The sequence below is a fragment of the Neophocaena asiaeorientalis genome, unplaced genomic scaffold (genome assembly GCF_003031525.2).
Source record: "Neophocaena asiaeorientalis asiaeorientalis breed wild unplaced genomic scaffold, Neophocaena_asiaeorientalis_V1.1 scaffold133, whole genome shotgun sequence".
Lineage (NCBI taxonomy): Eukaryota > Metazoa > Chordata > Mammalia > Artiodactyla > Phocoenidae > Neophocaena > Neophocaena asiaeorientalis.
In genome coordinates, this window is record NW_020174429.1 from 3,650,391 (window position 1) to 3,722,479 (window position 72,089).

The following is a 72,089-nucleotide window of genomic DNA, read 5'->3' on the forward strand; positions in this document are numbered from 1 at the left end:
CTGGGGGCTTCTAATTTGGGTTATCTCAGGCGGTTGTCCTCAGGCAGGAATGGAGCTGGATAAACATGAACTTACAATACCTGGGGGCTGGCCAGACATCTCTCCCTCTTCATGCGGTCTCTCTGCATGGGCTAGTTGGGTGTCCTCACAACATGGCAGCCTCAGGGTGGTAGTACTACTTTACATGGTGGCTCAGAATTCAAACGTGGTTCCAGCAAATGAAGTGGACGTGGCATCATCTTTTGTGACTTAGCCTTGGAGGTCACATAGCTTCATGAACATATTAGTAGACCAGCCATTAAAGTTGGCCACCGATTCAAGGGGGAAGGACATGGATCCATTTCTCCATGGCAAGAGTGTCAAAAAAATTTGCAGACATGTTTTGAAACCACCACATTCTTTTTATGAAGTACATATATTTTACTAATTTTTGTCTTTTTAAAGAAAGACATCTTCATTGACTAATTTTTGTCTTTTTTTTTTTAAAGGATGTGAGTAATTGATCAATGATAAAACAAATGGAACAGTGAAAAATAACTGAAAACAAAACCAATAAAAGGATGAAAGATATAGATGTGCCGGATACCTGGTACCTGGACTGATTCTAGCTCCTTCCATTAAGTACCACATTCATTTCTTGGCAGTCAAGATAAAACATGAAGGACTTTGGTGTTTATAGCTCTAGCTGTTCAGTAAGTGGAAGTTTACAAATTTATCTGAAGAATCACTTTTCCCCCTTGACACTGAATTTTAGAAAGACTTGATTGAATGCGTCTTTCATCAGAGCCATTGAGAAACAGAATAGTCAATGCCTGGCCTTTGTTGCTCAAAAGAGAGAGAGATGCTCTCTAAGCGGACACCTGTGATATCATTTCTTTATGAAAACAGAGAGAGAAACACTAATACTAGCTTTTAACTTGTTTCCACAGGGGACACATATAATGTGGGTATGTTGCCTTCTGAAGATCTAAAATGGTCTGCCTCAGGGAACCCACAGCAATGAATTTTTAACTCTGCCTGCTGCACATTAGAATCATGGGGGTGGGGACACCTTTTTAAAACCCCTGATGCCCTGGCCAGTTCCTCAGAACAACTGAATAAAATCTCTGGGGTTGGGCCCCAGCCACCAGTATGTTTTTTTTAAGGTTTCCCATGTGATTCCAATGTGCAGTCCACATGGAAAACTATTGCTTTTGTGCTGAGCTTGCAAAGCTTTTCCTGAAAATGGCTACATAATAAATAGTTCTGGTTCTTTGGGCTATACTGTTTCTGTTGCCACTATTCTACTTTGCCTTTGTAGCAGGCAAGCAGCCACAGACCATATGTAACAAAAGGATGTGGCTGTGTTCCAGTGAAACGTTATTTACAAAAACAGAAGGTGGCTGGATTGGGCATGGACCCTGGTTTGCAACTTCTGGTTTAGAGGATTGGTTGGTTTACAGTTCTCAACAGTACCGTCTTTGTACCTGGTGCCCTAGATGTGCAGACGTGAAAGGTGGGTATAGTTTTATGACTCTTGTGGCTGACACAGAGCAATTTAAGTGGTAGCTTGAGCTATTCTTTAGTATCTCATCTTCAAAAAGAAAGGGGTTTATTCACAAGCTTGTTTACTTGTTTGGGCATCCCCGCCTTTCAGCTCCCCTCCCATGCAACTCTTTCGACCTCAGGACACAGATCTCTGGAGGTAGGGTGATCCTAGTAATTGTTCCCTCCCTCCTCCTTCCAGGAGGTCTGAGGTTGCTGACATTGTTAGAACTGGGACCAGGAGGACAGGACCAGAGCTCGGGCCCTGCCTTCTGGTCTAGAGACACCCCATCAGTCCCCACTGCCTCCCCATTTACATCTAACTCCCACTTTCCAACTTCCTTGAACACCAATGTGCCCACTGAGCTTCTGCCCCTCTTCCTGTTTAGAACACTTAGTGCCATGAATCCTGGACCTTGGCATGGCCTTGATTTGTTTCCTAAACATTGTCAATTATTTGAGGACAGGGTAAGGCATTATTCTGTGTTCTCCACCCCTGCCTTCCAAATACCATAACACTCCCTTCACACCCAAGTCCAAAATCTTCCTCTTCTTCCTTAAGCCCCTTGACTTCTCTGACTGTTAACACTCAGCGTTCTTCCCTGCCCCACACCTTATCTCAAACCCCTTCCACAGGGGCTCAGAAGTCCCTATACTCTCTTGGTCTTATTTGTAGGCCTTTCTCTGGTCTTTTAGCATGTTTTAAAAGACAGTCTGATCTCAGGTGGCCTCGGCCTGCAGAGGCTCGAAGCAGGGTTTCGATTCCCGGCCAGTGATTGAGGTCGGGTGGTGGCAATGAGCGCACCGAATCCTAGCCACTAGACCAGTGGTCAGTGACAAGGCCCTGGCCCTATGGCTTTGCAGAAAAAGAATTCCCACAAAGACGAAAAGTAGTGAAACAAGTAAAGCATTTATTAGGAGAAAAGAGTACAGTATGTGTGGATAGAGACCCGGGCAGGCTCAGAGAGAAAGTTGTGCCCTCAGGGCAGTTTTAATTACTTTTATGGCACATTTCTTCTGTGTTTCCTTTGACCAATCATTTTGGTTGTGTCCATATTTGGTGTATCTCAGGAACTTCCCATGTGTGCGGGTGCATCTCTTAGCCAAGATGGATTCTACCAAAGAGGCCAATGGGTAGTGAGCATCAGTTGACATCACTCCCCTTCCGACCTCCAAGGAGCCTTTCTGCACATATGTAGTAGGGAGGTCTTCTGACTTAGAATTACTTTTATGGCACATTTCTTCTGTTTCCTTTGACCAATCATTTTGGTTGTGTCCATATTTGGTGTATCTCAGGATCTTCTCATGTGTGCGGGTGCATCTCTTAGCCAAGATGGATTCTACCAAAGAGGCCAATGGGTAGTGAGCATCAGTTGACATCACTCCCCTTCCGACCTCCAAGGAGCCTTTCTGCACATATGTAGTAGGGAGGTCTTCTGACTTTGAGAATGAGGAATATGTGGTCTCTTATCTTCCATGTGAGCAGGGGCCAGCCTCCTCCCTCAATTATCCTGTTACTCCCATCTCTGAGTATCTTTCCGCAAGGAAAGGACTCAAATCCTTTTGCGCCGGGGGCCCATCTGTCTCCTGCCTCAAGTCCACACTGTGCTATTGTCAGTGCTGGCTTAATCCTGGGCTGCTTTCCATCTGTGTAATCTTTTGTGTAAGTTCATCTGCTCTCATGATTTTGGATTCCAAAAATATAGTATTTACACAATTCCCTTATCTCTGCCTGCTATAACTGCAGTTGCCCACTATCTAAAATAGTCAATTTAAAATTCTTGTCATATGTCAAAGAACTTAGCGAAGAATGACTTGTTCACATTTTGACTGCATTTACTAAATAACTATATGCTGGAATTTATCATCCTTCTTTGCCCTTACACCGTTTTCCTTTTAATTATTTCATGTGGATAAATTTCCAGTTGCATGAGGTATAAGAATTATTTAATGGAAAGGTATGGAAATTTGGGGGATCTTGATTTCTTTTGGTCTTAATTACTGACTGTATTCAGTGTCTAGATAATTTGATTCTGAGATAATTCTTCTGAAGTAAATACTGTATACATTCCTATATTAAAAAAGGCTAATTATGAAAAATAGAATAGCATTTCTCATCGGCTAAACCAGCTTTAAGTGTTAAGTAAAACAATTATTTTCTGTCTTGGTAGGATTTGGGTAAAACTGATTGCAACATAAAAGGAAATACCTCTTTAGGAAGCAGTCTGGCAACATCAAAGGGATGTTCTTACAATAAAAATACAAGGCGTATCATATTACATTTGAGTGTATTTACAGTGCTCAGAAAAAGTAAAGCTGTTTTGGATGCAAAGATGGAAGGTGGGGTATGGCATGTTGTAGTCTTGGGCTGGTTCAAATGTGATATTTAGATTTTCTATGGGCTTGGGGGTGGAGCTTTGTGGACTCTTAAAAGGGTCAGGGCCTTTTTCACGGACCCAGCCGCTCTGTGGCATGTGGGATCTTCCCGGACCGGGGCACAAACCCGTGTCCCCTGCATCGGCAGGCGGACTCTCAACCACTGCGCCACCAGAAACCTTGGGGCCTTTTAATTTAACTCTGATTTTTTAATTAGACAAGATGTTCTTGGTTGGACCAATGGCTCTCTTAACCAATGTTCAATTATATCTTCCTGTTAGAACTTTCCAGTGGAAAATAATAAGGAAAGGGCAAAGCTATGTGACCTAGTAGGGGTGAGGGTGCTTCCATTCTCTGTGTTCAGTGTAGCTGGACTCTGTAAGGAACGGCACCAAGAAACAGAGGAGAACTTAAACAAGCTTTATTTGGGAATGCACCCGGGCGAGGTTCACTGGTCCGAGAGAAAGAGGCCAGAGAAGTCGCGCCTGGGCGAGGGTTTGGGCAGAATTTATAGGGGAAGAAGGGAAAAGGGTGTGGTCAATCTGGGAGGGCGCAGGGTATTCCTCATATGGTGGTCTTTTCAGGTATCGTGGGGGACCGTCAGTCCCGCCCCTCGAAAGGCGGGAAGGCTGGGCCGGGTGGAAAGTCCCCAGGTCAGTTCCTGGAACTGGGTGGTCCGGAAAGTCTCCAGGTCCACCCAGTGAGTCTGTGAGTCTGATTGCGTTCCCCTGCCTCGGGCCAGTTGGCCTTACATCCCGACATCTTTGGTGTAATGGGGCAGCGTTCTGATCTCTGGCTACTTCTTGCTGAATGGGGTTGTCGAAAGGGTAGTCGGGCGACCAGAGGTCTGAGGCTTAAGGGAGACCAGTGGAGGATTCTGTAGGAAGCAAGGTGTAAGGGCCGAGGAGCATTTGGTTTGTGGCCACCCGAGAGACTTCCTCCATGCGCCTGCGAACGAACCTAAGAAAACAGGGAGCAAGCATGCTACGAAGAGGGTGCGGTCCGGGTTTGAAAGAGGGGTGTCAAAGAGTCCCTCTCTCTGCGGGCTGAGACTCTACGACTTGGGGGCAGGAGTGGGAAGGGGAGGTCCCAGTATCGGAGATAGGCAAGAGGGAGGCCGAGTTTAGGCGGGGGAAGAGGTCGAGGGAGATAGCAGGGTTTTCAATGAACAGCAGGTAGAATTCCTGGATGCGGGAGGAGCCCAGGAGGGAGAGAGACTTGTAGCCTAGGAGGTCGACCAGCCAGTGGGAGGAAAACACGGTTAGTGGGTCGGCCAGAGTCAGTTTGAGTGTTTGGTCAGTTCGGCTGCCGCTGCTAGGGCCCGAAGGCATGGTTGCCATCCCCAAATCGTTGGGTCTAGCTGTTTGGAGAGGTAAGCCATGGGGCGGTAGGAAGGCCCTACAGGCTGGGCAAGGAGTCCAGTGGCTATTCCGGCCCGTTCATCCACAAAAAGGTGAAAAGATCAGTTTGGGCTGGGCAGAGAAAGGGGAGGAGAAGATATCAAGAGCGTTACGGAAGGTGAGAAAGGCCTGTCGAACGGCGGAAGGAGAGGTGAGGGGTCCTTGAGGGATTTCTTTAGCGGCTAGATATATGGGTTTAAGTGAGAAGAGCAAAGTTAGGGATCCAGACTACTGGGTGGAAATTATGGCCTCATTGATTAGTCGGAGGTCCTGGACCAGGCGATAATCCCCAGAGGCCTTGCGGACAGGCAGGATGGGAGTGTTGCAGGGAGAGTCCGTGGGGATGAAGAGTCCCTGGTTTAGGAGTCTGGTGATAATAGGTTGTAGGCCCCTAAGGTGAGTCTCAGAGATGGGAAATTGGGGCCTTGATGGAAATTTGGAGGGGTCCTTTAGGCGGATGAGGACGGGGGAATGGTGTGTTGCTATTATGGGCTTAGAAGTATCCCAGACTTGGGGATTGATTGGGTTCGGTGTGATTGGAAGAGGGGAATAGGAGGGGGAGGGTTCTAGAGACAGGCCGAGAAGAGGAAGCAGGAGTTGGGAGGAGGGGACCTTAGGGTCAAGTCTAACCAGCTGGAGGGAGGCCCCTAAGTGGAAAAGGACATCTCGGCCTAGCAAAGGAACTGGGCAGGATGGTATGACTAAGAAGGAATGAGTAAAAGGGAGTCCTTTGATATGACATGGGAGTGGACTGGTCTGGAGTGGGAAGGATGGTTTGCCATCAATACCCATGACCGAGATCTGGGAAGGAGAAACTGGCCGGGAATAGGTAGGCAGGACCGAATAGGTAGCCCCCGTGTCCACCAGAAATGAGATGGACTTACCCGCTACCTGTAGCGTTACCCTGGGCGCGGCGAGGGTGATGGTGGTCTTCGAGTCCGGGCGCCAGTCAGTCGTCAGCCAATCCCAGCAGTTCGAGTGGTAATGCCGTTGGGTCGGCCTGCCCCCCGCGTGGAGACGCTGAGAGAGGACCAGTCGTAGGGCAGTCACTCTTCCAGTGGCCCGTTAGGCCGCAGCTGGGACAGGGCTTATAAGGAGGCCGGGGATTGGGACATTGGCGAGCCCAGTGGCCTTCTTTTCCGCATTTGAAGCAGGCCCCTGGCGGGGTTGCGTTTTGCGGCCCCCATGGATGCTGTGATCCATGGGAGATGGCCGGCCTCAGGGCGGCTACAAGAGCTTGGGTTTGGAGGGCCACCTTTTGGTGCATCCGAGCCTGTCGGCTGGATTCTGCCAAATCCTCACGGCCATTATAGACTTTACAGGCCATCTTTACCAGATCTCGAATAGGGGTTTGAGGGCCGTCTTCTGCCCGTTTTAATTTCTTGCGGATGTCCGGGGCTGATTGGGTAATAAAATGGGTAGCTAGGACCGTTGCCCCTGCCGGGGTGTCGGGATCCAGCCGGGTGTAGAGAATTAAGGCCTCTGTAAGGCGATTGAGAAACACAGCTGGATTTTCGTTAGGTTCTTGGGTTATCTCTTTTAGTTTTTCAAAATTGACTACCTTATGAGCGACCGCCTGCATGCCAGCCAGGAGGCATTGGATCATGAGATCGCGTTTACGACGGCCATCTTGGCCATCCTGATAAGTCCAGCCTGGATCGGTGCCAGGTACGGCAGTCGCTCCGACAGGCATGGAGTTGTCGGTAAGGTGAACCTGATCTGCATGGTTTCGGGCAGCAGTTTGAATTCTTTCCCTCTCGTCAGGGGTCAGAGTAGAAGATAGGATCACAAAGATATCGTGCCAGGTTAGATCGTAAGCTTGAGAGAGGTAGCGAAATTCTTTGATGTAGTGGTAAGAGTCGGCAGAAAAGGAGCCTAATCGCTTTTCTATTTGAACATGAACTCTAACTAATCCTTCCGCTCCTGCTACCTCCCTCAGAGGGCAGAGGAGATTTGCATCTTGGGAGTCGTGAGAGCATGTATGCGCACTAATTGGCGAAGCAAGGGGCATGGGAGGAGAAACCGTTGAGGGAGGCGGGGGAGCGGTTGGAGGGACCGGAGCGTATTCGGGAGGAGGAGGGACCGCTTCAGGGTAGGGTGGAGGTTGGAGAGGAGCTCTGGAGGGGGGAGAGGCGAGAGATTCGGGTGGGTCAGCTAGTGGAGAGGGGTTATCATCAAAGGAAATTAGGGTCTTGGATGTAGGAGATGTCTGTTTGGCAAGAAGGATCTGGGAAGTGGAACAATCGATGCAGAGGGAAGGGCGGGAGCGTAAATACCAGAAGGCCTGGACATAGGGGACCTCGAACCATTTGCCCGTCCTGCGGCAGTAATTATCTAGATCACGGAGGATGTTAAAATCGAAAGTCCCTTCAGGAGGCCATTTGGATTGATTGTCTAGAGGATATTGTGGCCAGGCCACAGTGGAATAGAAAATAAGCCGTCGGCGACGGAGATCTTGGGAGAAACCGAGGGCTGTAAAATTGGCTAGGAGACACCCCAGGGGCGTCTTAGAATCTGGTTTCGATTGTGAGGTTCCCATGACCCCAGTCTGTCCCTGAGTGAATGGAGAGGGAGAGAGGCGTCCCTGGTCTCAGTCTCCAATTCACGGCAGGTCGGAGGGCGGTCAGGCAATTGGGACGTCTCCTCAGTTGCCCGAAAGGACGGAGGAGTCCCTGACGCGACCGCGATTAAGGACAGGGAGTCCGGCGGGCAGGAACTCTGAAAGTCGGAGGGAACAAGGGAGGGGGACTTACCCCGTTTTCTGCCGGATCGGGTGGATGAGTAGAGGTTCCCTGGTTGTCTCCTGGGGGAGGGGAGGAGCGGCCCACGCGGTAACCCGCGGGGCTTGGTACGCCCCCTCCCGGGTTTCGGCACCAAATGTAAGGAACGGCACCCAGAAACGGAGGAGAGCTTAAACAAGCTTTATTTAGTGACGCTCCCGGGCGAGGTTCACTGGTCCGAGAGAAAGGGGCCAGAGAAGTCGCGCCTGGGCGAGGATTTGGGCAGAATTTATAGGGGAAGAAGGAAAAGGGGTGTGGTGAATCCGGGAGGGCGCAGGGTATTCCTTATTTGGTGGTCTTTTCGGGTATCGTGGGGGACCATTAGTCCAGCCCCTCGAAAGGCGGGACGGCTGGGCCGGGTGGAAAGTCCCCAGGTCAGTTTCTGGAACTGGGTGGTCCGGAAAGTCTCCAGGTCAGTTTCTGGAACTGGGTGGTCCGGAAAGTCTCCAGGTCAGTTTCCGGAACTGGGTGGTCCGGAAAGTCTCCCGGTCAGTTTCAACCTGTGAGTCTGATTGCGTTCCCCTGCCTCAGGCCAGTTGGCCTTACAGACACTAGTCTTGCTAGTAATGTTTTCTTCTGAGAGAAGCAGGAAAACAAAAGGCAGACCACGGTGGAAACATGGCTGGCCTGGTGAGTCATCTTCAGGCCTGCCCACTGCTCAGCTGTACTACGGGTTTTATACTTTTACATAAAATGCCCTGAATCAAGACAAAAGTGTACCTGGAATCTTATCACAATTTTTCCCAGGTTTAATCCTTCCCAGCATTAGGCAAACCAAAGACAGTATGGAGATTGAGTGTTTCCACAATTAGCTGCCTGTATTTTATATGGAAACAAAGAAGAATTCACAGGCTTGGCTCAGCCATTCTGTGAGTTGATTGAGTTTTACGAGTTGACTGAATTTTGTATACATTAGAAAAAGCAGAGTTCACCTGTGGTAGAGTTGGGAAAATAGAGACTTAGTCCAGTACCATATGGTTTCCTGAGTTCTCTGATGACATTATGCTAACCTCCTCAGTGAAGTTAAGCAGATACATTGGAGGAGGAATTTGATAACTTGGTTGCAATTGAAATCCTTTCTGGTTAGGAGAAAAAAAGATAGTGATGGGACGCTGAATAGTTGGGAGCAGAGCCCTGCCTCTGTTTTTTTGTTCCTGAAAGACAAGATAAAATCATGAGTATATGAGGTTGACATGAAGATTTGAGTTGCCAGCAAAGCTTTGTTTCAGCTATCAATTGCTGCGAAATACAAAATACCCAAACATAAAATAATGTATGATTTACACATTCTGTGGGTCAAGGATTGGGGCAGGGCTCAGCTGGGTGGTTCTTCTGTTCTACATGGTGTTGGCTGAGTCACTCATGCAGCTGCATTCAGGTGGGAGCTTGGCTGGGGGTGAACATCCGTGATGTTTTCTCATCCTCTAGGGCTTTTCTCATGTGGCTTCTAACATGTCAGCAGTCTAGTCAGGACTCCCTTATGACACTACAGCTGGCTCTAAGAGTGTACAGGTGGCTGATTTAAGCCTATAGCCAGAAGTAGCACAGCACTGGTACTCATTCTATTGGCCAAAACAAGTCTCAAAACCAACCCAGATTCAAAGGGATGGGATGTAGCCTTTTCACCTATTGATGGGTGGAGAGGCAACTTGTCTCTTGGAGAATCCCAAGCATTGATATTATTGTAATTTTCTTCAAAGAAACCAACTTAAATAATCACTAAATAATTAAAATTTATGTTATTTTAACAAAGGAAATGATAGCTATAAAATAATTTTATGAATAGCAAAATACTATAAGAAATTGAGTTTTAGTTTGATGGGACAGCATGATTGAGGGTTCTAGGAAGTGTAAATCTTAGGGGTCCTTATTTAACTTATGAGGAAACCAAATCTATGTAAATACTTAACTTATTTAAGTTCATTGATTTAGAAATTTAAGTCATTAAGTCTTTGTTTACTACCTCGATAGAGCAAGGACTAGAAATACCTCATGACTCCCAGTTCAGTGCTTTCCTTTCTCTGCACCTCCTGGTCATATGGATAAATGCTCTGAAGCTCAACAGTTGTGCCTGAAGAAATGTTTAACCAGTTGGTTTTCTTTGCCATAATTCAGAGTTTCTTGCTTTTGGCACTATTGATATTTTGGGTTGGATAATTTTTTGTCCTGCTGGGCTGTCCCATGGATTGTAGGATGTTTAACAGCTGCCTGGCTTCTACCCACTAGATGCCTGTTGCACTCTCAATCCCCACCCAGTTGTGGCAACCAAAATATCTCCAGACATTGCCAGATGTTCTGCTTTAGACCTAATGCCATAATCCAAGCTACTGACATTTACCAGGTTGCAACTTCTTGAACTGTCTACATCGTGCTTAAGAAAGAACGATTTTCAAACCAAAAACTAGGGCATTGGTCTGATAAAGGACTCCCCCCACCCCCAAATCTGTATATTCATATTTATAAAACATTTTTAAGTTATAAATTAAATGCATAAAACTACAATTGCATTTGTTTACATACAATATACAGATCACTTTTAACAAAAAGAATGATTTTTTTGAGATTGTTAATGATTATATTTATTCAGGAGAGTAATTGCTTTGTACCTATTGTCTCCTATTTTAATTATTTGCTGCTATTGAGTTTTTGTTTTTATTTATTTATTGGAGTATAGTTGCTTTACAATGTTGTGTTAGTTTCTGCTGTACAACTAAGTGAATCAGCTATATGTATACATATATCCTCTTCCTCTTGGACCTCCCTCCCACTTCCCCACCCCCATCCCACCCATCTAGGTCATCACAGAGCACCAAGTTGAGCTCCCTGTGCTATACAGCAGGTTCCCACTAGCCATCTGTTTTACACATGGTAGTGTATATATGTCAATCCTAATCTCCCAATTCGTCCACCCTCCCCTTCTCCCCCTGTGTCCATATGTCTGTTCTCTATGTCTGTATCTCTATTCCTGCCCCGCAAATAGGTTCATCTGTACCATTTTTCTAGATTCCACATATATGTGTTAGTATATGATATTTGTTTTTCTCTTTCTGACTTACTTCACTCTGTATGACAGACTCTAGGTCCAACCACATCTCTACAAATGACCCAATTTTGTACCTCTTTATGGCTGAGTAATATTCCATTGTATATATGTACCACATCTTTATCCATTCATCTATCGATGGACATTTAGGTTGTTTCCATGTCCTGGTTATTGTAAATAGTGCTGCAATGAACAAAAATCCAGTTGTTTTGGATAATCTAGGGTGTATACTTTGTAGGACTTCTTGAACACCTATAGTATGCCAAACTCATAATTGTGGACAAGTGTTAGTTGTTACCTTTTCACCTGACTTCACCTTGGATGGACCCAACTGGAGAGGTGATATTAAGTAACTGTGTTCATAAAACACAAAGAGAAGCAAGGATGTGGCAAAATGTCTAGTTGATTTAAAACAAGTAGACCAGAAAACATTCATTTAAAAAACACTTCCTGATTCAAGTATTATTCAGACTCACTTTCTACACTAATCAAATTGTTCGAAGTATTCATTTCACTTGGTAGTGTGTCAAAACAGTGGAGTGTCTGACAACGTATTCTCTTCTAGTTGTTTATGACTCTAAGCATATGTATTACAAAACTGGATTTGATCTGACAGTTTCTGTCTCTCCTTATCATGTGAATGATAATGTTGATGGAACCAGAGAAGCAACACCAACAATGAAGTTAAATAATTTCAAGGTTTCTTGCTTAGGAAATCTAAGGCATTACCAGAAAGTGCCTGGGGAAGGCAAGGTAGAGCACACCTGCATGCTTCATACAAGTCTTGATTGCTCAAAAGTGGTTAAAAGCCAGTCAAATCACATTTATTTCTATTTATATATCATAAATGGACCTGCAGAAAATCTGCAAATTAATCCTTATGGCTTCCCCGTACTTTATAAATGTGTGCTTAAATTTTTTCCTTCGTTTGCATTTTTGAGATCTCCCATGTATACAAATACCAGCAACATCCCAATGTGCTGTTCTGCTCATTTGGAAAAGCTGCCTGGTGGTTTCCCCTCTGGCATTTTGTATAACTACTGCTAGAGATGCTAAATGACTCTCAAGTCTGTGCAAATCAATATTTCTGCCCAGTTCCTAATAAAATACAGCTAAAATCTCAACAAAAAGGTGTTATCTATCATCTGATGTGCATTTGACTGTGATAATGACATGCTGCCTGCCTCTTGCCTAAATGCTGAAGTTGAGATCTATGTGTATTAATTTTCAGGAGAGTAATTGGTTTGTACCTATTGTTTCACCCAATGTTTGTATCACACATGTGTATCACACATGAATTAAAATTTGTTTTGCCCAATGACGTGAAATAGACTTGATATGGTTAAAGTGAATTTGGTGACATAATACACTTAAGTGTTTATCATCTTAATAACTTGCTTTCCCTGCAGTTTCCTCTCTTCCCTTCCTTCCCACCCCCATCATGAAATTAAGTGCTGAGCCTCTGTCTTGATCTTCCTGTCTCACATCTGGATTTGAATTACCTTTAATTATATCCTCAAGGAGCTCAATTTTCTCCACAGAAGAATTCTCCTGCAGAGTTCCATAGTTACATAAGAATCTTGGCCCATTAATTTCTCTGTTGATTTTAATTTCTTCTGAGTATCAGATCTTCGGCAGAAGTATAAAAATGCACTGAGAGAGTAAGACAGAAAGACAAAGCAACAATATTTTGGATCAGAAATAATTTATATAAAGGGATAAATCATCGTAAGCAGTGAGGACATTTGGTCCTTCAAACCAGAATGTTATTCGCCCAGCTCCACAAAATAGTCTATGCCCAGGCTCCTAGAGAAATTTAATAAGATCTGCTGCACCTTCTGATCCACTTCCTGTTAGACTTTTCTAGAATGTAGATGAGCTTGGTGAAGGATCTCCCTACCATTGTTTCCCTGAGGACTTTCATCAGTTCAGGCTTGCAAAATAAGATGTTTTGGAGAAATGAATTGCTGGATCCATCTTGAATGGCTGCATATAAAGATGGAAAATCTTCCCTTGTGAAGATCGCCGAGGTCTCTGCCTACTTCCAGCTTCAGTCTGGTGCAACTTCCTAACGTTTTAGCTCCAAATAGCCAACAAAAGCCTGGCATTGTTAAGATTCAACAAATCCAGTTGAATGTCTTATCCCAGGGTGTTGGACAGAATAGGTGTAAAATAAATATTAACGAATCAATCTGGCATTTAAACTTAAATTGCTTTCTGAAAGCTCTTTATGTGTGCTGACTTTACTGCTGTTTTCTTCTTTTCATAGTTTGATTTCAGATCAGGGAGTATTTGAGGCAGAGACTTACAGACATGTGTATCCCAGTGACCATTTGTGTCCTGATGGTCCCTGGCACCAATAGGGCCATTTCCTCAGTTCCACATGCTCTGGGGTATATTGTGTCACCAGGACGCCAGGTACCATGGGACGTGGGAAAATTGACTGGGAGGATCCTGTGGGCTATTATTCAATCTGTTGAAGAGTTCTCCCTGCTCTTCTAGAGTATGCATTTTCAACAGAGGTGATACTATCCTTGAAGTGGTGAAAATTGGTTCTCAGGGGATAAAAAAATCCTTAGATATTACAATAGTTTGTGGCCCTCCAAAGTTCAATCCAAACTGACAAAATCCTAGCCCTTAGTACTCAATATCTCTCAATAGGGAGAAATTTAATTTAAAGTTAAAATGTATTCATTAATTTAAATTAATTTTAAATTTATTTTTTCTCCTTAGGGGGGAAAATAACAAAAAAACAAAAACAGCTATGGAATACTGCTCTCAGTACATACACCTTCTCTGTGGCTTTGGAAATGGCCCGTGATAAGCAAACGTGTATTCTTTTGTCATTTCCTTCAGTTAAAACCAACACTTTAAAAATATCCCCTTCCATGGCTCTTAAGATGAACACCTAGGAAAAGAATTGAAAAGGACCTTCCAGAGATGCTGGGGACAGATAACCAAATACTGCACCAGCTCTGAATCTCCCCATACCTTCTAGTCCTAGTTCCCCATCACCTTCCTTAAATCTTTCATCTCTCCCATGTGGCAGGTTTCTCCAATTGGCCAGTAAAGACAAGGCTTTTGTTAAAGTCAACAAATCCTAACTTGGGCCAACTGTAAATTTCTTAGTTTTTTTCTCCTTTGGAAATGTTCATACGATTCCTTCCAGGCAGCACACAGTTTTTGGAGGCAGCTGCCTTTCTCCCTGGCATGGCCAGCAGGGAGTTACCTGCCCTTGACATTGGAAAAAGATGTGCCAGTAACTCCAGTAGCCCCTAGGGGCCCATCCTGACCTCCATTCCTGTACTCATTCCCTGCCAGGGCATCCACATCCAATGATGTCTAAGTCTAGACTCACCTGGACAGTCTCCTTTGAGTCCCTCAGTAAGAAGATGAGGCTGCTGGATGTTATCTCTTCTTTATAAACAACAATTAAAATGCTGGCTGAGATACATCTAATAACTTACCCAAGATCACACAGCTAATGAATAGTAAGGTCAAGACAGCTCTGTACCCAACAACACACACACTGGACTGTCAGGTCTTTGAGGTCAAGAACTGAGCTTTTTGCTTACCATAGTGTCCTCAGGGCCCACCATGGGGCCTGGCACTTAGCAGGGGTTCAGTCACCATTTACATTTCTCTGAATCTGGGGCCATCAGACCATCAGCACAATACAGGAAGTCTGCTAAGACCGTGGGCCATCTGTCTGCCCCATGGTTGATATTACACTCCTCCCTTTTACAAGGTGTAGCACAATAGCAGTGGTAACTTCTTCAAGCACAAAGGTTCCTCAAACTTCTGAGAAGTTTGCCATGGGGCTCAAGGGGAGCTTATTGTCTTCAAAGGTTATATTGCTTTTCACATTCCTTCAGGATGTTCTCATTCTGGAGTCTTGTTGAGATTGTTTAAAGTTAGTGTTAGAAGGGCAAGATTTTCTTGTTACTGAAGTCTCTTGTATTAGGAGATGCAGATTGTATACAGATGTGAAGACACTCTCATTTCTGTTTTCAATAAAGTTTACACACAATGCAAATGCACTGAATAAGAATATGCATGTATTCTGGAAGACAGTAAATACCCAATCAAATTATGTTTACTTCTTCAAATCAATCAGTTATTATCAGAGAGGAGGAAATTATAGTGAATTGTCACAGATCTGATACCCAAACATAAACCAATTTTCTTCTGATGTAGCCTTTGACAGGGAAACGTGTTCCAGTTAGTCCAGTGGGTGTGGGGTAAAAAATACATTTCTAACTGAAGAAAACCAGGCATTCCCAGTCCTGTACGGGCCAACAGCCTTTATTATGTTCTAGTGCTGTGTTGGGCAATGGGAGAGATAAAGATGGATTGAGAAAACCATTCTTTTGTCATTGAGGAGATTATACTAGATTAAGGCAGGGAAAACATAACTATTTATATCACAAAGTAGGAAGTGAGAAGTGTAAAAGGCTTCTAGGTTTAGAGGAGGGAAAGATTATTTCCCGTTCCAGGAGGTAGGGATATGTGTGGGCAGGATCAGACAAAACAGTATAGAAGCAATATTTAGTTTTTTTTTTTTTTGGTTTTGGGGTTTGTTTTTTTGGCTGCCCTATGCGGTTTATGGGATTTTAAGTTTTTGGCCACGCTGCGGGGCAGGCAGGATCTTAGTTCCCAGACCAGGGATCGAACCGGGGCCGCCTGCCGTGGAAGTGTGGAGTCCTAACCCCTGGACCGCCAGGGAAGTCCCGCAGTATTTAGTCTGGGTCTTAAATGAAGGAGTAATCTGGACTACAGATATTAGAAATGTGATAGAAAGAGTAATCCAGGCAGAGAACATGACAGATGTCCTGGAGACAGAAAAGTGACAGCATGTCAAGGGGACAAAGCATAGTTCATTGTGACTGGAGCATGTGGTGTGTGAATGTCCAGAACTAAGCTTAGGAAGACCCTGGAAGCATGGAAGTCAGTAGAGCTGCTCTCATCCTGGTGTCTTGTTGAGATTGGTTTCCCCCGTTGTCGTGAAATTGTATATCTTAATTGAATTTCCGTAAAAGTGGACCCTGAGACAGAGCTTGGGTGCAGTGTAGAATATTTGGGAAGTGACCTCAGGAAACAAAAGTGAGGAAGTGGGCAAGTGAGACAGGAATGGGGGAAAAGCTATGGGTGATTGGGACCCCACGTGGATTGTGCCTCGTCATTGTGCTGTCAGAGGAAAGGGATACTGGGGCATTTATCACCAACTCCCATCCTCCAATGTTTGAAGGTTGCCCCTGTGGCATTAACATCCTTGTACTTCTGGATCACACTTGTGTGTGGAAAGCCCTGGAAATCCCTTGGGAATAGAAGAGAGAAACAGGCATTCGAGGTGGGAAGCTGTCAGCTTGCTGGGACTTGCACTGTGGCTCCAGGGAAACTCAGGTGATGGAAGAGATAGGGGGGCAGGCCTCTGTTACAGCCCATCTCTTATTTTGGTCAATAGCACGTGGGCAGAAGCGATGGATGTGACTTCTGGGTGGAAACTTTAAGAGACAGTTCACGATTTCTGTATCTCTTCCCCTGCCAGGGTAACAGTGATGGTTTGAATGATGGTTTGAGTGACAGAGCCTCCTTCAGCTTGTGTCCTGGAGTGAGAAGATGTAGGGCAGACTAGCAGCTCACTCACTGTGAATGGACATATAGCATGAATGAGAAATAAACATATCTTATAAGCACCTAAGATTTTAAGGGTTATTATTAGTGCAACATAACCTAGCCTAACCTCACTAATATATATCCATTATCAAACTGAATTGTTACCTGATGGTTAATTATGGTGCATTGTAGTTAATTCTGATACCATGAAAATCTAGGGGGCACAGGCAAGATAGAAGTGTGTTTCCTTCTGATGTCCAGTTGAAGATGAGCCATACTGGCTGGCTGGGCTGTCTCTACTCTACCAGCTCATCTGGGGATCCAGGTTCCTTTCATCTTATTGCTCTGCCACCTTCTAAGCAAGGGAGCAGCAAACTTATTTTGTAAAGAGCCAGATAAGAAGTGTTTTAAGTTTTGCAGGCCATATGGTCTTTGTTACAATGACTCACTCTGCTGTTGTGGAGTAAAAGCCACCATAGACAATATGTAAACGAATGATCATGGCCATGTTTCAACAAAACTTCGTTTTTAAACACAGGCAATGGACTGGATTTGGCCCATTTGCCCACTGGCCCTTGATTTAGACTTTAAATATAACCTATGTGTTCACTTTGGTAATACAAATACTAAAACTTAAATAATTTGGAGAAGGTTAGTACTTTGCAAGGACAACACAAATGATTCATGAAGCTCATTGGTCTTGGAAGCAATCAAGCATTGAGCTGTATAGAGGGACCACCTGGGCAAGATGGGGATTTCCAGGCAAGTCCAATGGATGACACTTGGGTGTCATCACTGTGTTCAAGGTTCTGAGCCGGCTTCTGGCTCTAAAATTCAACCTGAGCATAAGCAAAGTACTCAGGTTCCTGGGAACTGACTTTTTCTAAACACACAAAGAGAGTGGTATATAAACTAGAATGTCACTTCACTCTTGTGACACAGGCAGCCTAGATACTTGTGTTCTTTAGTTAGTGTAATTTTTCCCTGTAGGCAAGCAGCGTGGGAAGACAAGTCATAATCAGTAGTGAACATTGAGAACTTAGAATCAGAACTGGAAAGAAAGTTGGAGGTTAAGTGGCTGGTGATAGCCAGATGTGTCTCTTTCCACCAAAGTGATGTATCTGCCACACAGATGTGATCATGACATCCCTCCTTGGTCTGCATCTCTTTGGTATTCCCTCTTCTAGCCTCTTACCATCCCCCCAAATGTTAAAATAAAGCTTCAGCTTGGTAGCCAATTTATCTAAGGTAATGATGCATATCTGTGTTCTGACCCATTATGTGATCCATTATTTTAAGTTTATTGGGGAGTACCTCATTGTTTTTTTCAGGTGCTAGCAATATTTTGTATTTTTTTTATTGAAGAGTTAAATGTAAAAAGTCAAACCATAAAAATAAGAAGATATAGGCAAATGTGTGGTAGTTAGGTAGGAAAGGGCTTTTCATGTTTAAAAGCAACAGAAACATTTAAAAAGGAAAATAATAGATTTGATTATTAGTTAAATGTAATGAATAGAAAATAAATTATTATTTTAAAGTAAAAAAATTTCCACAGCTGCAAAATGCATAAAGTTAAAATGCAGGTCAAACACAGAAAAAATATTTGGAAGAAGTGACAAATAGAATCATTGAGAAAGTCTAAAATAGCCTTAATATTTAAATAGCTCAAATGAGCAAATAAGAAAATAGCGAGAATTTTTATAGATAATCGGGGAAAGGACATGCCCAAGCAATTCATGAAAATGTGATACTAATAGCTATATAAAAGAATATTCAACTTGCAGAGAAATGAGAGAAAGGCTAAGGCAAATGGGAGGCCATCATGGCAGAGACAAGACAGTGCTCGCCCAATGTTCCATGTCTTCCTTGACTCTTTCAAGCCTTCCTTGCAGTGAAGCTGGGTCATATGACTAGTTTCGATCAGTGGATTGTGAGCAGATGTGACATACGTGGCTTCTTGGCCAATGTAATTAAGAACAAGTTTGCCTCCTCCAGCCCCCTCTCCTCTCTGATGGAATCTTGGAGACCCTGTGTTCCAGAAGCTGCAGCTGCAAGATGGAGGGTTTACGTGAATATAAGATGAGATTTGGTTGTGTTAGGTAATAAGTTTGGTGTGTTTTAGAAACAAAGGGAAAGAGACTTCTCTGGTGGCACAGTGGTTAAGAATCCGCCTGCCAGTGCAGGGGACGTGGGTTCGATCCCTGGTCCAGGAAGATCCCACATGCCGTGGGGCAACTAAGCCTGTGTGCCACAACTACTGAGCCTGTGCTCTAGAACCTGCGAGCCACAGCTACTGAAGCCTGTGCACCTAGAGCCTGTGCTCCACAACAAGAGAAGCCACTGCAGTGAGAAGGCCGTGCACTGCAACAAAGAGTAGCCCCTGCTTGCCGCAACTAGAGAATGCCCACACACAGCAACGATAACTCAATGCATCCAAAAAATAAATAAAAATTAAAAAAAAGAAGAAGAAACAAAGGGAAGGCCAGTAGAGCGGGGCTAAAGTGGACGAAGCAGAAAGTGGCAGGAGATGAGGTTGGAGAGAGGCAGAAGCCACTTCAGGGAGGACTGTGTAGACAGTGGTGAAGAGTTTGAAATTTTTAGTGCAATGGGAAGCAGTGTATCAAGAATATGCCCTCAAGAACCTCAGAACTGTCCCTACTCTCTGATCCAGAAATATGCAGAATCTATTCTAAAGATTATAAGAAAAAATACATAATATTTTTTCCTAAATTATACTAGCAAAAGGTTAAAAAGCTTAAATGTCTAAAAATACAAGATGATTAAAGCATAATATTGTTCTTCCTAAATAGATCTTTTCCTAGAGGATTTTAAAGACAGAAATACTTATGTTGCATTTATAATAGCAACAAAACAGAAAAATATTAAAGAGAATGTAGGTCTTTAGTGAAGGATGGAAAGGATGACCTGAATAAGTGGAGGAAAATACCAAGTTTCTGTATTCAAGGGTTGACTATTATAAAAATGTCATTTCTTCTATTCAACTATCAATCGATAAAATTTCAGTTAAAATCCCTGGAAATTTTTAATTAAACCTCACGAACTTGAGTCTAAAGTTCATCTAGAGGGAAAAAAATCTGTGAGAAGAACTAAGAATGGTTTAAAAAAAGAACAATGTAGGCTCCCACACAGCTGTGGAGATTGGCTCAATGGAAAGAGCAGAAATCTAGAAAGAGATCCACGTTTACATGAGAATTTAGTATATGATAAAGCTAGAGTTTCAAAGAAGCAGGGGAAAAATTATACAAGAAATGGGCCTGAGACAACCGAATATCCATTCACATAAAATATAGTTAGCTCTGTCCCATACATAATACCCAGAGAAATATTCCATGTGGATTGAAGAACTTCACCTTTCAAAACAAACCCACTATAAAAGCAGTAGAAGAGTATGTAGGTATGAAAAGCAACCAGGAGTTCCTCAAAAAGTTCAACATAGAATTACCAGATGATCTAGAAATTCCACACCTAGGTATGTACTCCAAAAATTAAAAACAGAGAGGGTTCCCCTGGTGGTGCAGTGGTTGAGAGTCTGCCTGCCGATGCAGGGGACACGGGTTCGTGCCCCGGTCCGGGAAGATCCCACATGCTGCGGAGCGGCTGGGCCCGTGAGCCATGGCCGCTGAGCCTGTGCGTCCAGAGCCGGTGCTCCGCAATGGGAGAGGCCACAACAGTGAGAGAGAGGCCCGCATACCGCAAAAAAAAAAAAAAAATAAACAGAGATGTAAAAAAATACTTGCACATCATTCCCCTGGTGGTGCAGTGGTTGAGAGTCTGCCTGCCGATGCAGGGGACACGGGTTCGTGCCCCGGTCCGGGAAGATCCCACATGCTGCGGAGCGGCTGGGCCCGTGAGCCATGGCCGCTGAGCCTGTGCGTCCAGAGCCGGTGCTCCGCAATGGGAGAGGCCACAACAGTGAGAGAGAGGCCCGCATACCGCAAAAAAAAAAAAAAAAATAGACAGAGATGTAAATAGATACTTGCACATCAATATTCATAACAGCATTATTCACGATAACCAAAAGGGGGAAACAACCCACATGCCCATCAACAGATGACTGGATAAACAAAACGTTGTATAGACATATATATACACTACCATATTAGTCAGCCTTTAAAAAGGAAGGAAATTCTGATGCATGTTACAACATAGATGAACTTTGAAGGCATTAATGCTGAGTGAAATAAGCCTGTCATACACACATCCAAAACAAATATTATATGATTCCACTTATATTAGGTATCTAGAATGGTTAAATTTATAGAGACAGAAAGCAGAATTTTGGTTGCCAGGGACTGGAGGCGGAAAGAGGAATGGGAAGTTATTGTTTGACAGGTGCCGAGTTTCAGGTTGTGATGATGAGAAAGTTCTGGAAATGGATAGTGGTGATGGTTGCATAGCACCATGCATCTACTTAATGCCACTGAATTGCAGCACTTAAAATGGTAAATTTTATGAATATTTTACAGTAAAATTGCAAAAAAAAAAGGTAGTACACTAGGAAAAAAGGCAACCACAAAGGTTTGGGGCTATGTATCAGAGACAAACACGATTTCATAGTACAGGGAAGATTTGAGAGGCAGAAGTTCCTAGATAATTGAGAATGAATACCAGTTGAGATTGTATAGAAATTAAAATTGACAATATAAAAGGATAGCTCAGAAAAAAGCAAAAAGCTGAAAAAAGAAAATTTTCAAAGAAACAGTGTGCCTGTTTTTATAGATTGAAAACAACAAAAGGAAGCAGATCTGCATTGAACTTCACTCACATGAAAGAGGCATTACAAATTTTTTATTTAATGAGGATTTAATTATTAATACAAAATGAAAGAAAATGAGTCAGAAAATTGTTCTAATTAAATTCATAACTTGAACAGATCAGAAGAAATCCCTGCAACTCCACATTCTTCCCTGAGTGAAGATTTAATTACGATCATGAAATGTCACTTGCACACAAAGAGGCTCACATGCAATTACTGGATGGGAACAAAAAGGCTGAATAAATAGCAAACGGTTGATAGTATTCCACAAAGACAAGTAAATGCAGAGCATTGACAGAGCTAGAGAACATGGGTGTGATGCTCTTAAAAAGAAAGCATAATGAGGACTTCTGTGGTGCAGTATTTACTGAAAAATAATTTCTACGTTCAGCAGAAATCATTTCAAAATTGAATGCTTAGAATGGCCAAGCATGTGAGATGGAAAATAAATTATGAAGCAAATTATCACTACCTAGGATGGAGAATTCAATGTATCATTATTGATTTAATAGGTAATTAAGCGGCACAAAATATCATACAAGAAATTTTAAAACCATGTAACCTTCAAAGTCAATTTGATCAGATTGTGGCAGGGATAAAAGTTGTGTTAAACAACTAAAATTTATTGTACACATCATTGAACCAGAAGACAAAAACAAGGAGGTTGTTGAAATGAGTATTTCGTTGATTTTACACATGTTGCAAAAACTACATTTAAAAAAAATTATTGAAGAACTGAAAAATATTCTTCAGACATTCAGCATTAATTTAAAAGACAAAGGAGGGCAGCCTAGGGCAATGGCACTGACATGGTTCGTAAAGAAAAAGATGCACAAGCTAGACTTCTGTCTGAAATATCCAGAACCATTCTTTGTGCCTAACTAAATTCTAACTGTGAATTTGTTACTAGGAGATGTGGCCTCAGCTGTGCCAATTGCAATCACATTTTTGGGGAACAATTCAGAGATTAGGTATAATAATCTCTGGACCAGTGTAAAAATGGCATATTTTGAAGAAATGCATATCAAATTTGATTGGCAACCACCCTCCAATAACATGGTTGGGAAATGTTGTGAAATCAATTAGATTTAATTTAGATATGACACAAGATGCATTGGAAGAGTTAGGCAGAACAGCAGAAGATTCTCAAATAGAGTGAATCACAGACTGGCAGAAAAAGAAGTAAATATTGAATTTGTACACTGATTGCTATTTAGTATGAACTGATGTATGCAAAAGGTTATAAGAAACCTAAAAGGATCTAAATTTAGCTATTGACTTTAAAAAGGATTAAGAATATTTTAAAAACTACTAGAGAAAAATTTTCTATGTCAAAATGGTATGAGAAATATGCAATGACATTGCAATAAATATAAGGAAATGAAAACAGAAAGAAAAACATTTTAATGATTGAGAGGGACAGGATGTATCAAAACTAGTATGAAACTAACTTCTGGAGAGACTATTTCCTGAGCATTATAGATAAACATAGTCACATATAGATAAACATGAAGATAGAGGTGAAAAAATTGAGTAATATATCTTATAATATAATAATATTTTTGTTTTTTTAATAAAATCTGAGCATTGATACATTTAAGCAGAACTTAAATTTAGTACAGATGTAGCCTATTGCTTTAAAAAATGGTGGAAATTTCAATATCAATATAAATGAATTTGGTACCTTTCTTTCTTGTTGATGAAATATGAACATCATATCAGGATATGCTGTCCTGAAATACACCACTTTGGCATAAGGATTATTTTCAGCTGAAGGCAATTAAGAAGCTGCAAATGTAGAAACAGCTCTTTGCTCCCACCCGCTACCTGCCTAAAAGCAAGACATAAACTTCCCTTTGTGAAGGTGATCCGTCTCTCCTATCCTGTACCAGGAGGAGAGCAACGCTTATCACTGGAGACGGTTAGCACTGAGATGGGGCTGCACAAACAAACTTTACCAAAATAACCCCTGGCTTCCATTAGTTCCCCCATGTATTTACTTTCCCACAATTTCTCACCCCAAGAAGCCCAAGACCGTTTTCCTCTGTCTTGTCACTTTTCCATAATTTATCGCCCTTTGTTAAAATGGAATACAAACACCCCTCCCACCCACCCCCACCCTGAGTTTAACTGCTTCCTTGTGTCCTCACTTATTTTCTGTGAAGGCCTCTGTGCGTGTAAAAATGAAAATATTAATGTCAAAGAATTTGTATGACTTTTCTCCTGTTAATGTCTTCTTTCAGTTGAATTCAAAGGTCCCAGGCACAGAACCTAAGAGGGTAGATGTATGGTTTCCCTCCCCTACACTGTGGTTATTCTTTAATGTTTCCATCAGCTGTTAAGCTCTTGTCTCTCAGCTTCAAATTAATCTACTCTTTGCTATTTGGCTTTGTGATGCTGGAGCTGGCACTCTTCAAACCACGCCTCTGCTTTTCCAGCTGGCTCCGGGTTGGGCTGTGCCATCCGGGGTTGTGAGAGGGAGATGGGGAGGCTGGAGGGAGAAAAAAAGGACTTGCTCCTGCCTGTTGCTTTCTCGATGCGTGAGAGTTGCTCCAGGTTTCTTCACCCCACCTGGCAGCAGTGCCTCCAGCTAAAGCCACTTGGCAGTTTTCCACCACTTACAAAATGCCCCGTTTCTGATGTGCCAGCAACCAGCCATCTGTTGATCCATCCTCTGGGATCTGGGTCCCAGGCCCTCGGAGCCCTCCTTTAAGTTCCTGAATGTTAATAATCCCAACCTCTTCCTTTTGTTCCCTCAAGCCCTAGGGATAATAGCTGTTTCCTGTACTAGGTACTTCCATGATACCTTAGAGTTCTCTGAAAACATTGAAACTTTTTTTTTTTTTAATTAAAAATTGGGGTAAAACATACATACATAAGATTTACCATCTTAACCATTTAAAAATGTACAGTTCAGTAATGTTAAGTACATCCACGTTGTCCCGTGCAACCAATCTCCAGAACTCTTTTCATTTTGTAAGACTGAAACTTTGTACCCATTAAAAATAACTCCCTACTCCTTCCCTGCCTCCCGCCCACCCCCGCAGCCCCAGCCCTTGGCAACCACCATTCTACTTTCCATCTGTGAGAATTTGGCTACTTTAGGTACTTCATATAAGAGGAATCATACAGTGTTTCTCCTTTTGTTATTGCCTATTTTAGCATAATGTCCTGAAGTTTCATCCAAGTTGTGGTAAGTGCCAGAATTTCCTTCCTTTTTAAGGACAAATACTATTCCATTGTTTGTCCATAGCAAATTTTGTTTGTCCATTCTTCCACGGATGGACGTTTGGGTCAGCATCTCTTTTTACCCTTGCAGTTACCTTTACCAGTTGTTTCTATTTATTTAGCAATTCTTCATATCGGATTCTCTGTTCAAAGCAGTGGTATGATTTCTGCTTCCTAACTGGATGCTGACTGATACGATGGTCAATCTTTCATATTTGAGTGGGCGTGGTCTGTGACTAGCCTGTCTTCTGGGTGGAGAAGCTATTGTCCCTGGGAAGAGGACTCGTTGAATTGCTGGAGGCGCCACCCTGCTTCACTAGCTGCAGGATACTGTGGGCATCTTTCAGAGTCAGAAGAGCCAATTCACAGAGCTGTTTGCATGGATTTAGCAAGAAAACCGCTACTGGAATATGCCGCTCTCTGCTTCTTGTTCTTCCTACTGCATTTCTTGCGGTCTTCCAGGGATATTTGCAGATCTGTTTCTCTCCCTTTACCTGCAACGCTGGCTCCAAGAGTCCATCCCAGATTCACTGGCCACGGCTCAGCCTTGTTGTCCTAAAAACAGTTTGAGAATTAATCCCCATGTCTCTTCTTGCTCTTGGAATTCATGGACGTTGAGCGGGTTTGGCCTCTGGAATTTTCTGATTTCTACAGCATCCTTCTCCTGACCTGCACGTTTGGATGTGGACTTCTCTGCCAGTCTGATCTTTATGCTTTCTACTTTGCAGGATTTCTTATCTAATCTCTTAATGCCATGCCTTTTGGTTTTCTAGCACTGTATGCATTTATTCCTTTGAAAGAGTATATTTCTCCTGTTTCAAGGGATTTTGAATTAGAGTGGAGATATTCTTTGTTCAGTATTTTAATCCAATTTTCTATGTACTTCGTTATGATGGTTTTCCCCCAGATTTTCTATAAATGGGTTTTACTTTTATAATCAGAAAAAAAAAGCTAGATGCCGCCAAAGCTTGTGTTACTTTCCTTGTAAACTATCAATCCCTCAGGGACATAAACTTTTAGTTATTTCAGAAGGAAACATGGCCATGATAATTTATGAAATCTCCAGAGGCAAGACATTGCAACTTAATTTCTTAACTGGTGTTTTATTCATTTCTTAACTGCATGGATAAATAACGTATGAAAGTGAAATGGCAGTTATGATCATCATATCAATGGAAATATTCTTAAAGTCATTTGAATCAATTCAAGGCTGACAAGAATTTATTGTATATTTAAAATTTTACTTATCTAGGTATCTTTTATTATCTGGGCTAGGAATCTCCAAGGATTTTCAGGAACTGAAGTGAAATAAAATCTCTATGGGGCTTCCCTGATGGCGCAGTGGTTGATAGTCCGCCTGCCGATGCAGGGGATGCAGGTTCGTACCCCGGTCCGGGAGGATCCCACGTGCTGCTGAGCAGCTGGGCCCGTGAGCCATGGCCGCTGAGCCTGTGCATCCGGAGCCTGTGCTCTGCGGTGGGAGGGGCCGCGGCAGTGAGAGGCCCGCGTACCGCCAAAAAAAAAAAACTCTATGAAATAAACTGAAAGTGAATGAGATATTTGTAAATGCAACATGTACATATTGCAAATATTTGTTTGTATATGCAACATATAGATATTATATAGATATTCATGATTCCTCAAGCACCAGGGCTCATAGATAAATGATGCTCATTACTTTGGCATACTGACTGAACCTACCACATGTCAGGTATTGTTCTAGTGCTGGGCTTATGATGGATAACCAAAATAGACATGTCCAACTTGATCCATAGGAACCAAAGTTAAAGTGTATTTTTGGAGCTTTAAGAATAATATTCTTATCTTTATTATTACCCTTATAAAATTTTTCTTTATCAAGTATATAGGACTATGGATTAAAATGATGTTAAATATAACCATATTATTCAGTATCATAAGTAGCAACAATGCATTAGTTCCTCCCACCAAATCATGAATGGTCAATATAAGTACTGATGCATTTAAAACAGACATTTTCATTCCAATGTGGTATAGACCAAAGGTTTGTTAGGTAATCTAAAATTAAGTTCAAATGATTTTAATTTAATCTGGGGCCGTAATATATGCTTTTAAAATGGGATTTGAAGGGAAGAGTTACCACGTTATTTGTGATATCTATAGTGGAACTGTGTTGTAGACGTCTGTTTCAGAGTTTAGCAAAGCATTTGTTGAGAGGTGACATAGCAGATTGTAACAGTTCGTCATTGCCAAAATCTGCTGCATAACAAAGCATCCCCAAACTCAGTGGTTAACAGTAATTATTCTCATGGACCTGAGGGTTGGCTAAGGGTGAGTTTGATCTGGGTTGGGCTAAACCAGAGTGACTTGGCTCCACTCCACATCTCTCATCCTTTTTCTGGGACTAGCAGGTGAGCCTAGGTAGGCTCTTCATGGTGTTGATAGAGGTGAAAGGAGCAAATGAACACATATAAGGCTTCTTGAGGCTAAGGTTCAGAATGGGCACACTGTCACTTCTGCCTCATTCTACTGACCAAAGCAAGTCTTACGACCATATCCAAAGGCAAGAGAAAGGGAAATATGCCAGCACACAGTTTGAGGACACTGCAAGGTTTCATGGAAAGGCCATGGATACAAGGAGGGATGAATAAGAAGGGTCAATGACATAATCTATACACAGAAACTACCTGGTTATTATTCACCCAAACTGTTTCCTTTTCTTCCTGGTGCCTACAGCGAGGCCATATTTCGTTGCATCTTATGTAGTAATGTTCTGCCTGTATGACCAAGTTCTTGCCAATGGAATGTGAGCAGAAATGACTTGACCCATAAAAATGTCTAATGAGAACTCCTCTGTGTTATTTCCCATTTCTTTGGTTTGATGTAGACAAGCTAGGAAAATTTGAAAGCCATGTATTGGAGATAGTCAGAAGCACAAGATGAAGGAGGCTGTGTCCAATCAGTAACTCCCATTTGGACTTTATGTGAGAGAGAAATAAACTTTTATTGTGTTAGAGCCATTACTCATTTTGGAGTTTGTTAACGCAGCTGGAATGACCTTCAATAATACATGTGATATATATAGAGAAAGGCCCTAATAGTGCCCCCAGCGCTTCTTGAGAGCACTTTGAGACACACCGCCTTAAAGCTTGTTAGATTTAACTTCTATTCCATCAGGGGATCTTCTCCATATTTGTGTAAATCTGGGAGGAAATACCTGGGTTATCCTGAGTTTGGAGAGAGATTTTTCCCGGTCACCAGGGCAGGACTGAGCAGGAATGAACACTTTAGTGATCAAAACAAGTCCCTGCAAACAGTCAGGGATGGAAATATCTTTCAACATCAGTTAGGCCTTTTTTTTTTTTTTCTTGCATTATCTCTTCTTGGTTCCATTAGATTCCTTTAGCAAGAACAAAAGAGGGAAAGTACTATAAGAGGAAGGGTTGGGTGTGTGGTTTTCATCTGGTCCCATGAGCTGAGCCCTGCCAGACTGTGTCTGTGGCCAAGGCCTAACTCACGTCAAGAATCCTTCTCTCCTAGTAAACACCAGGTATGCTCTCGTTTAGAATTTAGAATGTTTGTTTTACTTTAGAGTTTAGTTTTTGGCAGGTAATCCAACATACGTTTTAAAACATTATCCATTGGGCATATCATCTTCAACAGTCTTAAAAAGGCTTTTTCATTTATTCATTTGGAACAGTTTTGCCTCATAAAAAAGCATCCATGCATTTGTAAGGGATGATAGCATCCAGCCACATCCATCACATAATCCTCCTACCTTGCTTCTAATGTCAAAAATGCTACTTGCAAAAAAAAAAATAAAAATAAAAATAATGCTACTTGCCTCTAAGGTCTCCTTTAGGAGCTTTTCTCTATTTAGTAACAAGTAGAACATATCCATTACATCAACAAATCTGAGAGTAAATTTTGGAAATCACCTCATCTTATGAGTTAGAGAAAATGCCGAATCATCTGGTTTCCTGGATATTCAATAATTCCTCTGTGGCCCTCAGGAGATATAGAAGAGGTACAGAAGAAAAAGAGATCAGTATTAGAGATGAAAATAGCTTCATTTCACGCAGACAAGTAATTAGAATTTTTATCTCCAGATCATCTGGGTTATTATCATCATTCCCCATTTTTCCCCTCTCTGTCCAGAAATTCCTCAGTTCTGGTGGATTTTCCCTTGTAGTTAATAATAATAGCTCATGTTTATTGAGCACCTACTGGGTCTTAGGCATTTAACATGCACTTGCTCATTTAATTCTCAGAAAAATCCTTTGAGATGGATGATAAGATCCCCATTTTATAGATGAGGAAAGTGAAGCACAGCTGGTAACAGATTGGGCCGTGGTTTGAACCCAGACAATCTAACTCCAGAGGCTGAGCTCTCCTCTGCTATTCTATGTGTCAAAAGTCATACGATTCTCGATTGATTAGTCGTTTGCTGTACAAGAGTGATTAACTCCGTCAAGAATCTCCAATAACTTTGTCTTGGCTGATTTGATGGTGTCAGGTAGATGTAGATGGCCACCTTTTATTATTTATTTATTTCAACTTTTAAAATTATAGTTGATTTACAATATTATATTAGTTTCAAGTCTACAACATAGTGATTCAATAATTTTACCGCTTCATTTAAAGTTATTATAGAACGTCGACTATGTTCCCTATGCTGTATATTACATCCTCATACCTTATTTATTTTATAGATAGTAGTTTGTATCTCTTAATCCCCTCCCCTATCTTGCCCCTCCCCCTAATTTTTGAAGGCTTTTCCCTTCTCCATACAATAAATGCTGCTGATTAGTAGTAATAGTGGACACAAACATTTCTTAACGCCTTCATACATTTCAGGCTCCTGGAAAGCTAGGTTCTTCTATTTTCCAACTGTACATAGCCTCAGAAGGTCTTAACATTCACTATTGCTCTTAGGTGTTTTCAGTCTATACTCCATGGAAATGGGGCTGGTATTCAACAGGAACCCACCATAATGCTGGCTATACTGGTTATTAAAATCATGACATACAATAGGTAGTCATTGGCCCAACCTCTCAACCCCTCCACCTTGGACCTTCCCCAGAAATTTCCATCTCTTCATACTATCTAGCCACTGAAGAGTTAACGCCCTCTTCCTGGACCTTGCTCCTTCTCTGCAGCAGTGCCCCTTGCTCAACCTTCATTAATTCATCTCTACAGTGGAACAAATTATATCTGCTCTGCCTTTGTCAGTTGGCTGAGGGAAGGATCATGGGAAAGGAAATGGCCGAAAACTTGCTTTACGAACTGAGAAATACAAACACCAGGGAATTTCACCAAGTGGAGGAGTTTCATTCTCAGCTTGGCAGGGGGCAACGAATGACCTCTGGGTCCTGCTAGTGCTCCTTAAAGAATGACTGAGAGGGGCTTCCCTGGTGGTGCAGTGGTCGACAGTCCGCCTGCCGTTGCAGGGGACATGGGTTCGTAACCCCGGTCCGGGAAGATCCCACATGCCGCGGAGCGGCTGGGCCCGTGAGCCATGGCCGCTGAGCCTGCGCGTTCGGAGCCTGTGCTCCGCAACGGGAGAGGCCACAACAGTGAGAGGCCCGCGTACCACAAAAGAAAAGAAAAAAAAAAAGAATGACTAAGAGTCTGCAATTTTTTTCACAAGTGGAATTAGGTGTTCGATGGTTTTGTGAAGTTACTAATGCTTTTATATTTTAAGTTCTTGTAGAGTATGATTTTTTTTTTAATCTTAGTTCCTTTCTCTTCCCTTTTCTCCAAATTACACTCTCATTTTCACTCATTCAGAAGCGTAATCAGAGTGTGTGCCAGAAAGTTAACTGCATGTGGGTAGGAAACTGAAGGTTAAAAACCTATGCTGTTTGCTAATTGTTACTTTGAGCAACATGTAAAAATGAAAGGTCAGATTTTAAATTTATTTCAAATTTAGTTTTCATCTTCAGACTTACCACCCTAACATTTACTCATTTTAAAATGAATATTTTAGTTACCTTCTTTCCTACAGCGTAGATCTTTATTTTGTTTATAAATATATTTTAGTTTTTAAATTATTTTCTTTGTTAACATTATTAACACCTTACCATTTTGCTTAAAGTTTCACATTTTTAAAACAAAGATTTTACTATTTTAAGGTAGAACATTTTCTTTTTGTGTTATCTTTTTTTCTTATTTAAACAGCTTAAAGAGATAAATTCACGTACCGTACCATTTACCCATTTAAAGTGTACAATTCAGCGGCTTTTAGTATATTCACAGAGTTGTGCAATCATCACTGAAAATCATTTTAGAACATTTTCATCATCCCCCAAAGAACCCTGTACCTTTTAACAATGACTCCCCATTTTCCCCAGCCTTGTCTCAGGCATCCCAGCCCAGCTCCAGACAACCACTAATCCACATCCTGTCTCTATAGAGTTCCCAATTCTGGACAGTTCATACAAATGGAATGATACACTATCTACTCTTTTGTGAATGTCTCCTTTCACTTGGCATAATGTTTTCAAGGTTCCTATGACAGCTTTTTGATAAGAGATCGTGTATTGTCCTTGGATAGCTCCTGTATTTCTTGTTTTTTGTATTTCATTATTCTATGTGTGTTTCTACATATTGTCGCACCAAATAGACCATAAACATTTAGGGACTGTTTTGACATCTGTGGCCAAGAACAGGACTACCTGGGAGACGCTTCTTCCATTCCTGGTTCTGGGGGAGCTCCTGGAGGGGTCTTTATACAGGCCTTTTCCCCTAGTGTTTAGTCTGGGGATGAATACCTGACTCAGCTGATCTTCCCTGGGATTTTAGAGCTGAGGATTGAGACATGGGGTCCCATGCTCTCTCTAGAGATGGGGATGGAGGAGGTCATGCCTGCTGCTATGTGGAAGAAGATGGTATATGGCAGAAGAGAATGAAACCCACACAAGGAGATAAGCCATTTGGGACACCTGGCAGCATTCACATTTCTGACTCCATTTATATCTGAGGCCCAGCTGCATCCCTGGCCCTCCTATGCTGTCTATGGTCACTATTATACGTTTTGACATATTCTGAGGCCATTATTTAGATATCGGAATGATTGCTGCATCTAAAGTGTCTTAGGAGAGTTCAAAAGTATGGTTCAGGTGTTTCTGGGGGCACTATTTTATTTTTATTTATTTATTTATTTTTTGGGGGTACGCGGGCCTCTCACTGTCGTGGCCTCTCCCGTTGCGGAGCACAGGCTCCGGACGCGCAGGCTCAGCGGCCATGGCTCACGGGCCCAGCCGCTCCGCGGCATGTGGGATCTTCCCGGACCGGGGCACGAACCCGTGTCCCCTGCATCGGCAGGCGGACTCTCAACCACTGCACCACCAGGGAAGCCCTGGAGGCACTATTTTAAAGGATAATCATGACCTAGGTTCACTGACATCAATATTTAGCATCCTAGATATTTTATATTAGTTGAAGATGTCTTCTATTAGCAAATTTAGGTTCTCAATTCACATTGATGATATATCACCAAATTTTGTAGGTATTTTTAAAAAATGTATTACCTAGCACATGCCTATATGGAACACACAGATTTTTTTCTTCCACATTTCACTGGTTTGAATAAATAGATGTTCTGTCTTATTTGGACTTGCTTAGTATCATGAAGTAAGTAATTGGAAATTGAAGATGGAGGAATCTCAGGCATGCAGAACCTTTTTTTACTTTAAGTATACATTTTAGTATTTTGTGCGTGCACCAAATACTTCAAAAAACCCTAAGATGAGAGTTACTCTATTATTACTTTGTAACATTACATCTGTTTGCTGTTTAAAGAAAAGGCTTGGGTCTTTACACTTTAAAATTTATGAAATTATAAATACTCTTGTTTATTCAGGTGCATATAAAAGACAAACTCTAAGAAAAAAATCCTGACCCCTTTTACTACTCTCTTTCTGCTTGGGTGTATGTCATAGGAAGGAAATCTTGGCATTTATAATAATTCTGCATGTTTGGTGGAGATTCCTGGCCTTTTTTTATGCAGCTTTGTTTTCTTCTCCCCAGTGTCCTATTTTACCACTATTTGCAGACAAACTTTAGCATCAATTCCTTTTACTAACTTATGAAATGGCTGCTTGGGCAAAGCTCTGAAGTACCAAGATAAGGAAAAGAAAAATATAAGTCTAAGAAATGAAGATGGGGAAGAGGAGAATACAGTGGGTCAAGATGAAGGGGTGGATCGTCAGAAAGACAAGTGATAACAAATACTGGTGAAGGTGGGGAGAAAAGGGAGCCCTTGTGCACTGTTGATGGAATTGTAACTTGGCACAGTCACTATGAGAATCAGTATGGAGGTTTCTCAAAAAATTAAAAAGAGATCTACCATATGATCCAGCCATTCCATTTCTGGGAATATATCCAAAGGAAATGAAAACACAACACGAGCTCAAAAAGATATCTGCACCCCATGTTCATAGCAACATTATTTGTGATAGCCAAGACATGGAAACGAGCTAAATGTCCATCAATGGACAAACGAATAAAGAAGTTGCAATGCACACACACACACACACACACACACACACACACACACACACAGAATGGAATATTATTTAGCCATAAAAAACCCAGGAAATCCTACCTACCATTTGTAACAACATGGATGGACCTTGAAGGAATTATGCCAAGGGAAATAAGTCAGACAGAAAGACACATAATATGTGATCTCACTTATACGTGGAATCTTAAAAAAAAAATTTAAATGCTTAGAAAAAGAAGTCAAACTTGTAGTTACCAGAGGCTAGGGGTGGTGGGAATTGGAGGAAGATGGTCTAAAGGTATACCCTTCCAGTTATAAGATAAATGAGTACTGTGGATGTAACGTACACATGACGACTATAGGTCACACTGCTGTGTGATCTACGGGAGAGTTGTTAGGAGAGTAGATCCTATGAGTTCTCATCACAAGGAGAAATTCTTTTTCCTTTTTCCTTTCTTTTCTTTTTACTGTATCTGTATGAGAAGATGATGTTAGTTGAACCTATTGTGGTAATCATTTCACAATATATGTAAATCAAACTGTGTGCTATACACCTTAGACTTAAACAGTGATGTGTATCAATTATTTCTCAATAAAACGGGAAAAAATTCTTTCCTAAAAAACACAAAAACGAAGAGGGGGTGGGATCTGAGTCAGATTTCTGACAAGCCAGAGAGCACAATCCTTGGGGCAGGTGCAAGAGAGAGGTGGTGTGGGTCCCAGGAAGAAGATGTCCCAGATCTAGGAGGTGAGCTGTGGGCCCTGTCGTTGAGCACTGAGTCTACATCAGGGGTTGGGTCCAATCTTAGGAGTTTGCAGTCAACTGGAAGGTGCGGGGCTTCACAGATGTGTAAGGTTTCTCATCCAGGTAGAACATGGGGACCCAGGTGGATTCATTGTGCTGAGATAATACAGGAGGCTGGGAAAATTCAGGTTGTGAACCTGCATAGGTCCTCTGAGCTGCACCTATCGCGTGGGATGGGACTTCTCAACCCTTTACACTTGGAGCACCGCCCAGGGCTGGTGAGGGCAGAGCCGGCTGGGCTCTGAGCACCAAAAACTGCTTCAACCATAAAAATTCCTTTTATCTGGTTATTGTTCAAGTGTATGGGTTTTTTTTTTTTGTAGATTTGAGAGAGAAAAGCATTCTGCTGCTACAAAATTAAAAAGGTAGAAATCTTCCCTAAGAAAATATTTCTTCAGCCCGACGTTACAAGAAGGCCAAAAGCTGCTCTGGCAGGAGCTGAGGTTGTCCTTGTGTCTGAGGATGGATGGGCTTCCCCATCTTTCAAAGAAGTCACTTTGCTTCGCTGTCAGTGGTCACTGATGTAATGGAGAAGCCATGGAAGAGGTACAAGATAAAATGCTTCCTGGGAGGAGGAAGGTGAGGTTATAGGAAGTGGTATTAGGAGGATCATTGGTAGGTAAATATTCTTCAAGGAGAGGCCACAGTGATGCCATTTGACCACTAACCCAATAGCAGTGAGAGGCCAAGTGTCGCATCAGCAAATAACCAAGTTTGAGTCCTGCATATCATCTAACTGATGTTTGGGTCCGGGAGGGCATTATCTTATTTCACCTTGTGGTCGGTAGGGCTTGCCAAATGACTGACCTACAAAACTGAGTCAGCCCTGGAGACAGGGAAATGCACTTATTTTGACCTCAGCTGAAAAACCAGATCCAGTAGCTTGATCAAGCTTCATCAGTGGCTTGATTCAAGTTACATTTCCATTCTGTGTGCATGAACATATGGTCTCTGGGTGGGGAGGGAAGAGGTGCCTCTGTGGACCACACCCCCAGCCCTTTCCCTTTCATCTCTTGTATGGGGTCCTGCAGGACCAACAAGCTTGAATGGGGTGTCACCCAGAATAAAGAAACTTAGCACCGCAGATTGCACAATGAACTTTTGAAGACTGCAGACCCCTAACTGGGGAAGTCAGAAGACCACTTGTATAAGAGTTGCTTGAGTGTATTTAAAAAAAAAAAAAAAAAACAGGTTCCTAGGCCTCACCTAAAATCCACTGAATGAGAATTTCTGGGGCTGGGGCTCAGGAATACGCATTGACGCCAAGTCCCGGGATAACCCTTAGGCATTCTAACCTTTGAGAACTATTGCTTTAAAGCCTGGAATGGCTCAGCTATGAAGCTATAAATCTGGAGCAATGTGACTACACATTGCCCTCCATGGTGTTATTCTTGACTAAATGACAAAGACTCTACAAGTTGTATTGCAGGGAATTACCGCATCTCAAAAATTGCTGTACTGGTGGTGCGGAATAATCTTAGGGTAAGACCAACCTGTGACAGCTTGCTGGCAGAAGGAGGGGAAATCTTGAGATGGGGAAGAAAGATTGGAAATTGAGGTGTACACACGAGGGGGTCCCTTATGGAGATTTTAAGTTTTAATTGCTTTTCCCTTTGGACGCTGGGAATAGTTGTGTTTGATGTCCAGGCTTAATTATTCCCTGGTTAACTCACGCACTTCAGTGAAGTCTGTTACACACATACAGTGGACTTTACATAGCGTCATAGGGGAAGTTAGGGGCAGACTAGCAAAAGGAAGAGTGGCTTCCCTAGAACCACCCACTGCAGAGGCCAGCATGTATAGACAGCATTCATTACAGGCTGAAGGTTACAGAAGTCCAGGCAGGGGCAGTTGGTGGCGCCACGGCACGGTGGGGAGAAGAACGTGACAAGGACAACAACCGTCAATTGCCACTGTCTCTACTCCTGTTTTTATTTTGTCTTTAACCAACTCCAAACAGATTTTTATGTCTACTACCCCTAAAACTGCTCTTGCTGAGGTCTCCAGTGACATCTAACTGCCAGATTCATTGATAGATTCAAAGATCTCCTCTTTGACCTACCCATAGGCATTTGACACAGTTGACCATTTGCTTGTTGGAAACCTCTTACCTTGACTTCTAGCTCAGCGTTCGATCTTGGTTTCCCTGCTGCCTCACTGGGGGCTCCTTTTAAATCTCTGTTACTCATTCTTTCTCAACATTGATGGGACCCAGGACCCAGTACTTGGATATTTTCTCTTCATTCCCTTTACTCAACCCATGGATGGATGACTCCCTATATATTTATCTCCAGCTCCAACTTCTTCTCACCTGTAAGTCCAACTGTTAACTGGCCATCTCCACTGGGATGTGAAATGATGCTAACTTAACATGTCCAAGTCAGACTTGTCTTTCCCCTTGCTGCTGCTCGACACCTGCTTCTTCTAGGCCTTCCCCATGTCTCTAACTGCTTGGGTCCAAAGACTTGGAGTTATCCCTTACTCTCTTTCCTCACAGTCCATACCCAGTCCAGTAAGAAACCCTGATGGCTCTACACCAGCAGACTATAGCCGAGATCTGCCTGCCTCTCACCATTACCACCCTGGCTCAAACCACTATTATCTCTCATCTGGATTTTTGCAATAGATCTAGACAAAATCTAACTTTCCCTGTGCTTCCAACTGTACCCTCTGTGCAGTAAAGGATTAACTCAGCAGGTCTGGGTTGTCCAAACCCTGTACATTTCAAAGAAAGTTTGGCCCTTGTCTGGCTCCTGGGAAATAACTTCTATGATTTTGGAATATCCAGCCCCAAAGAGGTTATTTCCCAGGAGCCAGACAAGGGCCAAAATTGTTTATTGTAGCAAAATATATATAACATAAAATTTACCATTTAAATCATTTTTAAGTGTAAAATTCAATGGCATTGAGTACATTTACAATGTTATGCAACCATCACCACTATCCATCTCCAGAGCTTTTTCATCTTCCCAAACTGAAACTCTGCACCTATTACACAACACCCCTTTCCCCTTCCCTTCAGCCCCTAGTAACTTCTATTTTCCTATCTGTCTCTATGAATCTACCTATTCTAGGTCGCTTATATAAGTGGAACCATACAATATTTGTCCTTTTGTGTCTGCCTTATTTAACAGCATAATGTTTTTAAGCTTCGTCTATGGTATAGCATTTATCAAAATTTTATTTCTTTATGGCTTAATTCCATTGTATGCATAGACTAGATTTTTAAAAATCCATTGATCTACTCATGGACGTTTAGTTTGTTTTCACCATTTGGTTATTGTGAGTAATGCTGCTGTGAACAGTGGTGTACAAGTATCTGAGTCCTTGTTTTCAATTCTTTTCATGTATACCTAGGAGCAGAATTGCTGGGTCATGTGGAAATTCTGTGTTTAACTTTTTGAAGAATAGCCCGACTATTTTCCACTGTGGCTGCAATATTTTACGTTCTCACCAGCAATGCACTAGGGTTATAATTCTCTACATCCTCACCATTGCTTGTTATTTTCAATATTTTTTTTTGATAATAGCCTTCTTAATGGGTGTGAAGTGGTATTTCATTGTGGGTCACGAAGTCTTTTACCTCATTACCTTGCACCTGAATTGACAAAGTAGTCTTTGGGTCTATACCTGCCCTCCCCATTTGCCTTCCTTACTGCATTTGACTATTGTTGTTTATGAATCTTTGTAAAACGCCTCTTGTAATAGGTCGTCTTGGTATCTCCCTTCTCTCTGCACTATCATGTCAACACTCTCCTGCTTGGAACACAATTTTCTGTCTACCCAAAGTCCCTTCCCCACATAAGTATTCCTTAAATATTTTCTGAGGAAATGAATTCATGGACTTGTTAACAAAGACTCTTTCCCGAGGAGACTTAGAGTCTAGTATACACTTTTAAAAGGAATAAGAGTCATAAGAGAGACCCAGATAAAGGGGAATCAGAACAGAAGGGATTCATGGAGGAGAATGGGAATTTGAAGAATGAGTAGGGCTTCAGGGGGAAGAGAGAAAGGACCTATCAACAAAAGAGAACATAGTGTGTGTCTTTTTTGGCTGAATCCTAAGGTATGCAAGAAAGGAACATGCTCTAACTTAAAAAGGAGAGGCACCGGGTTCTGAAAGACTTGAATGCCATGGTTAGGAGTTTGGAATTCATTTAGTAATTAATCAGGACTTAAAGTTTTTAAGAGAGTCCTTGAATTGTGATTTTTTTTAACTGGGGTATAGTTGTTTTACAATGTTGTGTTAGTTTCTACTGTACAGTGAAGTGGAGTTCCCTGTGCTATACAGCAGGTTTAGTTATCTAGTTCTGAAGTAGCAAAGAGGTGTTTGAAGGATGATTTGGATTTTAGCAATTACTATTAAGCAATTTATAACCTTTGAGAATATAGTTTATATTCACTGGAGGAGGTAAGGAGGAATAACATATCAGAGAATTGAGCAGGGAATGGGAGGCTCCTCTTTCAAGACAATTAGCAATAAAGGACAGGGGGATAGTAGAAGAGCTGGAGAGAGAAGGGTTTTTTAAAAATGGGAAAACAAGAGTAGCAGCCCAGCTGACAGCCCTGGTCTCTGTAATGTGCACATGGGAGACTTAGCATTTTCTATGGTTTTGTTGTTGTTGTTCTTTTTTTTTGTTTTTTTAATGGCAGCTAAAGGTGTACAGATAATGTTAAATTAATGTTTTTAGTTTTTTTAAGGTGTACATTTTCAGTTCATTTAGAGCATGCAAATCTTTTTTTTAAACATCTTTATTGGAGTATAATTGCTTTACAATGGTGTATAATTTGCTTGTTGGAAACCTCTTACCTTGACTTCTAGCTCAGCGTTCGATCTTGGTTTCCCTGCTGCCTCACTGGGGGCTCCTTTTAAATCTCTGTTACTCATTCTTTCTCAACATTGATGGGACCCAGGACCCAGTACTTGGATATTTTCTCTTCATTCCCTTTACTCAACCCATGGATGGATGACTCCCTATATATTTATCTCCAGCTCCAACTTCTTCTCACCTGTAAGTCCAACTGTTAACTGGCCATCTCCACTGGGATGTGAAATGATGCTAACTTAACATGTCCAAGTCAGACTTGTCTTTCCCCTTGCTGCTGCTCGACACCTGCTTCTTCTAGGCCTTCCCCATGTCTCTAACTGCTTGGGTCCAAAGACTTGGAGTTATCCCTTACTCTCTTTCCTCACAGTCCATACCCAGTCCAGTAAGAAACCCTGATGGCTCTACACCAGCAGACTATAGCCGAGATCTGCCTGCCTCTCACCATTACCACCCTGGCTCAAACCACTATTATCTCTCATCCGGATTTTTGCAATAGATCTAGACAAAATCTAACTTTCCCTGTGCTTCCAACTGTACCCTCTGTGCAGTAAAGGATTAACTCAGCAGGTCTGGGTTGTCCAAACCCTGTACATTTCAAAGAAAGTTTGGCCCTTGTCTGGCTCCTGGGAAATAACTTCTATGATTTTGGAATATCCAGCCCCAAAGAGGTTATTTCCCAGGAGCCAGACAAGGGCCAAAATTGTTTATTGTAGCAAAATATATATAACATAAAATTTACCATTTAAATCATTTTTAAGTGTAAAATTCAATGGCATTGAGTACATTTACAAAAATTTTAGCCTGCACCGTGCAGCATGCGGGACCTTAGTTCCCGACCATGGATTGAACCCAAGCCCCCTGCAGTGGAAGCGCAGAGTCTTAACCGCTAGACCACCAGGGAAGTCCCAAATCTGGTATTTTTAATCAAATAAAACATTTATGAAATGGGTTTTCTCCTAATTCTGGATTCATCATGACTTTACAATACCAACTAATTCTGATATTTACAATATTTGTCCAAACTTAGAATTTTGCAAATACTGGGTTATTATCAGTGTTTTTAAAATAAACTTAGCATGCAAAATATGAACTTTTTAACGTTGGCACCTAAATTATACATGGAATATATGTTTGTAGTATTTCAAAATTCATATAACTTATTTGGAAGATATAACTTCTAGACTAAAACTTAATAGATTTTCCATTTTATCAACTGGAGTACTTTATCTTAGTTTGTTTTTCAGTGCACATTTCTAATTTTTTGTTCATTTAACCTGCCAATTGTTATTTTTCATGGTAAAGTAGATTTTAGTATTTGCTTTTTTTTTTTTAATTTTGGCACCTTTTAAATTGGCACATTCTTAAAGTATTTTTCTTCCTTGATTAAAAGCTTGTGTGTGTTTAATCACATCAACTTTACCAATGAAACTAAGCCATACTGTTCTTGAGCCAATTAAGAAAATTGCATTTTTTAAATGTAACATTTTGGAGGGATGAACGCATCACATGACTTATTCGATCTAGACTGAAAGAAACTGCCTTAAGGAATTAATTGGAAGTTTTAGTACTGTCTGAAAGGCAAGAGGGAAGGCAAATCGGTAATAAGTTAAAAAAGAGGGAAAAAGAGAGCAGTTTTGTTTAAAGTAGAAAAGTCTGGTTGTTCTAGAATGTGAAAGAAGACAGTAAAAGCAAATTTGGGGTGCACAGTGAGTTGTAGAAAGTGAAGTTTATTTCCCTGCAAATAATAAGTTTGTAAAGAAGCAATGAAAATGTACTGAAAATTTGAAAGTATTTGATCAGTTTTGATGGATTTATTCATAAGATGGAGAAGATGCTGGTGAATACTGTAAAATATTACATGGGTGAAATGTAGAAAGAGTGAAATTACAGTATAATTTTTTTAATTAAAATAACAGTGACATCATAGTCTTTAAAATGATCTTTTAAATGGGGGTGAAGTGGACCAAAAACCCCTGACCCTGGCTGATTTGCAGTTAGTGATATACTCAAGTACGTGTTGAATATTCATGTGAAATATATTTGGCCAGTGGAAATGAAAATTGGAAAAGACTGTAAATAGATCAACCCAAATGAATTCTCTGACTAAATGAATCATACAGTTAAACAAACAAAAAGCAGGTGCAGAAAGAAAAATGGAGAAACCTGATTTGGGGTGTTAGAATGGGGGGGAGGAACAATGGGAAGGGGAGGGAAAGTAAGAATGAGGAAGTGGGGGGAGGGAGGGTATATCCTGAGGCTCCTTCCTCAGAGAATGGCGAGATGAAAATGTTACTGAACCAAACTTGGGTCTCCTTTCCCAAGCACAGTAAAGCCAATCTACTGACCCCAGATTGTGGGTCGTGGTGAAGGAAAGTGCAGCCTTTATTGCAGGTGCCAAGCAAGGAGTCCAGGCAGCTAGTGGTGAAAAGGCCTGAAGTCTCTGAAGGCTTTCAGGGAAAGGTGTTTGTTTGTTTGTTTGTTTGCCACATTGCCTGGCTTGTGAGATTTAGTTCCCTGACCAGGGATTGAACCCAGGCCCTCAGCAGTGAGAGTGTGGGCAGAGTCCTAACCACTGGACCACCAGGGAAGTCCCAGGGAGACGTTTTTAAAGACAGGGTGAGGGAGGGGGATTGTGGGGTGTGTGATCTGCTCCTGGACATTCTTCTGATTGGTTGGTGGCGAGGTAATTGGGAGTCAGCATCATCAACCTTCTGGTTCCAACCCATCTGGGGTCTATGTGCTTGTGGTCAGCATGCAGTTAACTTCTTCTACCTGGTGGGGTTTCAGTATCTGCAAAACAGTTCAAAGGACTTGGCTCAGAATATTATCTATAGCCCTTGAGGAGGAACTAAACGTCCTTGACTTTGTTTAATGGTTAAACCATTATTATTTTGTCTTGCTTGGCTGTTTTCCTTTCTTTCTGTATATTCTCACTTCTCTGATTACATTTACTCCTTGGAACTTGGGGAAGGCCTAGGAGGCTGAAGTTTTCCTACAGTAAGGAGGCAGGTGGAGGATGTGGGGGGTAGGAGGTGGTCTGTTCTGGGAAGGCCCCCCAGGGTCCTGCTTGGTTATAGACATGATAGCTAGATAGATCCTGGGAGTCCTGGAGGAGAGAATTCAGGGAGTTCTGTTCGATGGCCTTGATCTTAGGGATGTAGGAAGAGGCAAGGCCATTGTCTTCCTGAGATGTGGGAGGAGGTTAGGCTAGTGGTTTGAGCAGGGGAAACAAGGTTCATATGAATGCAGTGGATGAGTGGCAGGGAACCAGGGGGAAGCAACGTGAATGCACTTCAGGTGTTTCTTGAAAAGTGCTGGAGAAGCGGGGGGCAGGAGGTCAGTGGTGTGGGTAGAAGAGTACACATTGGAACCTTTCTTTACCTTTAGAAAGTGCAGGGCTCAGGTCGGGGGAGCCTATTTGGAGCCCTTCCCCGCCCCATACTCTCAGCGTACTCAGGTGTTGCCTCCGTCACCTCCAGGCACATGCACAGGTGAGGGTGGTCACACTGCCCCAGGCGGGGTGCGCCATCAGCATGCTGGGCCCTGAGATCCACTTCATCCCATTAAAATCACCTGCTTGAGACACAGCTCACACAATTTTGGCTTTATATCCCCTCCCCTCTGAATTTACTCTGTGATCTCAGAAACAAAGCATAGAAGAAAAAAGGAAAAGAAAAGAAGAAAGAAAAAGAAATCACCATCCACATAATCCTTATCAGAAAATTTCAGAGTTATCACCACGCCTGCTCCAGGCAGACTTCTGTTATCTGGCTTAGAAGCAGGGCTGGGACTTGGCAGGGAGAGCACGCCAGGGGAAGCAGATCTAAGAGGGAAGGTGGCTTGTCTAACTCCAGTACCCTTTCCTGATGAAGCGATGACTTCTATGAAGTCATTTTCTCACAAAGTCACAGTGTCCTTAGGCTGCGGTCCCATATTTTGTCTCCATTGCCTTCATCCTATCTCTCCTTTTTCTTAACCAATCAAAATTCTCCAGGCTCCGTGATGCAACGTTCACCTCAATTAAGAAGATAGTTATGCTGTTTGGTCCTTGGTTTGATTTCAGAAAATTAGGCAGACATTTATGGAGATGCTCCCGTGGGCAGGCACGGGGTCTAGTGCTGTGAGCAAGACAGGGCTGAGCAAGAAGACACAATGTAGGGAAAGAGGCCGAGCCTGGCGAATGTGGGGGCCCAGCAGGAGCGGGACAGCGGCGTGGGGACAGGGTCTGGGAGATTTCTTCCAGCTGGGAGGGCTTGGGAACGAGTGAGTGGAGGCTGACTTTAGAACTCGGCCTGCAGGGTTTAAGGGACGAGGCAGATTTGGACCAGATTCTAGAGAGAAGGGGGTGGAGTCTCCGTGGTGGAAGAAACCAGGTGAGCAGACGCGTGGGTTGGGGATGGGAAAGGGAGCAAGCCAGGAACAGCCTGGGTTGCAGTAAAAGCGGTGTGAGCAGGGGTACGTGTACCCTCGACTTGCTTGCTCTGCTCAGGAGTTTGGAATTCTTTTGTGGGCAGCTGAAAGCCTTTGAAGGCTGCCTGTTCATTGCAAAAGCTTTCTCATTTATTTGCCTGTTTGCAATTCAATCTGTGTTTCCCAGTTTCATCTGTTAAAAAGGAAAATCTGGACCTTCTGGGCTGCTCTGAAGTCATTTTTGAATCCTGTGCTTTCCGCTCTCCCCTCTTTATCTACGTCCCGCTGCCTTGCTTGGCCCCTCGTGATTGCCTGTCAGCACTATCTACACACAGCAGTTTCGTGTGCTTTGCTGCTTTTGAGAGTCCAGGATCACATTTTGCCAATTTTCAGTTTTAATAAGTTTTCTTACGTTTGCAAGGCTGTCCTTAGGAACAAAAATATATACATGTAACGAGCCACAGATGGCATCCTAAATGTTGTTACATTACAGCTGAGATGCAAACATTCAGAAACACAGCAAACGTCTCATTTCCTCAGACTTTTGGCCCTAAAACCACTTTATTTTTATATGTTTATTTATTTTAAAAAATTGAAGTACAGTTGATTTACAATATTGTGTTAATTACTGCTGTACAGCAAAGTGATTCAGTTATACATATATATGCACATTCTTTTCAAAATTTCTTTTCCATTATGGTTTACCATAGGATATTGAATATAGTTTTCTGTGCTATACAGTAGGATCTTGTTGTTTATCCATTCTATATATGAAAGCTTACATCTGCTAACCCCAATCTCCCACTCCATCCCTCCCCCAGCCCCGTCCCCCTTGGCAATCACCAGTCTGTTCTCTATGCCTGTGATTCTATTTCTGTTTCATAGATAGGTTCATTTGTGTCATATTTTAGATTCCACATGTGATCTCATATGGTATTTATCTTTCTGTTTCTGACTTACCACTTTAAATAAAAGTTGACAGGTAAGAAAATGAGAAGGAAGATCTTGATCCTTAGAATTTTTGCTTAGTAAGCTCAGTGATGGAAGTTCTGGAGAATTCTTGTGGCACTTAGTAGGTGCTCAGTTAAACACTGTTAGTTCTGAGAGAAGATTTCATGGTTAGATGGAAGGCACCAGGAGGTTTCCCTCCCATACTGGGATCCCTCATTTAGTCCCAGTATTTCACAGTTCAGTGCGTTGTTTTTAATGAAAAAGGGCAAGCCATCTAATTGATTAATCAAAGGGAATGGTTTGGTAAATATAGCACATCCCCTTGAGAACGCTTATGTCATTTTAAAAATGGTGATTACTAAAACAGTTATGAAATATGATAATGTAATATTAAGAGGAGAAAAGCAGAATGTAAAGTTGCATATTACCGGGGGTTTAAACATTTTAAAAATGAGATGTGTCGGGCTTCCCTGGTTGCGCAGTGGTTGAGAGTCCGCCTGCCGATGCAGGGGACGTGGGTCTGTGCCCTGGTCCGGGAAGATCCCACATGCCACGGAGTGGCTGGGCCCGTGAGCCATGGCTGCTGCGCCTGCGTGTCCGGAGCCTGTGCTCCGCAACGGGAGAGGCCACACAGAAGGCTGGATCCAATGACTGGTCAACGGTGGTCCTCCAACCAGATGCAGGATTGTAGGCTAAATCTGAAACTAAGTGAGCAATAAACATACCTGAGTATAAATATCTTTTCAAAAGAGACCCATGTTAGGTAAACAGTGTCGTTTACCTGCATCCAGGTATCAAGTAAACTGAATTTGCTTGCTAGCTACTTCCTTCTCCATTTCTTTGTCTTTCCAAATACTTTCCATTTGGGTTGTTTCCTCTAAAATTGGTGCAGATGATCTTTCCCATCAAATTAATGTTGTTTACGTATCTCCTAAAAAATACAGATGCCCCTGGTTAGGTCCACTGCTGCCCATGGCCTAGAGCTTTCTCAGAATAGTGAATTATATGTCTGTGACTGGTATTAATAGATGAACTCATCTACATTAGGACTTGTGGCTGCCTCTTTCCCTGTGTCTGGGGATGGAAGGAACTGGCAGTAGTGAGTGATCACCTGGCTTTCACAGATGCACAGAATCTGGAAGGTAACTTAGGTAGATGAGTGGGTGCTGGGTTTATGGTGGAGGACCCTACCATACTGTCATGAAGTCGCTTGCACATTGTGTGAAGATCTAGAAATCCCGCTGTTTAAAAAAGAGAGAGAAGGAAGTGGCCACCAATTTCTGGGGCTTTGAGCGTCCTGCATGAGGGGCATTACTGGATATTTTTACTTTCTTCAAAGAAAGGTAATTATTTCAGCGCTTCCTCTTCTCTGGTGCTCAGCCCTTATTTTCTTCTCCCCCTTTTTAACCCTCCGGCACTTTCCTGCCATCATAGTTGTGGACTGTGCTCTCTTGATGACGCCTCTAACCTAGAGCTCTTGGGGTGCAGCTACGGCTTGCTTGGCCGCCCTCCTTTACTGCGCTCACTCAGCAATGTCAGTTCAGGGCAAGCAGAGCAACAAAGCAAACGCCCTCTCAACTCTCCTTTGCTCCTGCTCTGCCCTGGTGGAGTTGAAATCTCACCCTTTCCAGAGAGGTCCAGCCTGAGAAATTATTTAAAAATCTGCTTAAATAAGCCGATCTTTTTCCCGCCTGCTCCACCCATATACACCTCTCCTTATCTGAAGGGCACACCTCCGTGTGTGGGCGTCGTAACCTCTGAAATGTTGCTGTTAAATGGTGAAATGCCTGCAGTTGAGACTTGGCTAACTATTTGCCTTCCTTTCTTCCTGACCCATCACCTCCTACTCTGGGACCCCAAGGGATCATGCAAGAAGGCAAACTGGATGGTTCTAGAGACGATCTGGTACCGTTTTCTAGATGAGGAAACTGATGCCCACAGATCATAGATCTGCTCCAGATCACAGATCTATAATGCAAGTGACAGCTATGGGACGACACCCCAGATCACTTCCGTCCCAATATGGCAGCCTTTTCATTACATTGTTATGCTTACATGAGTGACTTCCTTAATCCCATGAACTTCTAAGATGCTCTGCAGGAAAAGCCACGTTTCCTTCATAGCTTGTCCAAATACCATCTTTTTCACAACGCTTTTATAGATGGACCCAGTCATAGGAGAACTCTGCATCCTCCAATCTCCCTTGGCATTTTTTAAACCATGTGAAGCCTTTGTAGTCTACAGTACTGCCATCAATTAGGGTTAATTAGGTGCATGTCTTACCCTCTGCACTGGACTACAGGAGCTGCTTGAAGGCAGTAATTGTGTCTTTTTAATTATCGTTTGTCTCATAATGCTGGCACAGTGTTTGATACTCAATAAAGGTATGCTGCCCAAATGAAGGTGGGAATGAATGAATGAACAATGAACCCTTTGTTCCCTCTTGGATCGGGTGCTGTAAATCACAGTATGGTGAATCTCCGGGGACTGAGGGCTTTGTGAGTTATGGGGAAGTCTTTCTGACTCTCTGGCTGAGTGGGCAGTGATAACATTAAAACTGCAAATTTGGAGTAGCTAGCAGTTAGTAAATCACTGCTTTCGGAAGTACGTTCATATGGGCTCTTCATAAATAAATCAATGAAATTGCTGTCCCTCGCCGGTCAGGCAGGTCTGCCCCTCAACAGAGCAGGTTTCTGGTGTTCACGGGCTAGGATGTTGACTGCTGCTGAAAACGGTTCCAGCATCAGTGTCCCTGAACAGCTTGGGGCTTCTTGTCATCAGTTCTGCCTCTTGGAGACCCTTCCTTCCCAACTAGGAGAGGGCAGAAATAGCTCATTGTTTGGTCACGGTGGTGATGGCAATCTGGGGCAGCTGCCCCAACTTCAGGCCTTCCCTACACACGGCTGAACTTTTTATTTGACCTGGATTTCTTCCCTTGATAAGTTTTCTTATGGGGGATTCAGTGGCTTAGGGAGCTCGAAGACATGTCTCAATAAAGAAACTGCAGGAAGTTCTTCTGATAAGAAAAACCCTGAATTCTGGTCCATCTCAAAGAATAAGTGAATTTTGGGAACAATTAATTGGCTCCATATACCCTCCTCCCCATTAAAATATTTTTGCTTCTTTATCTTAGTCCTAAAGGCCAGGATCTCTGGATGTACAAGGTAACAATTAATTGAGCAGGAAGGCTGATTTAGATTCCTGAGCTAATAGGAGATGATGAGTGAAGATTCTCCGAGTTCCTTGTTTTTCCTTCACAATGTATTTTCCACAACAAATAATTATTGATTACCTAACATGTGTCAGGAGCCCTGACAGGCTTTGGGGACACAAACATGAAGTAGCTTTTGCTTTCAAGGATTTTATAATTTGAGAGGGTTGCAGATATGTACATTTGATAGGGGTGTGGAGGGAATAGCCCTGTGATGGAGACAGGGTAAAGGGCTCTGGGAAATGAGAGAGAAGCGTGCTGGCTTGGGGAAAAGTCACTCAACTGGGGCTTAAGGAGTGAGTAGGGTTTCATCAGAAGAGGGGGAAGGTTATTCCAGACAGCAGGAGCAACATGGAGAAAGGACTTGATGGCGAATTTAGGGCATCAGGACCGGCAACCATTCACCCACAGATCATTATCGATCAATCCACATAGCAGGTTCTGTGCTGACCACTGTGTCAGTCAGGTACATATGGAGCTGTCTCAGGCAGAGTCTCTGTCTTCCAGAAGCTCAGCATTCAGATGGAGGGTGAAAATGCTATGGAGAGAGTTGGGGGATAAGGTTGGAAGTTGGGCTGATAGACCGTGAGAGGCTCTGGCTCTGGACTAAGGAGTGTAGACTTTCATTGGCAATGTCTCAGCTTATGGTTTAAACCAAAAAAGTCCATTAATGAGGGACATATAGGTGTTTTCTTTTCTTTTTTTTTTTTGCTTTTGCAAACATTATTGTAATGAATAATTGTGTTCTTACGTTATTTCATGCATGTGAGTGCCTACCTGTAGGATCAGGTCCTAAATCAGAATCACTGGATCAAAGAGTGTGTACATTTGTAATTTTATCAATGCTCACAGTACATGAGATGCATTTCCATCCCTACTCATCAAACACACACACACACACACACACACACACACACACTTCACTCACTCACACTGTAATGAAGACAGTCTTTCATTTTATTCTCCAATAATTGCCACAGATGGCCAAGCTCCAGCTCTCTCTAAAGATACAAAGGCATGCATTTGGAATGGATGAAATTCTGTCCTGGACAGATCCAAGAATACTCTCTGTGTTCTACCTCCATTCAGATTTCTGTCCCATGGGGACCTGGATGAAGCATTGTGGGAAGAAGTGGTTGGCCTTCAGGCTGTTAGACTCAAAGGTCAGGAGTATCTCCATACACAACTGCTAGATGGGACTCTAAATAACTCACAATGGGTGGCTCATTGTTGAAGTCTTAAACTTTTGTGGATTTTTTCCCATATTTTCAGCTTATGCTACTTCTGGGGGAAATGATTGCTCTAAGTCTCATTTATCCTAAACTTTTAATCTTGGAGTGTGCGGGCCTATTTAATCATCTACCACGTCAATAATAGTTTATATATATTTGTCATTTTCATGGGATAATAAAAAGTTAGTAGCATATGATTACTTGGACATGTCACAGGAACTTCAAACTTAAATCTGTGTTTTTCAGGCCTCCTGCACCCACCCCCCCGCCACACACATGCAAGTGGAAGACAAGGCAGAAAGCTCTGGTTTCCAGGCATAAAGCCCATGCATACAAAATAAAAGATAACTGAAGTTTGGCCCAACTATCTCAATTGTCATCTCCATCCTCCCCCTGACTACACGGGGATGAGCTCTGACAAGAGACTGCCCATGTTAAGGGTGAAAGTACTTGATAAAGGCTTATAAGGAAGACTCTTACAGCTTTTAACAAAAATATGAAGGGCAAGTTGTACAGTTAAGTGGCAGGAAACTGAATTTGGCAGTAGTTTGTAGCCTCTGTATTAAAAAAATACACATTATATATGGGATTTAAAAAAATCAATCAAGCAAGAAACTTGCCTTTATTAAGGACCTGCCCTGCTGAGGCTCTATATTAGGCAGAATAGAAGGTAATAAATAAGTAAGAAAATAAGCAAATAAATAAATAAGTGAATAGTCAGGGTCCAGCTCTTTAAAAAATTAGGAAGGAGATGGCAAGATAAGGCAAACATACATGACCAGTTTAATGACCACTTGAGAGTTAACAGTATGAAGTTACCAATATATGAAACTCTCTTCAGTGCCAAGCAATTGGGCCTGAATGACTTCTACAGCTCTGAACTAATAGGATTAGAGTTCCCAGCTTGGAAGAGCTCATCACAGCTCAAGGAAAGTCCGTTAGAGAGCTAGGGTATGCCCTGCCCCTACTTCCTGTTCATCGACCTCCCATTCATTCATGTTCTTGTTGAACATTTCCTATATGCTTTGCATGTACATTTTGCATTGGTTCTCTCCTTAGCAGCCTTCAGGATACCTGCATCCTTTTTCCACACCTTGGGACTCCACTCAGGACAGCCCCACCTTCTGTGTATCCAGGGCTTCATGGTTTGTCACTTCTCATTCATCCCAGCAACCCAGTCCTGTGCTCTCAGTCCCCTTTGCTAGAGGATCAGTAAACTCCTTCAGGTCCTCAAAAAGTTATGGAGCTACCATATGGCCTAGCAATCCCACTCATAGGTGTATACCCAAAACAACATAAAACAAGAACTCAAACAGATACCTGTACATGAATATTCATAGCTGCACTATTGACAGTAGCTAATAGAAAGAAACAATCGAAATATTCACATGGATGCATGGTTAAACAAACTGTGGTATATCTATATGATGGAATGTTATTCAGCCATAAATAGGAATGAAATTCTGATACCTGCTATAACATAGATGAACTTTGAAATATTATGCTAAATGAAAGAAGCCAGACACCAAAGGTCACATATTATATGATTCCATTTATATGAAATATTCAGAATAGGTAAATCTGTAGAGACAGAAAGCAAATTGGTGGATGCCACCATTTGCAGGGAGTGGTAAATGGACATGACTTCTTAACAAAATTTGGGTTTTATTTTGAAGAGATAAAAATATTTTGGAACTAGTTAGAGGTGGTGGTTGCAGAGCATTGTGGGTATACTAAATGCCACTGAATTGTCCACTTTAAAAGGTCAATTTTATGTTATGTGAACTTTATTTCAATTTAATATTCAAAAAACAAAGCAAAACAAATGCCTCGTTCAGGAAACATGCTGTAGGTTAAGTGCTCTTCCTCCTGATATAATTGCTTTTAGGAGGAGTGGGTCACTGAAGAAACAAAATATTGATTCAGAAGGGTGAGTTTCAGGGTGTAGTTTAAGCAAATGAAAGTAATTCCTCAGATTAGTACAGAGCTTTATAGTTTACAAAAGTACCTTATGTCCAACACCTTATACACCTTTTAGAAAATTTCCCTCATATTTCCTCATCTTATCACCCCAAGTTCTCACTTCCTGTCACCTGGAATAATGTCACCCCACCTCTGTGTTTGAATCTGATCCATTCACTGAGGCCCACATCAAATGCCGTTTGTGAACCTCACTTGGAAATACAAGCACATTCTCGTTGCTCAGAGCACCTTAGCTGCCTTTTCTGATGTGCTTAAAAGGCCCTTTGGGGGCTTCTCTCATGGCGCAGTGGTTAAGAATCCGCCTGCCAATGCAGGGGACACGGGTTCAAGCCCTGGTCTGGGAAGATCCCACATGCCGTGGAGTAACTAAGCCTGTGCACCACAACTACTGAGCCTGTGCTCTGGAGCCTATGAGCCACAAATAATGAGCCCGTGTGCCACAACTACTGAAGCCTGTGTGCCTAGAGCCTGTGCTCCACAACAAAAGAAGCCACTGCAAAGAGAAGCCCCCGCATCGCTCCGAAGAGTAGCCCCCGCTCGCCGCAACTAGAGAAAGCCCACGCACAGCAACGAAGACCCAGTGCAGCCAAAAATAAATAAATAAAATAAATAAATTAATTAAAAGAAAATAAGGGGAAAGATCCCCTTCCCTTTAAAAAAAAAAAAGGCCCTTTGGGAAGCAGGTGGGTAATGAAAAGAAGGCTTAGCTCCAGACAGACAATGTGGTACGAGAGGGATTTTCTCAGTCCTTGGGGTCTGACTCTTCTCCTTAGGGTTTAAGACAGTCCCTGGTTATAAGCCAAGATCACTGATGCTGTCTTGGGCAGAGACGACACATATGCTCAGTAGGTAACTGATGTTTAGATGCTTTTTGTGAACAACATAATATTGAACAATGCTGGCGTTATTTATAATTTCAAGGTGTGATTTGAACTTATACTTTGAAGGGAGAGAGTTAGAAATCAAGTGATTAGTCAGAAATGGGTAGGTCATGGGGAACTTATTAAGCAGTTGGCTGGTAGAGCCTCTTGAGGGCAGGGACTCCCTGGTATATATCTGGTGCCTTCCATGGCACTTGGCGTATAGTAGGCCATTTAAACCTGTTGACTTAGATGGTACTGGCATGAAAACAGACACATAGATCGATGGAACAGAATAGAGAGCCCAGAAATAAACCCACGTACTCGTGGTCAATTAATCTACAACAAAGTAGGCAAAAATATACAATAGAGGAAAGATAGTCTCTTTAATAAGTGGTGCTGAAAAAACTGGACAGCTACATGTAAAAGAATGAAATTAGAATATTTTTTATCACCATATACAAAAATAAACTCAAAATGGATTAAAGACCTACCTAAATGTAGGACCAGAAACCATAAAACTCCTAGAAGAAAACATAGGCAGAATACTCTTTGATATAAATCATAGCAATATTTTTTTTGAATGTTTCTCCTAAAGCAAAGGAAATGAAAGCAAAAATAAACAAATGGGACCTAATTAAACTTAAAAGCTTTTGTATAACAAAGGAAACCATCCACAAAACGAAAAGAAAATCTACGGAATGGGAGAAAATATTTGCAAATGATATGACCAATAAAAGGTTAATATCCAAAATATATGAACAGCTCATACAACTCAACATCAAAAAACACAAACCAATTAAAAAGTGGACAGAAGACCTTAGTAGACATTTTTCCAAAGAAGATATACAGATGGGTAACATGCACATGAAAAGATGCTCAACATCTCTAATCATCAAAACCATAATGAGATATCCCCTCACACCTGTCAGAATGGGTAACATCAAAAGGACCACAAATAACAAATGTCAGCAAGGATGTGGAGAAAAGTGAACCCTCGTGCACTGTTTGTGGGAATGTAAATTGGTGCAGCCTCTGTGGAAAACGGTATGGAGGTTCCTTAAAAAACTAAAACTAAATATAGAGCTACCATATGATCCAGCAATTCCACTCCTGGGTATATATCTGAAGAAAATGAAAATACTAATTCAGAAAGACACATGCACCTCAATGTTCACAGCAGCACAATTTACAATAGCCAAGATATGGAAGCAACCTAAGTATCCATCAACAGATGAATGCATAAAGAAGATGTGGTATCTATATGTATATATATACCACACACACACACAGCAGGATACTACTCAGCTGTAAAAAGAATGAAATTTTGTCATTTGTAGCAACATGGATGGTCCTAGAGATTGATTATAATACCAAGTGAAGTAAGTCAGACAAAGACAAATATCATATGATATGACCTGTGGAATCTACAAAAATGATACAAATGAACTTATTTACAAAACAGAAATAGACTCACAGACATAGAAAACAAACTTATGGTTACCAAAGGGGAAAGGTTGGGGGAGGGGAAAATTGGGAATTTGGAATTAACAGATATACACTACTATATATAAAATAAACACCAAGGACCTGCTGTATAGCACAGGGAACTAAATTCAATATCTTGTAATAACCTATAATGGAAAAGAATCTAAAAAAGAATATGTATATATATATTTGGCTGAATCACTGTGGTGTATACCTGAAACATTGTAAATGAACTCTACGTCAATAAAAAATATAAATAAAAAATAAGTAAATCCATCTCTGGCACTCATTAGCTGTGTTTTCATGTAAATAAGGGAGATGGATAAACCCAACTTTATAGCTTAGTATTAGACACACTTAATAAGTTAGACACACTTAATAAGTGGCAACTGTTATTTATCCATCAAACAATGATCATACCTGAACAATGTGCAAAGCGCAACACAAGCAACTCCCCTGACAACTTAAAATCATACATTCTTGTGCTTTGGTCACATTAACCTGGCTGAGCATTCATTTAGTCATTCACCCAACAGCTCTTTATTGAACTCTTACTGTGTGTCAGGTACTGTTCTAGGAGCAGTGGGAAGCCACTGGAGGGTTGTTACAAGAGGAGCACTCAGATGAGTGTGTTACCGGGATCCCTCTGGTTTGCTGTGTGAAGAATGGCCTAGAGGCTGGCAAGATAGAATGATGGAGAACAAGAGAACGTTCCTTGCAGTTCTTTTTTTTTTTTAGAACTTTTAAAATCATTATTAGTATTTATTTTTATTTATTTCTTTTGTCTGTGTTGGGTCTTCGTCACTTCACGCGGGGTCTCTCTAATTGCGGTGAGAGGGGGTTTCTCTTCGTTGTGGTGTGCAGGCTTCTCATTGCGGTGGCTTCTCTTGTTGTGGAGCACAGGCTCTAGGTGTGCGGGCTTCAGTAGTTGTGGCACATGGGCTTCAGTAGTTGTGGCTCATGGGCTCTAGAGCGCAGGCTCAGTAGTTGTGGTGCGTGGGCTTAGTTGCTCTGTAGCATATGGGATCTTTCCGGACCAGGGCTCAAACCCATGTCCCCTGCATTGGCAGGCAGATTCTTAACCACTGTGCCACCAGGGAAGCCCTTGCAGTTGTCTTTATTAATGGAGAGAAGGCAGCTTAGGCTAGAGTGGAGGCAGTGGAGCCGGAGAGGAGATTTGAACTGTATATTGGAGGCTGAACAAAGAGGACTTGATGGGTTAGACATGGGTGGGGGTGAAGGAAAGGAAAGCATAGGTTTGTATCTCATGTAACGGGATGAGTGGAGCTGCAGTTTCCTGATAGGGTGGACGTTGTGGGAGGAGGAGACTTAGAAAGGAGTTCTGACAATCACAATTTAGATGTGATATTTTTGAGATGCCTATTGGCTATGGACAAGATTGGAGCTGTACACATCTATTTAAAAGTTGGTATAAAAGCTACTTAAAAACATGAGACTAGATGAGATCCCCTTAAAAGAGAAAGAGAAGAAAATAAGGGACTGAATTGTGAGAGGCTTCTATATTTAGTGATGGGGTAGGGAAGGAGCCCAGCATGTGTGCTCATGGAATTTAAGGGAGAGTTTTTAGTAGGAGGAGTGAACGTCTATCTATATCAGTTGCTGCTGAGAGAACTGAGTAAGATGAGAACAGAGAAAGGACCACTGAAACTGGCATCGTGGAGATCACTTGTGACTTGGTAAAGGACGTTGCAAATCAGTAAAGCGCGTGGGAATCCCAAGGGAATGGGTGGATGGACCAATGGGAGGTGTGGAAACGGAGCCGGTGTGGACCGCTCTCTCGAGTTTTCTGTGATGTTTAGTGATGTGGGCTGGAAGCTCGAGGCAGATGTGGAGCCTGGGGTGTTTTGCTTTGTTCAATGAAGAAAAAAACCCTGAAGCATGTTTGTCAGTTGGCAAGGAGGATCAAGAAGAGGGAGAGGGCTTCTCTGGTGGCGCAGTGGTTGAGAGTCCGCCTGCTGATGCAGGGGACACGGGTTTGTGCCCCGGTCCGGGAAGATCCCACATGCCGCGGAGCGGCTGGGCCCGTGAGCCATGGCTGCTGAGCCTGGGCGTCCGGAGCCTGTGCTCCGCAACGGGAGAGGCCACAACTGTGAGAGTTCCGCGTACCGAAAAAAAAAAAAAAAAAAAAGAGGGAGAGATTGATGCTTCAGAAGGGAGAGGCAATAGCTGCATGAGCAAAGCCCCTGAGAAGGTGAGCGAGCGACAGATGCAGCCCACGGGCACAGTGTTGTGTTTTGAGAAGCTATTTTGGAAAGATGGAGAAAACAGGTAGTGTCCATTTTGAGAGATTCTGGACATTAGAGTAAAAATTACTTGAGGGAAGTGAAATTTATGGACCATACCCCCCTAGCAGAATTTGGGGATAACCACACGTGCGTGCACACACACGCACACACCCTGTATAGACGTGTACAGTGCCTGGCACACACTAGGTGCATACTCCCTTTCTTTAAACAAAACGTGATCCTGCAAGTAGAGGTCAGCCGCCTCCCACTGTAAAATATTACAAGGAGATCTGATGCTTCTAGGCCTGAGGTGTAGGGAAGGGAGATGGAAACTTCTAGGAGGGGAAGAGTGTTAAAGGAGGAGAAGGAGTATGGGGCCAGGGAAAGAAAGCAGAAGGGGAGAAAGAGAAAAGACGGAGGAGCCAGGGAGAAAGGGGTGAGCAGCTGTGTCAGAGGCAGCCTGGGGCACCGGTGGCTTTGCCCTTGAACCAACTCAACTCCACGAGTCACAGGAAACAGCTGTAGCCAGCACAGGTGCAACGACGCAGCCCAGCCCGGCTCCTGCCCTGTGAGAAAGGAAGCGCAGTGACGGGGCCTCGCTATAATTAGCAGCCGGTGGTAGCCTAGAAAGCTGCTTGCTCTGAGGTTGGTGAGTTTCAGAGCCAGCACATGAGAGCAGGGGCGTGCAAATCGCCTGCGGGAACTCCGCGGGAGGCTGGCCTCTGAGTCAGTGTCTCTGCTGCCTTGGCTCTGAGAGCGCAGCGCTGCAGGCTGGTCGCGCTGGGCATGGCCCTGAAGCCAGCAAGGCTAATTGAGGGTGGAGGCGTGCAGAATTCCTGGACTATCACTTCTCTGTCTGGGCAGATGTCCTTCACGTCTGGCATTCTCCGGCTCCTGGGGCAGCCCCAGCCAGTGGGAGTGGCACTGCCTTGGCAGACACGGGAGACTGGCCTTGGCAGACACAGAGGGCGATGCTTTCCCAAGGCCCCGTCTCCTTGGAAAGTCTTTCTAGTGCTTTGGCACATCCATGCTGTTGTCTCCTGTGCCGGCCCATCTTTGGCTCTGCTGCTCGTCTACTGTCCCACGTGGGGGCATATTTTTAAAATCACTACAGTGAAATAGGGAGGGATCCCTTCCCAGAGCTTTTCTTTGCGTGTGTGTGTGTGTGTGTGTGTGCGCACGCGTGTGTGAGTTTGGAATTTTGGAGGGAAAAGGTAGAAGGCACAATTTGTTTTTGCTTCATTCTTCAGCAGTGAACCCAAATGTCCTCCTGCTGCTACTCAGTATCATATTAATTAAATCCAGCATGGGGCAGCCTCTATTTTGTCCTCCCAGCCCTGATGAGTGGTGTTCAAGGCAGAGCCCTGCCCTCTTTCTAAGGTAGGAGCTCCTTCCTCCCTCCCTGCCACCTGTGGAATCTTAAGAAAATTGTTTTGTATTGGGATATCATGTTAATTTCCTTGTAACTTTCCATCTCCAATCTTAGTTTTTTCCTCCGGTCACCCCAGATCTAGTTGACTTTCTCCTCCAAACAGGAGCCTTTCCTTTCTAATTGTGAAACAAATCATTATTTCCTGCCTGTTTTATCTTTTCTAGACTGATCATCCCAATTACTTTGACCACACATTAATTCACCAAATATTTGTTTCTGACCAGCTGAGTGCCTTTACTAGGCTAGGGACTGGGATGTATCCATTAGCAAAATGCAGCCCTGGGAACTGGAGGAACTCACATTTTTGTTTGTGGGAAAAATAGAAACATGTTGTAAAATTAGAATATGAGGTTATAAGAACTGTAATGGAGATTAAAAATTTCTATTGCCTCTTGAGGGCTCATCACACCCCAGTGCTAAGTGCATTGTGTACATTATCTTACTTAGAACTCAGGACAACATCATCTACTTATAGACAGGTCAAGTGCTCTGCCCAGATTCACAAGGCTGTTTAAGATGCCTGCCAACCTTAAATAGAAGGGCAGATTCAGGGTTTCAAACCACAGAGACAAATGCAAAGTTTCACCCTCAAGTTCATATAACACAAACAAGGATTTGGACTCAGGTCATCTGGTTGCAGAGCGCATGTGCTTGACCATGATGCCATCTTGCTTTCCTGGAGGGCTGTGGGGTTACCGAGGAAGCATAGATGTAAGAGTGTCCTTAGCAGGGCTACTGCCTCTGACCTGGGCTGCAGAGATGTTTTTTTTTTTTTTAATTATTTATTTATTTAAACATCTTTATTGGAGTATAATTGCTTTACAATGGTGTGTTAATTTCTGCTGTATAATGAATCAGCTATACATATACATATGTTCCCATATCTCTTCCCTCTTGCGTCTCCCTCCCTCCCACCCTCCCTATCCCACCCCTCTAGGTGGTCACAAAGCACTGAGCTGATCTCCCTGTGCTATGTGGCTGCTTCCCACTAGCTATGCAGAGATGTTTTTAGATACTCCCCAGGCAGGAAGCCTGATGTGCTAGCTCTGACCTTGCTGTGGTTCTTGGCACTGGACAGTCAGTTTCACGTTACTGACACCTCTGCTGCTCTGAATACATGCTTTCTTCCAGCTTTCTCTTCACACTGTAATAGGAGCTAGCATGCAAACTCGAGGCCACCCCATGCACCTCCAACAACGATTCATTCTTAGAGGAATCATCTTGCAAAGCCATCCTGGGAGCTATTGAATTAAATGCTGTCGCTTGGAAGGCAGCCTTTGTCCTGGAGAGGATGGGTGGAGCTTTATGCCATCCTCTGGCAGGCTTGTTCAAACCGTGTGGGGAGACTGGATTGTCCTGGGTGCTTCTGTGACATGACTGCCTGACACCTGTTCACGGTGCCCACTGTGAGCCGCACAGCGGGGGAACCTGACAGCTGTCTCCCTTCACCCCGCCCTTCCCTGACAGGCCCTGAGCAGTCAATTCTTGGCAGGGCTTGTCAGGGCTCTGCACGTTTGAGCATACCAACGAGTCCACATTCTCTTCCATTCTCCTGGCTCTAAGCAGCTTCTCTGATGATTGCATATTTCAGTATGGGGTTGTGTGTCTGCTTATTATTTCATTCTGGTTGGTGGTGTGACCCGTACTGAGCATGACATGCAGGAATAATTACTATTATCATCATTATTTTTAACATCAATTGTTCACCATTGAGACCAGCGGGCATCGTCAGGGAACAGAATTAGACCTGTTTCCTCCCCCCCCTCCCCCAGTCGGCTCTTCATTTAAATTAAACAGAGATTGCTCACCAGGAGGGGGTTAGGATGGTGGTGCTGGCGGGTGTTTGGTGCAGGAAGATATAATTCAATTTTTTTTCTCTGTTTTTTGGGGGGCAGATATTAACCCTTGTATTTCTCCCTTCTGATTTCAATGATTTTTCTCTTTTAATAAAAACCCACAATAATAATTATATTATGTAGAATTTGGACCTCTCAGGTGACATTTTTGTAATTATTTCATAACTCTGGGCAAACCAAAATTCATTAAATTTGAATTCACACCTGCAAGAGATAGGGGGAAAATGCCTAAGTGGTCTTGGGAGAGCCTGGGCTGCTGGGGGTCAGAAACTGCTGCTCTGAATCTTGTTTGCTTTTCTCCTGAGCAAGTATCTCTCATGATTTCTTTGTTTATAAAGACGTTTATGTCTCCCTCTGTTCCTTGCCTCCTTTCTGTGAACTGCTGTCCCCACCCCAAGCAACAGTTCTAGGGGAATCTTCCCAAATTAGCAGTTTTAACCACACCACCCCCTTTCTCAAAATTCTTCACCCTTTCCCCACTGGGCTGCCCCCTCAGAGCTCAGGGTTTCTAAGTTTTTATGGATCTGCTTCCCTCCCATCTCTTTAGCCTCACATTGTACTCTTTGGTCTCAAAAGCTCCATTTCCTCAACAGCCCACAAGCTCATCCTGCTTCCCTCTGCCTGGGGCCCTGGTCATGTCACTTCTGCTGCCTACAATCACTTCCCTTCCCCTCCACTCATCCACCGCCACCCAGTGGCCGGGCCTGCCCTTCTGGAGGCCTTTCCTGGTGCCTCAGGGTTCTCAGCCTCCTTTGAACACCTCTGGTAACTTATGGTGGGTGATGGGTGTGTTGTGTCCACATTCCTCTGTTGAAGCTCTAACCCCCAGCAGAATGTGACTGCATATGAAGATAAGGTCTTTAAAGAGGCTGTAAAGTTAAAACAAAGCCCTTAGGGTGGGCCCTAATCCAATCTGACTAGTGTCCTTACAAGAAGAGGAATTTTGGACACAAAGAGAGAACTCAGGGTGCGTGGGCACAGAAAGAAGATCACGTGAGGACACAGTGAGGAGGTGGCATGGGCAAGTCATGGAGACAGAGGCCACAGGAGACACCAACCCTGCCTCCAGCTCAGACTTCTAGCTTCCAGAACGATGAGACAGTAAAGCTCTGCTGTTCAGGCCACCCAGGCCGAGGTATTTGGTTGTGGCAACCCGAGTGGACTAACACATGGTGGGAGCTTGTATTACAGTCCTCGTTATTCTCTCTTCCCTTCCTTTTATGAGGATGTGCGTCCTTGCTCTTGCCCATGACTGTGGCGCCCTCCCTACGCTCCTGGGAGAAGTGGACAGGCTGGCTGTTGGACTTGGCCATGTGACTCACTTGACCCATGTGTTTAGAGGGGACGCAGTGTGTGCTGTGTCCAGCAAGAGCTCTAAGGTCCACCGTGTGGTTGCCTCTTGCCCTTTTTCCTCACTGAAGGAACAGCATGTCCTGGATGGTTGCTGCTCCTTTGGCCTGGGCCCTGGAATGTGAAGACACATGGAGTAGAGCCAGAGACACTCCCAGCAGTAGCTGGCATGGGACAGGAGTGAAATTAACTCTTGTTGTAAGATTTGGGGCTTGTTATTGTAGCAAAGCTAACACATAGTTTATACCACAATTTGTTCTTTAATAATAAGAAGTTGTTATTACATGTGCCATATTATCTTTTCTGGGAAGGCTTCCTGAACCCCCAAGCCCCTCATACATGCTCTGTTATATCTCTATGCAATCACCCATCGTCACTGTACTCATGAATACAGTAAATATTTAATGAGCATCTACTTTGCACCAGACATTTACCTGGTGTATTTCTCTCTTAACTCTCTTGTCTTCTCCACTAGACCACGAGCTGCTTTAGGTCAAGAACTTGTCCTTATTCACCACTGTATTCCAGTGCCCAGCAGGGTGACTGGCACATGGTATTACTCAATAAAGATCTGTTAAATAAATAAATGACTCTGCATGAGTCTGGACAATTGGATTATAAGATCTTTCAAGGCTGGTGCTTGTTTTCACCATCTTCTGTGCTCTTCCCCAAATCTGCCACAGAGCTAAGCATGGAGTAGTAGGTCATTAGAACCTAACTCACCTATTGGGACTGAGTCAGACTTGTCACTTCTTTGGGATCCTGACTACTTATAGAATGGGAATATTCTGATACCCACAGAGATGGGTAATAATGTTTGTGAAGACACATCGTAAGGGGTAATGCATTATCCACACCTCCTCTATTTTTGCAGTTATGATCTGTCAGTGCTCTCCTGGAAATGGACAGTTATAGCCCTCGGGAGAACATAAATGTGTACTCTTGGAATGAAACTTTTCGTGATTCCAGGTAGGGAGGTACCATGTGGCCCTAGAGGCTCAGAATCCCAAACCTGCAGATTCCGGAGTGTGTATTTCTCTAGTCATCAATCTCAATGGGCTAGCAGCAGCCTCCCATTGAACTCCAAGGAATCCTGGGAGCAGAAACCAGATTTTCAAAACAGGAAATATGTTTGAAGGGAAGAGGAAGGCTAGTGGCCACTTCCATTGAGGAAAACGTATGTTTAGTTTGAAGCCCAGCCATAGACTGGTTTCTTTCCCCTCATCACTGCCCCCACCCCCTACCAGCCTCTCCCCACCTCCTCTCCATCACCTGACCGAAAGACACAGGACAGCTTCTATGGGACAGGACAGTGCAGAGGAAAGGAGCCTGAACCCAGTCGGGACACTTGGGTTTGAGTTTAACTAGTTATTGCTTTATTAAATGAGCTGGACCTGGTGGGGTGCAAGCCGGAAGCTGCTTTATTCCAAGCAAAGCCTTTTCCCTCTACCAGTCTTCCCTTGATGGGGTCATGGGGAGGTCCAAGAGCTTTTCCCGTCACTGTGCAGAGTTCCGGGCAATGTAATATCAAAACTCTAAACTCTTATCCAATTTAAACATTTTTCTCCCTCAGCCAGGGCCTATCTCAGCTTGTAAAACCTGAGTATGGAAGCAGGTTGTGGTCAGCCTCTTCTCTCTTCTTCTTCCCCCTCCTCCCTCACTTGGTTGTCACCTTTGGCCCCTCCAGGTTCGCAGGGAGGAGAGATTGTACGGTGGTCATTAGATGCTGGTGACCTCCGATCATGCTGGGTTCCAAATGCAGGTTTTTTCTCTCATAAGGGTTGTGTAACCAGCCTCCAATGACCCCTACCTCCTGACATTACATTCTTGTGTGGTACCACCTCCTTTCCTCCATTGTACCCCGGTTGGTCTGTGTGACCAATAGAATATGGCAGGAGTGATGGTGTCACTTTTGAGCTTAGGTAATAAAAAACACTGTGGCTTCTGTTTTGCCATCTCATTAGCCCCGAAAGAAGTGCACTGTCTTGTGAGGAGCCCTGTCAAAGACCCACATGCTGAGGAACTTGGGCTTTCAGTCAACAGCCAGTGAGGAACTGAGGCCTCTTTCCAACAGCCTCATGAGTGCATTTGGAAGTGGACCTTCCAGCCTAGTCAAACTACCAGATGAAATTGCAGCCCAGCTGACATCTTAACCCCAACCTTGTGAGAGACTCTGAGGCACAACCATCCAGTTAAGCTTCTACCAGTTTCCTGACCCTCAGAAACAGCATCAGATAATAGAGTTTGCTGTTTCAAGCCACTACATTTTGTCTATTCTTTCTCTGTTTGACTCCTGTCTCCCTCAGGTGCCATCCCTATGGCTTCTGGTGATGTGCTGCTTTTTTGGGATCTTTTAGCCCATCCATAGAGGAATCTCTCTCCTAAGGACCTGGTCTCACTTTTCTCTTCAGGAGACCACTCCTGTCCATGAGAGCATTCATGCCTCCCTGCCCTAAAAGAGCAGGTTTTCCCCAGTGTGGCCCTGTTTGCACACCTCCACAACTTCACTCCTTCAGACTTTGTAGGATTCAAATTGTATTCTGGTCCCTGTGTCTCCCAAGCCATGGGAAACACATGTCAACCTCTTGGATTATTCTTTAAAGGTCTTCCCTTTCCCAGGTGGAAAGCCCCACCCCCTTCCCATAAGAGTGTGTGTGTGTGTGTGTGTGTGTGTGTGTGTGTGTGTGTGTGAATACACAGTACATCAACTGCAACACTCTCTATATAAGAAATTCACACCTCCAGTGAATTCTCCAGTGCTGGGTTGTGGCAGAACTTTTTTTGCTCATTTCCTTTGTATGTCCTGCATGGTTGGTCCAGCACCTTGTTCTGGAATATGGGAGCACATGGCCTATGTTAAAATGCCAATTTGTTTCAGTCAGGAAATGTATGGTTTTCAGATCTGGCACTATCAAACTGTGTGATTTTAGGAATGTCATTTAACCTCTCTGAGCTACAGTTGAGGGTATATATATGTGTATGTGTGGAATCCTGATGATCTCTTCCAGCTAGAACATTCTCTTCTGTTTTATCCTTGCTCTGGGTCTTTACCCTTCTTACAAGGGGACACATATCTTCTGAGTCATAGCATCTCACTCTGGGGCCTGTGGCAGACTAAACAATGGCCCCCCAAGATGTCCATATCCTAATCCTTGGCCCTGTGAATATGCTAATTTAGGTGGCAAAAACAAAGACTTTATAGATGTGATTAATTTAACGATTGTGAGATAGAGAGAGTCACCTGGATTATCCAGGTGAGCCCAGTGTCATTGTAAAGGTCCTTACAAGAGGGAGGCAGGGGCTTCCCTGGTGGCGCAGTGGTTGAGAGTCCGCCTGCCGATGCAGGGGACGTGGGTTCGTGTCCTGGTCCAGGAAGATCCCACATGCCACGGAGCGGCTGGGCCCGTGAGCCATGGCCGCTGAGCCTGCGCGTCCGGAGCCTGTGCTCCGCAACCGGAGAGGCCACAACAGTGAGAGGCCCGCGTACCGCAAAAAAAAAAAAAAAGAGGGAGGCAGGAGGGTCAAAGGAGAGAAGGAGATGGGATGAAGGAAGCGGGGGTCAGAGTGATGTGAGGAGGAGGTCATGAGCCAGGAAACACGGGAGGCCTCTAGATACTGGAAAAGGCTAGGAAACCAATTTCCCCTGAAGCTTCTAGAAGAAATGCAGCCCAGCTGACACCCTGATTTTAGACAAAGTCTGGCTTCCAGAACTATTAAGATAATAAATGCATGTTTTAAGCCTCTAAGTTTGTAGTAATTTACTACTGGAGCGGTAGGCAACTAATGCCGACCTGGATGAAGAAAGAGCCTATGGGTCTGTGTGTCTCTAGACTAACCGCCCTCACAGGCTCGGGTTGCTCTGTTGATGTCACAGGTCCTGCTCCACCCATTCTTCTACTGAGTGACACTTTTCTCATCCAACTTCCTCTTTTAAATGTATGAGAGTCTGGTTTTGTTTTGAGGTATTGTTTGAAGTATTTTACAGATGGACCCATGTGGGCACCAGAGGATATGGTGATGCTTTCCTAAAGTAGGTGATAAAACCATCACAGGGACACACAGGCATAATGGGGAATTCGTGTTGGTCAGGCCGTTCCCCCAAATTCTCCATGATCAGTTCTTGATGGGGCCTCATTAAGGACAGTGTCATCTCCAAGAAGAGAGAGAAGGCAATGAAGGGATTGCTGGACTGACCTAGTTCTCACTAAAGATGGGGTTGCTGGTTAGGGAAATAGCTGGAAACCCGGGGGAAAAATGCCATTGTGAAGTCTGCAACTGCCAAGTTAGCTGTTGCTAACTGGACTGTTGGGTTAGCTCTGCATATACTCCAGAATTTTAAAACACAGTGTTCGAGGGGAAAATAAAAATAAGCCCAAGGCTTGAGACTCTAAAACGGCAGTGGTTCAAGGTAAAAAAATTATTCTGGTGAAGATAAAAAAGGCTACCCAGGCAGCTCTCTGGTGAGTTTTGATGGAAAAATATACCCTCTTCACCCCCAAATGTATAAAATATGGGGACAAATGACCACCAAAGGTAAATATAAAAAAATGGTGTGTGAGAAAAGTATCAGGAGGACTAATGAGGAAAATAAGTGGAGCCTGTGAAAAATGCTGAGAATAAGGAAAATAGCTTATAGTTTGTGGAGCCTGATGAAGAATCAAGGATGAACAGGTGTTGGGCCAGGTAACGTTATAATATCCAGTGTTGCCCTGATGTGGAGACTAGTGGCCAAATCAGAAAGGGATGGACAAATAGGATTATAAGAAAAGTGAAAGCCTAGTGAATTGAGAAAGTAGTAAGGACATCTCCTAGTAGTTTTCAATTATATTCAAACCTCCAGGGCCAGGTGGATTATATCCTCAAGTAGTGGTTCCCAAAGTGTGGTCCCCAGACCAGCAGCAGCAGAATTTCCTGGGAATTTCTCAGAATTGGAAATTCTTGGGTCTATCCTAGACCTACTGACTCAGGCACTCTGGGCCTGTGTTTTAATAAGCCTTCCAGGTGATTCTGACATGAGGGAATTCATAACCTGGACTCCATGGGTGGACTTCATTGGGTCCCTTAACCTCTGGTATAAGACACAAATATTTTTTTCAATGTGCATTGGCCAGACGGTGGGAGGAAAATGGCTTTTATCAGATTTTCAAAAGGATTTGAGACCCCACAAGTTTCAGGATCGTTCTTCTAGCATATTGAAAGAATTTATCGTTATCATTACAGACTACTGTTGGTGCTCCAAGAAACCGTAGAGAATCATATTTTGGCAAATAAAATCTTTCTAGTTTTTTTTTTTTGCGGTACGTGGGCTTCTCACTGCTGTGGCCTCTTCCGTTGCGGAGCACAGGCTCCGGGCGCGCAGGCTCAGCGGCCATGGCTCACGGGCCCAGCCGCTCCGCAGCATGTGGGATCCTCCCGGACCGGGGCACGAACCCACGTCCCCTGCATCGGCAGGCGGGCCCCCAACCACTGCGCCACCAGGGAAGCCCATCTTTCTAGTTTTTTAAAAATCAGAATTAGATGGCTCCTGACAGCTACAGTTTGGTTAACTTTACATTGATTTCTGGCAAAAATCTAGAATGCTTTATTAAGTGGGTGGGGTGTGAACACTTAACAAGGAAAACAGCTGAGCTGTAAAGAGCCGGATTATACCAAATCATCTTTGTGCTGTTTCATTTCTGCTTTTAAAGAAAGTTCCTTATGTTTAAATACAGAAAAGTGTAAAAGAGAAAGCAAAGATGGCCCGTAATCCCACTGTAAGATAACTGAACTCCCCTCCCTCACCCATTGGCTTTCTTAAAGGTTTTGTGTATTCTTATGGAAAAGAAAATTTATTTTAATTTTTTTGCTTCTTAAAAACAAATAATTAACTTTTAATTGAAGTATAGTTGATTTACAGTGTTGCATTAGTTCAGGTATACAGCCCAGTGATTCAGATATGTATATATATATGTGTGTGTATGTGTATGTGTGTGTGTGTATATATATATATAGTTTTCTAGATTCCTGTGTGTATGTGTGTATATATATATATAGTTTTCCAGATTCCTTTCCCATATAGGTTATTACAATATATTGAATATAGTTCCCTGTGCTATACAGTAGGACCTTGTTTTTTATCTATTTTATACATAGTAGTTTGTATACATTAATCCCAAACTCCTAATTTGTCCCTCTCCACCCTTTCCCCTTTGGTAACCATAAATCTGTTTTCTATGTTTGTGAGTCTATTTCTGTTTTGTGAATAAGTTCATTTGTACATATTTTAGATTCCACATATAAGTGATATCATATGATATTTGTCTTTCTCTGTCTGACTTACTTCACTTAGTATGATAATCTCTAGGGCTGTCCATGTTGCTGCAAATGGATTTATTTCATTCTTTTTTATGGCTGAGTAATATTCCATTGTATATATGTACCACATATTCTTTATCCATTCCTTTGTTGATGCACATTTAGGTTGCTTCCATGCCTTGACTATTGTAAATAGTGCTGCAATGAACATTGGCGTGCATGTGTCTTTTCAAATTATGGTTTTCTTCAAATATATGCCTGGGAGTAGGATTGCAGGATCATATGTAGCTCCATTTTTAGTTTTTTAAGGAACCTCCATACTGTTCTCCACAGTGGCTGTACCAGTTTACATTCCCCTCAACAGTGTAGGAGGTTCAATTTTTCTCACACCCATTTATTATTTGCAGACTTTTTTGATGATAACCATTCTGACTGCTGTGAGATGATACTTCCCTGTAGTTTTGATTTGCATTTCTCTCGTAATTAGCGATGTTGAGCATCTTTGGAAAAGGAAATTTACATGTAAATGGATTGCTCTCTTTCTGCAGGTACACTATTCTGTACTTTGCCTTAAAAAAATTAATTGTATATCTTAGAGACCTTTCCATGGTAACACTCATAGCGTTACCTCATTATCTTTAATGGTTGTATAGCCTTCCTTCATATCTTTTACTGTTTAGAGATATTTTTTAAAAATTGATATTATTTATGTTTGTTTTTTTAATGTATTGCTAGCAATGGTGCAATAAATAATGTTGTACATATATTTTATATGTACTTCCAAGTATATCCATAAGATAAATTCCTATAAGGAGAGCTAATCAAAATGTACATGCATTTTAATATTTCAAAATGCCCTCCAATATGATTCTGTCACTTTATTCTCACTTGAACAGGACGTGAGAATGCTTGTTTTTTCCCACATCATTGCCACTACTAGGTTTTAGCATTAAAAAAATTGACAATCTAATAAGGGAAAAAACCCATCATATTCTTGTGTTTTTGTATTTATTCATTAATAACCTTAAGCATTGTTCCAAAATTCTGTTCACCATTCATACTTTTCTTTTAATGAACTCCTTCCTCTTCATAGCCTTTGTTCATTTTTAATATGTTGCTTAACCTTTTATTATTGATTTGAATGGTATTCATAAGTTAAATTATCTTTTGTTCATTGTATGTTGCAAATATTTTTCCAGTTTTTGATTTGTCCTCTAAATTTGCTTAATGGCTTTTTCTTTTGCCACATTGATTTAAAAAAAATATGTAGTCAAGTTTATTGTCCTTTTCTTTTATAGTCTCTGAGCTCATGGTTTTTAAAATGCAAATGGCGCTTCTATACCAGTAGGTTAGGGAAACTCTACAAAACCCCTTAAATAAGTACTTCATCCATGTTTTATAAAATTTGCCATGATATTCTTGTGGACAGAATGGAAAAACGAGAGTTGGATGTTGTATACATCAAAGTGCCTTTATAGTTTACTGAATGAAGAGTGCTGATTAATGGACCCATGTCAGCTTCGATTCCCTTGGCCTTGATGAAGACATAATTCTCATATTTCACACAGAAGAAAGGTCAAGATGGGATATTTAAGTTCTTGGAAAACAAAGTCAAGATTCAAGAAGATCTTGACAGGCCAGAACAATGAGTTTAAAACGAACACAACAAATGTAAAAGAGATAAATCAAAGATTTGTATTTTTCTAAAAGTTCAACTATACAAGGACAGATGGGAAAGGCCGAGATAGCAGATACGTAAATAATATCACAACAGTGACACAGCTCAGTGTGAGTTAATGGTATACTAGGAATACCAAGAAGGTCAGGGAGGTCTTAGGTTCTTTCTGGACTATTTAACATTTTTGTTGTTGTTGCAGCTTCCTTTATTTTGGGTTCTATATATATATAACATCTTTATTGGAGTTCAATTGATTTACAATGGTGTGTTAGTTTCTGCTTTATAACAAAGTGAATCAGGCATACATATACATATATCCCTGTATTTCTTCCCTCTTGTGTCTCCCTTCCTCCCACCCTCCCTATCCCACCCCTCTAGGTGGTCACAAAGCACCGAGCTGATCTCCCTGTGCTATGCGGCTGCTTCCCATTAGCTAGCTATTTTACATTTGGTAGTGTATATATGAGTGATGAGCATGCGCAACCTTGTCTTGTTCCTGATCTTAGTGGAAATGGTTTTTGCTTTTCAGCATTGAAGACAATGTTGGCTGTGGGTTTCTCATATATGGCCTTTATTATGTTAAGTTCCCTCTGTGCCTACTTTCTGGAGGGTTTTTATCATAAATGGGTGTTGAATTTTGTCGAAAGCTTTCTCTGCATCTATTGAAATGATCATATGGTTTTTCTCCGTCAGTTTGTTAATATGGTGTATCACATTGATTGATTTGCATATACTGAAGAATCCTTGCATTCCTGGGATAAACCCCAGTTGATCATGGTGTATGATCCTTTTAATGTGCTGTTGGATTCAGTTTGCTAGTATTTTGTTGAGGATTTTTCATCTATGTTCATCAGTGATATTGGCCTGTAGTTTTCTTTCTTTGTGACATCTTTTTCTGCTTTTGGTGGCCTCATAGAATATGTTTGGGTGTTTTCCTCCCTCTGCTATATTTTGGAAGAGTTTGAGAAGGATAGGTATTAATTCTTCTCTGAATGTTTGATAGAATTCACCTGTGAAGCCATCTGGTCCTGGGCTTTTGTTTGTTGGAAGATTTTTAATCACAGCTTCAATTTCAGTGCTTCTGATTGGTCTGTTCATATTTTCTATTTTTTCCTGGTTCAGTCTTGGAAGGTTGTGCGTTTCTAAGAATGTGTCCTTTTCTTCCAGGTTGTCCATTTTATTTTCGTATAGTTGCTTGTAGTAATCTCTCATGATCCTTTGTATTTCTGCAGTGTCAGTTGTTACTTCTCCTTTGTCATTTCTAATTCTATTGATTTGAGTCTTCTCCCTTTTTTTCTTGATAAGTCTGGCTAATGGTTTATCAATTTTGTTTATCTTCTCAAAGAACCAGCTTTTAGTTTTATTGATCTTTGCTATCATATCCTTCATTTGTTTTTCATTTATTTCTGATCTGATCTTTATGATTTCTTTCCTTCTGCCAACCTTGGGGTTTTTTTGCTTTTCTTTCTCTAATTGTTTTAGGTGTAAGGTTAGGTTGTTTATTTGAGATTTTTCTAGTTTCTTGATGTAAGATTGTATTGCTAGAAACTTCTCTCTTAGAAGTGCTTTTACTGCATCCCATATGTTTTGGGTTGTCGTGTTTTCATTGTACTTTTAGTTTTATTGATCTTTGCTATCATATCCTTCATTTGTTTTTCATTTATTTCTGATCTGATCTTTATGATTTCTTTCCTTCTGCCAACCTTGGGGGTTTTTTGCTTTTCTTTCTCTAATTGTTTTAGGTATAAGGTTAGGTTGTTTATTTGAGATTTTTCTAGTTTCTTGATGTAAGATTGTATTGCTAGAAACTTCTCTCTTAGAAGTGCTTTTACTGCATCCCATATGTTTTGGGTTGTCGTGTTTTCATTGTATTTTATTTCTAGGTATTTTTTGATTTTCTCTTTGATTTTTTCAGTGATCTCTTGGTTATTAAGTATTGTATTGTTTAGCCTCCATTTGTTTGTATTTTTTACAGATTTTTTCCCATAACTGATATCTGGTCTCATAGCATTGTGTTCGGAAAATATACTTGATAAGATTTCAATTTTCTTAAATTTACCAAGGCTTGATTTGTGACCCAAGATGTGGTCTATCCTGGAGAATGTTCCATGAGCACTTGAGAAGAAAGTGTATTGTTGTTTTTGGATGGAATGTCCTAAAAATATCAATTAAGTCCATCCAGTTTAATGTATCATTTAAAGCTTGTGTTTCCTTATTTATTTTCATTTTGGATGATCTGTCCATTGGTGAAAGCAGGGTGTTAAAGTCCCCTACTATGATTGTGTTACTGTTGATTTCCCCTTTTATGGCTGTTAGTATTTGCCTTATGTATTGAGGTGTTCCTATGTTGGGTGCATAAATATTTACAATTATTATATCTTCTTCTTGGATTGTTCCCTTGATCAGTATAGAGTCCCTCTTTGTCTCTTGTAATAGTCTTTGTTTTAAAGTCTATTTTGTCTGATATGTGAATTGCTACTTCAGCTTTCTTTTGGTTTCCATTTGCATGGAATACCTTTTCTATCCCCTCACTTTCAGTCTGTATGTGTCCCTAGGTCTGAAGTGGGTTTCTTATAGACAGCATATATATGGGTCTTGTTTTTGTGTCCATTCAGCCAGTCTATGCCTTTTGGTTGGAGCATTTAATCCATTTACATTTAAGGTAATTATCGTTATGTATGCTTCTATTACCATTTTCTTAATTTTGGGGGGTTTGTTATTGTAGGTCTTTTCCTTCTCTTGTGTTTCCTGCCTCAAGAAGTTCCTTTTGCATTTATTGTAAAGCTGGTTTGGTGGTGCTGAATTCTCTTAGCTTTTGCTTGTCTGTAAAGATTTAATTTCTGCATCAAATCTGAATGAGATCCTTGCTAGGTAGAGTAATATTGGTTGTAGGTTTTTCCCCTTCATCACTTTTAATATGTCCTGCCACTCCCTTCTGGGTTGTAGAGTTTCTGTTGAAAGATCAGCTGTTAACCTTATGGGGATTCCCTTGTATGTTATTTGTTGTTTTTCCCTTGCTGCTTTTAATATTTTTTCTTTGTATTTAATTTTTGATATTGTGATTAATATATGTCTTGGCATGTTTCTCCTCTGATTTATCCTGTATGGGACTGTCTGCACTTCCTGGACTTGATTTTTTCCTTTACTATACTAGTGAAGTTTTCAACTATAATTTCTTCAAATATTTTCTCAGTCTCTTTTCCTCTTCTTCTCCTGGGAACCCTATAATTCAAATGTTGAAGCATTTAATGTTGTCCCAGAGGTCCCTAAGACTGTCCTCAATTCTTTTCATTCTTTTTTCTTTATTCTGCTCTGCAGTAGTTATTTCCACTATTTTATCTTCAAGGTCGCTTATCCGTTCTTCTGCCTCAGTTATTCTGCTATTGATCCCTTCTAGAGAATTTTTCACTTCACTTATTGTGTTGTTCATTATTGTTTGTTTGCTCTTTAGTTCTTCTAGGTCCTTGTTAAACGTTTTTTTGTATTTTCTCCATTCTTTTTCCACGATTTTGGATCATCTTTACTACCATTATTCTCAATTATTTTTCAGGTAGACTGCCTATTTTGTCTTCATTTGTTAGGTCTGGTGGGTTTTTACCTTGCTCCTTCATCTGCTGTGTGTTCCTCTGTCTTCTCATTTTGCTTAGCTTACTGTGTTTGGGGTCTCCTTTTCGCAGGCTGCAGGTTCATAGTTCCCGTTGTTTTTGGTGTCTGTTCCCACTGGCTAAGGTTGGTTCCACGTGTTGTGTAGGCTTCCTGGTGGAGGGGACTAGTGCCTGTGTTCTGGTGGATGAGGCTGGATCTTGTTTTCCTAGTGGGCAGGTCCACGTCTGGTGTTGTGCTTTCGGGTGTCTGTGACCTTATTATGATTTAAGGCAGCCTCTCTGCTAATGGGTGGGGTTGTGTTTCTGTCTTGCTAGTTGTTTGGCGTAGGGTGTCCAGCACTGTAGCTTGCTGGTCGTTAAGTGGAGCTGGGTCTTGGCGTTGAGATGGAGATCTCTGGGAGATTTTCACTGTTTGATATTACCTGGAGCTGGGAGGTCTCTTGTGGACCAGTGTCCTGAACTTGGCTCTCCCACCTCAGAGGCACAGCCCTGACGCCTGGCCGGAGCATCAAGAGCCTGTTATCCACACGGCTCAGAATAACAGGGAGAAAAAAGGAAAGAAAGAAAAAAAAGATAAAATAAAATAAAAGTTATTAAAATAGAAAATAAAAAATAATTATTAAAAAATTT